The following is a 72,089-nucleotide window of genomic DNA, read 5'->3' as shown; positions in this document are numbered from 1 at the left end:
AGAGCTATTCTGCAAAATGATGGTGTGATAAAGGCATTAATCTCATTGGTACTATACTAATTAATAAAAGGATGGGGAATTCAAAAGAACTTAAGTTCAAATTCAATATTTCAATCACTCGTAAGAATACATATACCATCCTTAAGAAATTTGTAGGAACTCTTTTTTTAGAAAAGTTGATTAACAATTTAGATATTTATAAAAACAGAAAATGGAAAGATGGTTCAACATTTATAGACATTAATACTAAAAATATCTACAACATGTTTAAATAAGATTCATCTATTCTAGAAAGCATTAAATAAAAATTGGTCGCTAAATAAGTTAAAATCCAACTGACATTTCATTCTTGATTTTATCTGGCATCAAGATAAATAACTCAAACAAGTTTATTTTAGATGGATGATTATGTTGAAAAAACTTGTTGTTAAGAATATTATCTATCATTATAATTTCCTCCTTGTTGGTTTATTAGGAAAGGTAGGATATTGAGAGGAGGAGGGGTTTAATAAGTATCCTATAAAACTATCTTTAAATAAATTTTGTGATGCCCTTGTCTCTTCTGCAACTCAGTAAACTCTAATCACTTATGACAATAATTGTAGATGAAATAACTTTATCTAATCAATTTTTCCATCAATAATGTAAACCATAAATGTAAACCTATAACACATTATTTAGTGGTAAAATATAAACACTTTAAATAAGGTGTAGACTTCCACTTTACATGGTCACTAAGCCATTCAAATATGTATGTGAGTGAAAGGGGAATTTCTAAATATGATTCCACTTATGATCCAAATTAGATTAGCTAGGACCCAATGGAAGAAGAGATATAATATTAAATTTGAATTATAAATAGGAATGAAAAGCAAGGAAATGTACTCTCTTTGGCCCTTAATAGGACAATGTGAATGCAAAATTAAACTTTTTGCTTAGATAATGTAAATTTAGATACTATGTAAAGATAATCAACCCAACTAAGATATAAATCTTGGGTAAAGATATGAAAAGAAATAAAATATAAATGACTCACCCTAAAATGTGTAGAGAAATATGTATGTTTTCTCCAAAACTAGCATATCTAAACTGTATATGAATATCCATCCACAATTCTTGAAATAAAATGATAAAATGAATAAAATCTAGAATTCTCCCTAGAATGTGAAATTAAAGGACTAAGTAAACTTGGGAAGATGTCCTACAACCTTTTTGACATATTCTATTGATTTGCAAATGAAGACTCCATAAATCTTGCAAGTTGTAGGTTCCAAATCTGTAATTCTTTTTGCCCCCAACCTGCAAATCAATACATAAAATAAAAGTTTTGGGGTTGGGGTTTGATGAGGGCTTTCCTTGGTCAAGCCCTAGGTTAGGTAACTAATTGTAATTGATAAATTTAAATTTAAATGACTGATTCACCTTGCTTTTATGCATGTAAATGTAATGTAGATCTTGAATTAGGAAGGTATGGTATCTTCACTATTTGCAACAGATATACTATAATTTTGTCATGGTGCCATGAATATAAAAGTGCATCAATAAATAAGATGATGAATACTTCATGTATATATCCTCCCTTGATAGCCAACAATAAGCTACATTTTGAAGATAAAATAGTCACAAAGGACCCTTCAATGCTAGATAGAAATATCCTTGCTTGAAAAACTTGTGAACTCCTTGAATGCAAATGGAACAAAAATTTACTTAAGAGAAAGAGATTAAGTGCATGAGATTCTTCAATGAATGAGATATGAAAATGAAGCTTCCAAATGTCCTTATATATGAGTTTTTGGGTAGGAATACAATACAAGCCAATTAGGTAATGATAAAAAAATAAATTAAACCCCAAGGCCTTTTGGGCCCCAAGCTCTAAAATTGTTGGGGATTAGGTTGATTTGGATCAACCTATTCTATGGCTAGGTCATCTTGGGTTGACCTAGTCTAGGACGAGGTTGACTTGGGAGGACTAGGTTGACCTAGTCTAGACTAGATCAACCTGAGTCAACCTAGTCTTGGAGGTCAAGTTTTAAGAACCACAAAAGGAAGGGGTAGGCACCAGAAAGTTTAAGGGTGGAAAGAGGAAGAAGATAAGATAAATAGGAGATTGAGCACAGGCATATCCATGGTCCATAGAGGGAATTATGAAGTGGGATCTAAAAGGTCTTAAAAGGAAAGTGTGTCCATTTTAAGATGATACATTTAGCCCTCACTTTAGCAAGAGTATGAATTACATAAAGATCATGGTAAAGTAGATTAAAAGAAAAAAAAAAAGATGATCTTATCACAACTTAGGAGACAAAGAAATCATCAATCTATGAACAATGCATAGCTTTTAAGATAATTGAGAAATAATACCATGATATAAAGGAAAAAGTACTCTAAGCCATACTCAGAATCCATATTTTCCCCTAAAAAAACTTGAGTCTTCATCATATCCCAGAATCACAACAAGAGAGATTGACTAATAAGAAGAGAGAGAAGGGGGTATGACAAAAAAGTTTCTTTTCCTTATTGCAAATCACAAAAAAATGTATAGGATTGAATGGTTTAATGGGGTTGTGTACTCAATAGTCAATCCCACAAATTTTCTTTACACTCTTATTATATAATACTCCTATATTATGTGAATGGTTTGAGTATGCACTTGGATAAGTCAAATGGTCTAGTAAGTGTGTGTGGAATGGTACTTCACCAATACAAGACATCTATAAAAAAAAAGAGTAGCTATCCCTAGCAAGTTATGTCATGCTAGTGTACTCTATATGATGTTCTTTGAAAAATAAAAATAAGGGACCATGTATGACCACCTCCCCCCCACCCCACCCCCCATCTCCCCCCCCCCCCAACAAAAAAAAAATCTCCCCAAGATGGATAATATTTTTCTTGTTTTGGCATACAAAGGAAGTGATGAAGAAGGAAAAATAAATTTGAACATCATGATAGTATCCACAAGAAAAACCTAGTCCAAACCAAAGAGGTCACAACTCCTATGAGGTCATGGAAGGGTAGAATGTAGAGACATTGTGCAAGAAGTAAAAATGTAAGTCCTTAAAAAATAAGATGCACTATTATCAGTCTCCAAGGTAAGTGATCTATCTACCATGAAACCCCACTTGCTGAAATATAAGATTGAATAAGACATGATAAAAAAATAGCACTCAACCAAAAAAAATTGTGGATCCACAAGAAAGTGAAAAAGAAGGAAATGATTACTTTGCCCTGAAGTATAGGAACAAGAGAAAAGAAAACAAACCTATTATGCTACTCATAAAGAAAACCATGTATAAAAATGAGGCCCCAGGAAGAAGGCCAACAATGTTACATGGTGTAGAGAAACATAATAGGGACTTAAATATTATTTTAAAATATTAGAAGAAAAAGAGATCTTGTTATAAGGAGATATGTGAATAGCCCCATTATTAATGATATGTTGGATCTTATATTGTAAATATTGATAATTATTAGTAGAGTGATCATGATAATGATGTTACATGCAAAAAAGAAGATTCATAAGTTTTTGATGATGTTTCTTTCTATGTTTAGGCCTAGTAATCACCTTAGCTCGAAGAAGTTTAGGTAAAAGAAGTTCTTGATTACTAGGAGAAGATATGTGATAGGATGTGGAAAAATAATGAGATTCAATACTTTATTGCACACATCTTAAATTATGATTAGTAATGGTATTAAAAGAGTTCCTATGCCCCTAATTTCCTAAGGGAATTGGAATTTTATCACTAGATTTAATAGATTCATCATGAATGGAAGTAGAAGCAAAGTTGGTGAAGAAAGGATTTGCATGAGCTCTCATGAATGAAACATCCTTAATTCTATATTCTCCAATAAAGGTTGGTGTGAAATCTAAGGATCGCCAATCCTCACCTAAAAGCTTAATTGTAGGAGGATCATCATTAGATTCTTGGTTTTGATTTTTCATAGCATTTAGAAAACTATTTGGCTTAGTATCTACATGAAGAGTGTACATGACATAATTATAAATAAACTTGACTTTTTGATGAAGAGTTGAAAGAACATCATGCATAGCATGTAACCAAGGTCTACCCAAAAGAAGATTGTAATTGAGAGGTCCAATCCAATTGGACCTACTTTGATAGGTAAAGTGACTGTGCCTAAATTTTCCTTAGAAATATTATCAAATCCATCAGTAGAGGTACTATCGGGTTTGATTTTTGAAATATTAACATTAATTTCTTTGAGCATATCAATGCTACAAATATGAAGCCCAAATCCATTATCAACTAGAGTTCAATGAATAAGGTTACCATTAAGTAGGACAACTACCACAAGAGCATCATAATGATCTTGAATCTCTATAGGATGTAAATCATAAGGATTAAACATAAGTTTACGTGGGATGAATGTAGTATTCATGTATTGTAAAAAGGAATTGATGTTATCTTGATTAGGAGATGGAGTTGGAAGAGTGGACAAAGCTTGTTTCAAGGATTCATGATATGTAGGAGATGTTTGAAGAAGTTTCCATAGAGAAATCTTGGTGGGGATACTATGTAACTATGATACCAAATCATAGTCCAATCTAGGATTTTGAGAAAGGAGAGGTGGAGGGAGAAGAATGGGTTGAGAAGGTGAAAGAGATGTAGTAGGTTGAGGATTATTTCTTGTATGATAGGAATACTAAAAACCAATCAAGTAAAGTTGAAAATTAATAAATTATTTTTTTATATTTTTTTAGTTGAGTTTGATTTATTTTTTGGGTCACATATTTCAAATCCTAGATTTTGGTTTTCTCTCTTTATAGATTGGGTCTATTAGTTATTTTATGCATTCAGTTTTGAAAGCAAATTCTTACAAATTTTGGGGATCTTTAATTCAAATGTTTTCAAGGTTTAAGAATTGAATTTTAAAGCTTAAAATATTTAACATTTTTTTCTTTTGGGTTTCTATTTCTAAATTTGAGATTGGATTTTTAATCCATTTTTAATTAAAAAGTTTGTCTTCTTCATGCTTGTTTCAGTTCATTGTGGCTATTGATCGTTTTATTCAAAGTTTGTGATTCTGATAATCGGATCTTTTTTTGTTAATTTTGTGGAGAAAGTGTGTTTGTATGTTGACCAATATATTCAACAATTGAAGTTTTGATAATCAAGGTTTGTAGAGTTTCTTTTGATAAAATATTGTCTTTTAAATTTTATTTTCATCTATACATTTAAGGATATCTGCCAAGAATGACATCCCATGTCATAGATAGTTTTATAATGAAATTATATTTTTTTAATTTAAAAAAATGAAATGCATTTATTTTAGTTTTTTTATAAAATAAAAACAATATTTATTTCAAAAATCAAAAAATTATTGAATATTTTATATATTATATATAAATGGGTTTTTTATTATTAGTCTTTTTATTCATATTTATATAGTTAATTTTTATTGTACATTAATAAATTTATAACTACGATTTAGTTAAAACTTAATAGGAGTAATAGCTAAATTTAATTTGTAATTAGTTAGCTAAAATTATTTGACAATATCGATGAAATTATAAATAATCTAAAGAAATTTATCGTTTAAGTTTGATTATAAATAACTTAGCTCATAATTTATATTGGATTCTAAGTGGGAGTTATCATATTCTATAAATAGAATGGGTGTTAATATTTAATCCAATGGTGTATTTCTATGTTGTTAATTAAAAAATATCTATGATTTACGGCTAGTTAATTAAATAACACGATTTAATATTATATAGTCAAATTTGATAAGATTTTAAATAAATTGCATATGTGTGCTTTATGTCAAGGTGTTTGTTTGTGCATATTAATTTATTATAAGGAGAGTAATGACCTAGGTGAGAATTGTGTCTTTAAGACTTGAAGTATTTTTATGGATGTATATGTTTTACCTTTTAGGTTCATATTGTAGAGGGTTCATAACTATTTTGATGTTACGATTGCTCATGTGTTATCTTGGGTGCATTTTTGAGTTATGTCATTTATTCTTGACTAAATCTTTGATAATTTCATTTTATTTGAACTCATGTAACAATTATTATTATGTTAAGTTTTATTTTTGGCCCCTTTATTTCTTCTATTATATCTTCTTTATGATTTGAGTCATGGTTTGATTGGATTATGTTCTACTCTATTTTGGAATTTAATGTCATTAATAAGTTTATTCTTGATGATATGATCAATCCTATCATATGATGCATTGTGTGAATTTGGAAACTGATTTATTGAGATGTCCATATTAAGGCTCGATAGTTTGGATTATGGCATAGGATGTGATATTCTTTATTATGCTCTAGGAGTTTTCTTTGGTGATTTTAAAGATTTAATGGTTTATGAAATATATTTTATGATTTTAGTTTAGTCTTCTCTTTATTTCTTTTGGTTGGAGCATTTGGTTAGGTTATCTTTGAGCAAAGTGGGAAACTATGTTGTAATAGGTGTTGGGGCACTGAAGTAATTACCATGATAACCCATTGTAAGTAGTTTAATAAATGATAATAAATTTATTAGGTAAATAATTAATACGATAATTATGTACCTTTCTTGTTCATTGAGTTCTAGTGCAGGCTACGATTGTAGTGAGAGTTTGTCCATTAAGAGGAGATAGTTTTTTCTTGCCTATACAAGAGGATTATTGATGTCACATATGGTCACTTGGGCATAGGAGTTCAAAGATGTTGACATGATAACCCAAGTGCTAGACATATGTGCTAACACTTCCCTATATGTGCTCTAGGTTCCTAAAAGAATTTGATACACTCAATTTTGTTTCTTGATTGTACCCTTTTGATAACTATATAGGTGAGAAATTAATCCACTACCTAATGCAAAGATAAATGGTGAAAACCAAGATTCACCTCCTAATGTAGGCTTGATTACCACAAGATAAAGCATCAATTTGAAACCTAATGCAAATCTTGGAATTACTTCTCCCTCACCTCCATGAAGAAATGGTTTTATGAAGATAGATATTCAATTTAAATTCTAAATTCAAAGGAGTGAAAATATGTATTGAAATGGAGAAGGGAAGAAGACCCGCCTTGCAAAATACAAACCTATAAATGGGTTGTAATCATGTCCAAAATTTTGGAAACTATATCCAAAATTGTTGAAACACAAATCCTAGATTTGAACCTCTAAGATCTACAAAACCCAAAAATTGTTTGGCTCCAAAATAAGGCCTACCTAGAGGGTAAGTGTCAACCTAGGTTAGGGCCAACATAGAGGCTTAGGAAAGCATTACAATTCTAATCTTTTATATCTAATTGCGAAATAGATTTTAGGGCCCATTTGGTTGTTGGAATTCAGCTGTAATAGGAATTGAAAATTAGAATTTATTTTTAATTATCAATTTGGTGTGCCAAATAAGAGTTGGGTGTAATGCCCCGCCAAGGGATCAAAAGAATTAACCTAAAATTTTACTAAGTTTTCCAAACAATTTTTTCTTAATCATGAAAGATAAACTATTCACATCAAACACATAGTAGTGGAAACAATAACATACAATCAACTATAAGCATACAAAATAGGTTACATTTCTAAAAGATCCCAAGCCATTGAGTCACATTTAAACTAATTAACACTAAGTCTAACAACTACCACATCCACATAATAGAAAGTCCAATGTCCATAATATACATTCGTTCTAAATGCCTCTTAGCAACTAAATTTGGAATTCTCAATCATCCACTGTACATATCATAGGGTAAGAAAGGCTTAAAAGAATATACATATGTAAAAATAAAGATACATCATCATCCTAAATTAATCCATGATGCAAGTGCAGTAAGTAAACAAAACCACATGTCATACATGATACATCATCATAGAAGGTATAAACATCCATCATAAAAGATATCCATATATCACAAACATAACCAAGTGCACGGTTCCTTGCAACTATAAATAGCATCATTAGACCATCATGGGCCCTAGCCATCCCTCCATGCATAACATCCCAAGTCACTGAAGAGATCATCGGTATTATCATAGTAGGGACATCACTCCTAAAACATACTACACCATATGCAAAAAGCAATCTAAAATGCTACAACATATGCATCAAAAATCTAATCATGCAAAATAAGGCATAAGATAAGTCAACAATATCATCTATCATATGCTAATCATAAATATAAAGAAACATGTTAGTAAATAACATCCATCATAAGATCCAAGAAATGAATGAAGATAAATACCAACCAAGAATGCTCCAACCACAGTGTCTACAGACAAATCTCAAATGGTAAGAGTGAAAAAGCACTACCACCCGACCGCGTAGAACCTAAATGGTCCACTCCCACCATGCTGAGCAGATAGTCTCAAGTCCCAAATAGGATATCAAATCACATAACACAAATACTCTCTAAGTCCAGGAATCCTAAAAGTATACTAACTCAAAGGTTCCATCATAAAAGGGTCGACACCTATACCTAGAGGCACAACAATGATATGTAGGAAATCTACTATGTAAGTGGGAAAGTGTCATCACACGAATCATGCTAGAGTTACCTTGGTAGTCTCTCAATAGACCCCAGCCACCTAGTGATCCCTATGTGGCCACTAGTATCCTCTCATACTGACGAGGCATACTACAAAATGTAAGTTCGCAACCAAGTGTTCTCTCTACTCCCATCCTAGTCTGTACTAGCACTCGAGGCATGGGTGAGAACAAACAATTATCTTATTAGGTTCATTTTAATCCCCATTTAGTGTAAATGTTTTCACTTATTAAATAACTTACAATGAGTTACCTTGGTAACCACTTAGGGCCCTGACCCCCATTGCAAGCCACTTCCTGACATTACAAGTAGATAACCTACCCTAGGCTCATGAAATCACAAATCACAAAATCGCCTCAGCCCTATACAAGTGACTGGAAAGCATCATAAAGAAAATCAAAATAGTCACATCAATTCTCCACGAGCAACTAAAAAGAATCAAATGATAGATCACAATATCCATTAGTTCTCAACGAACAACCAGAATAAATCACAATTTTTATTGGTTCTCAATGAGCAACCAAAAAGTATCTCAAAATAATACTGATCAATGAATCCAAAATGGTCAAGTCAAACATGTCATGACATGAAATCATCAAGAACAAATCAAACACTTCAGTCCCATCAAGGCAACTAGAAAGTGGTCCAAGTATAACTGATTGATGACTCAAAAATGGTTAAGTCAAGTGTCTTATGTACATACATTTCAGCTTCACACAGGAAGACTGATGTGCATCAATGAATAGTGAATACAAACATCTCATAGAGCACACAATCACATTACCATGATTGGGTTTTAAAAAGATCAAGATCAAATAAAATCAACATGCCATCACATTCACATAACCCCCGAGCCTCTGGTAACAACCTAAGACTGGTCAAAGCTAGGACAAACCCAAAAACCCAAAACACAGATAGCATAGAGAAACAAAATACAATCACATGTTTTGATTTGCTTTTGCAATCACATATTTAAGTCAAATATGAGGTTTCAGTTTTCATTTCAAGTATTTTCAAGAGTATAAGGTTCTTCGTTTAATCTTCAAGTTAACCCATTTATCTTTTTCGAATAAAACATAGAATTATCCCTCCATTAATTTAAAACAATTTTCTAAAATAATCAGAACATACTTATTTACTTATTTAAATCATTGAACTAGTTCCCATTCACTTTTAGATAAAATAATTCGCATTATTTCACTAAAAATCAATGTTACTAATAATTCCAAGAAGCGTCTCCCATTATTCAAATTATTAGAATAATACTTATCAACCTTCAAATAATTATTTTACAATTTCCTTAAAACACTTCAAAGGAAAATCATTTATTTAAAATAATCTTCATTGATTTTAAGTAAAATCAATCTCATTAATAATTCAATTATTTAATTCCAATAAACACTTATTAATATCTCTTTTCTTTTAATTTGCTCTCATTTAAAAATCCATTTACTTAAATTCACTAATAATTAATTAGACTCCTTCTACTATTAACTAATTTTAATTAAATTTAATTTAATTAGATTAGCTAATAAATCATATAAAACTAATGCATAATAATAAGTTTCTATTTTAATTCGAACCCGAACCCGAATCAATTTTCAAATCTTGATTCTACTAAGGGAAGATTGCAATAATATTTTTAATTACCATAACTAGATGAAACAATATGCATTCTCGAATTCCAAATTAAGAAATTGAAGATTCATTCATAGAGAATTATTCAAGCACACATAACAGACACAATGAAGACAGGAAAAGAAAGAGAGTAATAGAATATGCAAAATAATCACAAGTGCCTACCTGGACTCTAATGCTAATTCGCTACACCTCAAAAAATTGTAGAGAAGCTCCTCCTCTTAGGACTTTCTCCTTTCTTAAAATTCCTTCCTTCTCCAACATTCGCAATTCCTCCATGAACTGAAACCCCAAAATGACTAGAAGCATGTAGAAGCATATAGAAGCATGCAGAAGCATATAAGCATGTCAAAGCATATGAGCTTGTAGAAGCCTATGAGTATATCCATAAAAACTAAGAGAGCATCTATATAAAGGCCTCTAAGATGCATCTAGAATGTGTCTAAAAAGAACTAGGAGATATGTCATGCCTGACCACTACTCCGGGTTTTTCTGCACATTAGGACCTTTCTGTTTTAGGATTTCTTTCTGATGTTATGATTGAATTTCTATAGAACTTGGTTATAATATTGTTGTTGAATGATGAGACTGATGCTGAACATGTTTTCAATGATAAACTATGTTTTAGCAATAAATATGATTTAGGATTTTATATATTGAATTTGTCATATTATTGATTTCTAGTTGATAGATTATCGATTATGTTATTATGTTTTTGACGCTTTTTTTACTACATTATGTTTCATGCTATATGTTGACATAATGTTGCAGATATTCTTTAATGGTTATATGTTGTATTTAATCAGAATCCTTCATTGTACTTTCATACATGTAACTATACAGGGATTTAATGTTTAGATCATGTTAACCCCTTAAGATTATTTTGTGTCTTGACTCATATTGGATTGGTAATTGAGGGAACCATGGTTGCATTTATATATATATGTTCATATATGTGTTGTCTTATGACTAAGGTTTAATATCTTAGTGGAGCTTGGCATAAATTTAATTAAATCACTTCATATGCAAATAGCAATTATATAACCCTAAATGGGTATCAGTTGCTATGAAGGAGGGTAACATTGTTATTTGTTTGTTTGAGCCATTTTCATGGTGGTGGACTTGGACTGTAGAATTTATGGCACTAAAGTTGCAGTCGGCCATACCTTGATATGAGTCGGGTTTTGCTAATTTCAGGCCAGTTTTTGAGCCACATTTCTTTGTTGATTTTACATCTGTGGTTTCGTGCTGAGATATCAGCATTTTAATGAGTATTGGTTGGAGGCTTAACGTGCATATCTGGTTTAACTTGATGGAGTTATTTCTCAGAGTTTGGCTATTGTGGTTTATGAAGTTTCTGTTTCACTCTATTGTGAAGTCTTTTGTGAATGGTGTGAGTCAAAATTGTGGAGTTTTGCTCACCGGTGTTGGATTTAGTTTTTGGGGTTTTGGCATCAAGTCAATTTGAGGAACAATCTTCCAGCTCTAGTTGTTCAAGTAGGGGGCAATTTCTTACCCTACTCTTTCACTTTGTCTGCGAATGCCATGTAACTTTCATTTGCAAAATGTAAAGGAATATCAGATTTGTATATTGTGAAATTTTACATTCAAAGATGAGTATGTTCATTTCGTGCTTTATAAAGTTTTGCATGAACTCACTTTTGTATGTGGAAGATGAGGAGGGATATGTTTGGAAGTTGTTTAGTTTATGTTTACAAAGCTATGCCCAAACATATGTTTCTCACCAAGTTGAGTTTTGGGAGAAACATATGGTTGCAGCATTTAGCATGTCGGTTGTTTTGTAAGAGCGAGCAAGTTTGTGCTTTCATTGGTATAAGCTCGTGAGAACCTATACCTCCAGCTTGCATGGTAATTCATAACAAATTTTGAGAGGCTTGGCCTCGGACTTGAGAATGTTTTTTATGTGCTTGTGTCTGCTGTTAAGGGTAGAGACATTTTGTCAAATGGTTGGCGTGAAACCATAACAGTGTTAAAACTATCATGTTAATTTGCATAACATTTCAAGGGTAACGAAATGTATGAAATTTCTTCATGAACCATAGTCGATTTACAGTGAGAACATAGTTAATTTGAATCTCTTATGATAGATATTTTGTTTTATGATAATAATAAGTAATTTGAGGGTTATCTCATTATATTTTTAAATTGTGTCAAAACCGATAATTTAGTTGAATTATTATTGAAAACAATAACTTAGTAAACTATTGATAATGGTTTTGGATATGACAATTTGTTAAATGTTTTAAAAGAAAATTTGATCTGAACAGACAACTCTGTAATAGTATAAAATTTTCTTCATAAGTTATGATGTAGAATAGTGTTAATGAATAACTGTTGTTGTGAAAATTGTTGCAAATAAACAAGACATTATTTTGAGAACATAGATATAGGAAGATGTTGTAGTATCACCAAGGTCATTATGTGAATAGCTTGGGAGCATCGTACTTTTTTGGGAAGATATTTTTATGGAAATATATTATGATGATATATTCTTTTATACAGAGGTTTATATTTCTGAAAATGATTCAATCTTTGTACTGGATCTTGAAATTTGATGATTATATTTATAAAATAAATTTTCAAGTTCTTTATGTTTATTCATAGTTAGTTTTTTTTTTTTTGTTGTGGTGTGTTACATTTGGTATCAGAGCTGAAGTTAGAATAACCAGGACTTTTTCGGTTATAGGGTTTTATCATCTTCGATGCATTTTTAACAGTTAGTTGTTTTAGGTTGTTATCATGCCTCCTGTCACTAGAGGAACTCTCGGATGCAGAATTTCTGAAAATAACCTTTCCAACAGATGCAGAGGTAGAGGTAGGGGCAGGGGCCATGGTAGAGGTCCTAGGTACCAGAATGATCAGAATGTTGGGGTTTGAAACAACCAGGATAACCAAGCTGACCAGGCTATGGTACTTCAAAGGATTTTGGAAAATCTTGATAATATCGAGGCTAACAACCAGATTGCTGGTGGGGGAGCAGATGGAAGGAGACCTCTAATGCAGGGTATTAACCTTCTTGTAGAGGAAGATCCAGTGGCAAGAGCTCAGCTCAAGGATCTTTCCAAGATGAAAGGGTCATTATTCTACGGTACAGAATAGGGAACAGCAGCAGAAGCTTGGCTGCTAAACATTGAGCGATGCTTTGTCTTACATCATTACTTGAGTAACGTGAAGGTAAGATGAATGGTTATGCATTTGAGAGGATTTGGTTCCTTGTGGTGGGAGTAGGAGTTGGAGAAGCTGGGCATTGATATCTCTTTAGTTACTTGGGAGCTCTTTGTAGAGTGATTCAAGGAGAGGTTTATGTCAGAATATTGGCAATAGGCTCATGCAGAGGAGTTCTTTCAGATTATGCAGTCTGGCTCTACAATGGAAGCTTATGAACGTAGATTTTACGAGCTTAAGAAGTTTTCTGGTTGGGCAGAAAATGATAAAGCCATGATTCAGCATTTCATCAAGGGGCTTATGCCCAAGATCATGGAGGAAGTGAGAACTTTCAGACCTGTGTCTATGCAAGAAGCTTTAGAATGAGCAAAGTTGATTGAGATGAAGTTTGGGTATCATGGGGCTTCATACAAAACTAGCATGAATCCACCTACTCTGGATGTGAGTAAGAATCAAAAGCCTCCATAGAGTAGTGCGAAATCAAGATTTTCAGGTGGGAAATTCAAGAAGAGGAAGTTCGATAAGAATTCCAAGGTTTCAGAACAGCCTAAACCATTTCAACCACCTCAAAGTGTGCAGAGTAATAAGCCATTTCCTAATCCTTCTAGTCAGAACACTGGATTCAAGAAATTTGTTGAGTGTTTCCATTGTGGACAGCTAGGGCATTATCAGTCTCAGTGTCCCAATTGGGATAAGTTGAAGGTTGGACCTAAGCTAGCTAGGTCTGAAGCGACAGTTGGTGATTCTGCCAGGAACCACTGTATCTTTGTAACTTTGGATTAGAAGCAGGCCGAACACCAGAACTCGATTATAGAAGCTCAAGGTAATACTCAAGGTATGAAAGTTTCTATCTTATTTGACTCAGGAGCTACAGACTCATTCATTTCTTCTACTTTAGTTGCACATTGTGGTATACCTGTCGTTAAGGCAAGGAATAGATGGCAAGTGGAGTTAGTGTCAGGTTCTAGGGTGTGTGCTAATTTGATTGCTCTTGACTGTAAGATTTGTATGAAATCTTTCTCAACTTCAGTGAACCTTAGGGTTATTCCTTTAGGATCATATTATATAGTTTTGGGTATGGATTGGTTAGAATAGCATCAAGCTATTTTGGATTGCAAAGATAAGTCATTCAGTTGCGTTGATGATTCTGGATCAGCCAGAGTTATCATAGGAATCAAGAGACCTATCTCTTTGTGGACAATTTTTGCCAAGCAATTGGCAAGGTGTGCTCAAAAAGAGTGCAGTTTGTTTGCCATTTCAGTAAACAACTTAGAAGATTCTGTAGTTAAGAGTTCTTCTCTTGATCATCTAGTTTTGTGAAACTTTTTGGATGTTTTTGTTGAGGAGATTCTTGAGATACCTCCGAAGAGAGAAATTGATTTTCGAATTGATTTAGTACCAGGAACGAAACCAATTTCCAAGACTCCATATAGAATGATAGCTCAAGAGCTGGTTGAACTTAAAATTTAGTTGGAGGAGCTTTCGGAGAAAGGTATGATTCATCCTAGTGTTTTGCCTTGGGGTGCTCCAGTTCTAGCAGTCCCTGATTCAACTAAGGAGTTCATGGTTTGCACTAATACATCTTTGGATAGCATAGGGGCAGTTTTGATGCAGGAAGGATGTGTTATAGCTTTTGAGTCTAGAAAGATTAAGAGTCATGAGGTGAATTACCCTACTCATGATCTCGAACTTGTAGCGATAATGCATGCTTTGACCAAGTGGTGGCATTTTCTTTTGGGAGAACGATTTGAGTTGCATACTGATCATCGAAGTCTTCAGTACCTTTTCACACAACTAGACCTCAATGCTAGGTAGCAAAGATGGATGGAATTCCTGTGTGAATACGACTTCGAGATTAAGTATGTGCAGGGGAAAGAGAACATAGTTGCTGATGATCTTAGCAGAAGGCATCATGAATTATTTTCTTTGATCCTAAAAGTGGATCTAAAGGATAAGATTTTGCAAAACCTTTCTGTAGATCATTGGTTTTAGGATGTTAAAGCTGTTATGGACAGCGGCAGCATCTTGGAAGGAAGTTTTGAAGGATATTCAACGAATTTTGAAGGTTTTTTACTATATAGAGGGAGCATGTACGTTCCTAATTTGGGTGATTTGAGGAATCTAATTATGGTTGAGGCCCATAGAGCACCATATTCAGCTCATTCAGGTGTCAAGAAAATGCATGTTGATCTCAGGCAGCAATATTATTGGCCTGGAATGAAGAGAGACATAGCTGATTTTGTGGCTCGATGCTTGGAATGTCAACAAGTTAAGGCTGAACATCAGCACCCTGCAGGACTATTGCAACCACATAATGTTCCAGAATGGAAATGGGACACCATTTCTATAGATTTTAATACTGGATTTCCTATTACAGCTCGTAGGCATGATGCTATTATGGTGGTAGTAGATTGTTTGTCTAAAGTTGCCCACTTTATTCTAGTTAGATCATCCTATAATGCAGCAATGGTTGCCAGAATTTTTATGGAGCAGGTAGTTAAGTTACACGAAATTCCTAAAAATATTATATTTGATAGAGATCAAGTGTTTACTTCATCTCTTTGGAGATCCATGCAGCGAGAGTTAGGTACTCAGCTAAATTTTAGTTCAGCTTATCACCCAGAGACAAACGAACAAATTGAACGTGTTAATCAGATTTTGGAAGACATGCTTAGGATGTACGTAATGGATAGACAGAATAAATGGGAGGAGTATCTACATTTGGTAGAGTTCGCTTATAATAATGGATATCATAGTTCCATAGGGATGGCACCATTTCAAGCATTATATGGTAGACCTTGTAGGATGGCTCTCAGTTGGGATAATTTGGAGGACAGGACTCTTTTAGGACCTAAAATGTTGCTAGATTTGGAGCAGCAAGTTAAAAGGATTAGAGAGCACCTTATTACTGCTCAAGATAGACAAAAGAAATATGTTGATAAACATAGAATTGATCGTCAATTCTTGGTGGGTGATAAAGTGTTTCTCCGGGTAAGACCGCATAAAATTCCAATTCAATATGGAAAGGGATCCAAGTTAGCACCTCGATTTGTGGGTCCATTTGAAATTTTGGAGCGGGTTGGACCAGTTGCCTATAAACTTGCCTTGCCATCAATCTTTCACGCATTCATAATGTTTTTCATGTTTCAATTTTGTGTAAGTATATTCTTGATATTGCTCACGTGCTCGACTAGAAAAATTTATAGATTTTGGATGGTCAAATCATGCTGGAACCAGTGCTGATCATGCAAAGCAGAACTATGAGTTTAAGAGGAAGAGAGATAAGGCAGGTAAAGGTCCTATGGGACCCCACTGATGAATCATCTGCTACCTGGGAGGATACTGATATGATGAGAATAACTCATCTGCATTTGTTTGTTGACTTCCAGGAGAAAGTCGAATCTTAGTGGGGGAGGGTGTCATGCCTGACCACTACTCAGAGTTTTTCTGCACATTAGGACCTTGCTATTTTAGGATTTCTTTCTGATGTTATGATTGAATATCTGTAGAACTTGGTTATAATACTGTTGTTGAATGATGAGACTGATGCTGAACGTATTTTTAGTGATAAACTATGTTTTAGCAATAAATATGATTTAGGATTTTATATATTGAATTTGGCATATTATTGATTTCTAGTTGATAGATTATCGATTATGTTATTATTTTTTTGACTCTTTGTTTACTACATTCTATTTCATGCTATTTGTTGACGTAATGTTGCAGATATTCTTTAATGGTTATATGTTGTATTTAATCAAAATCCTTCATTGTACTTTCATACATGTAGCTATACATGTATTTAATGTTTAGATCGTGTTAACCCCTTAAGATGATTTCGTGTCTTGACTCATATTGGATTGGTAATTGAGGGAACCATGGTTGCATTTATATATATATATATATATATATATATATATATATATATATATATATATATATATATATATATATATATATATATATATATATATATATATATGTTCATATATGTGTTGTCTTATGACTAAGGTTTAATATCTTAGTGGAGCTTGGCATAAATTTAATGAAATCACTTCATATGCAAATAGCAATGATATAACCCTAAATGGGTATCAGTTGCTATGAAGGAGGGTAACGTTGTTATTTGTTTGTTTGAGCCATTTTCATGGCGGTGGACTTGGACTGCCGAATTTATGGCACTGAAGTTGCAGTCAGCCATACCTTGATATGAGTCAGGTTTTGCTGATTTTAGGCCAGTTTTTGAGCCACATTGCTTTGTTGATTTTACATCTGTGGTTTCGTGCTGAGATATCAGCATTTTAATGGGTATTGGTTGGAGGCTTAACGTGCATATCTGGTTTAACTTGATGGAGTTATTTCTCAGAGTTTGGCTATTGTGGTTTATGAAGTTTCTATTTCACTCTATTGTGAAGTCTTTTGTGAATGGTGTGAGTCGACATTGTGGAGTTTTGCTCACCAGTGTTGGATTTAGTTTTTGGGGTTTTGGAATCAAGTCGGTTTGAGGAACAATCTTCCAGCTCTAGTTGTTTAGGTAGGGGGCAATTTCTTACCCTACTCTTTCACTTTGTCTGCGAATGCCATGTAACTTTCATTTGCAAAATGTAAAGGAATATCAGATTTGTATATTGTGAAATTTTACATTCAAAGATGAGTATGTTCATTTCGTGCTTTATAAAGTTTTGCATGAACTCACTTTTGTATGTGGAAGATGAGGAGGGATATGTTTGGAAGTTGTTTAGTTTATGTTTACAAAGCTATGCCCAAACATATGTTTCTCACCAAGTTGAGTTTTGGGAGAAACATATGCTTGCGGCATTTAGCATGTCGACTGTTTTGTAACAGCGAGCAAGTTTGTGCTTTCATTGGTATGAGCTCGTGAGAACCTATACCTCCAACTTGCATGGTAATTCATAACAAATTTTGAGAGGCTTGACCTCGGACTTGAGAATGTTTTTAATGTGCTCGTGTCTGCTGTTAAGGGCAGAGACATTTTGTCAAATGGTTGGCGTGAAACCATAGCAGTGTTAAAATTGTCATGTTAATTTGCATAACATTTCAAGGGTAACAAAATGTATGAAATTTCTTCATGAACCATAGTTGATTTACAGTGAGAACATAGTTAATTCAAATCTCTTATGACAGATATTTTATTTTATGATAATAATAAGTAATTCGAGGGTTATCTCATTATATTTTTAAATTGTGTCGAAACCGATAATTTAGTTGAATTATTATTGAAAACAATAACTTAGTAAACTGTTGATAATGGTTTTGGATATGACAATTTGTTAAATGTTTTAAAAGAAAATTTGATCTGAACAAACAACTTTGTAATAGTATAAAATTTTCTTCATAAGTTATGATGTAGAATAGTGTTAATGAATAACTGTTGTTGTGAAAATTTTTGCAAATAAATAAGACATTATTTTGAGAACATAGATATAGGAAGATGTTGTAGTATCACCAAGGTCATTATGCGAACAACTTGGGAGCATCTTACTTTTTAGGATTTTGCATTTTTAGTCTTTTTGATCATTAATGTAATATAATATATTTTACATGTGGTGAGTCGTATTTCAAATTTTAATTCGGATATTGGATTTTAAATGTTGTTTGTGGTTAAAACAGGGTGATATTTCACCGTCAAACAGTGGTAAAACAACAATGGAGGCTTGGATATTCATTAACCTAGTAAATTATCTTTTGTTCAACATTGACTATACTTAGTTTTAGTAATACTTGATTTTATTAAATAGTGTTTTAATAAGAATTTTCAGATTTTTTTGCAATAAGATGTAATTCTGTTCTTAGTGAAAATGGATAGTTGTTTTAAGATAGGAGACAGATTATGATAAATGTTGATGTGATGAAACAAGGGTATCATATGTTCATTATATTATTATCTTGGCCAATTCAGAGGTTAAGCTTGGTTTGTTATGATAGTAAAGATAAGTAGTACAGTACTGCGACTGGTAAATATCATTCAACTGATATAGCAGTTTAATGATATTTACGAGATTGTAATATTGTACTATTTATTTCTGTTATTATAATAACCTAAGTTTACTTTCAAATTGACAGTAAAAGATGAAAGTTTTGAAGATGAAGAATGTAATATAATGAGAAAACTGACTTGTTATTAGTTACATGTACATTCTTAGAATACCTATTTGATGTGTATGTTAAGGATAGCTGTAGTGAACGTATATCAAGGTGGCTGAATAATGACTTATTCTATTCAGTTAATTAAATTTAGTGATAATTTTAAAATGAAATGGGGAGGGTTAATTATAAATAAAGATAATTGGCCTTACCTATGACTTAAACTAGTAAGGTTAAGTACGGAGAACAATGCAAGTCTCTATTTCGTTATTTCACGAGTATTATAGAGAACCCCACTATGAGATATCTAAGGGCATACCATATACGGATGCAATATCTTGGCACCATAGTGATGACACCTCAGTATATATATGGTTCATTAACTAGTTATTCTTAGTGCGAGTTTGATTTTGCATTGTTTAGAAGGCATTACTTCTTGCATAGTAATATTAGTATTGCACTATGTTACGTAGTTGGATATCTGTTTTAAGGTTTTTATATATATATGTTGAATTCTGACAGGTATGCAGGTGAACTACGCTTTTAACTCAGTGTGTACTGATCCCTCTGTGTGTGTTGTGTTGTATTTTTTTTTGTTATTTTCAGGTGTTCAAGTTGAATATCTAGTTTGAAGGAAGACTATTGAAGTTACTTCATGAAACTGAATTGGATACTTGTAGAATTTCATTTGTTGGACCTAAGTGTCTTTGAATGATACTATTCATCAATATTGTACTAAACTCTTTATGTATAGATATTTTTATGGAAATATATTGTGATGATATATTCTTTTATACAGATGTTTATATTTATGAGAATGATTCAATCTTTGTATTGGATCTTGAAATTTGACGATTATATTTATAAAATAAATTTTTAGGTTCTTTATGTTTGTTCGTAGTTAGTTTGTATTTTGTTTTTGTTGTGGTGTGTTACAAGATAAGCATGACAACTAAGCACATAACTTCCACAATAAGAAGATAAACATGATGAGGTGTCTAGAATTTTATAGAGACCATGTGCTCAAATAATCTGCTAACTCCTAAGTGTAGACAACATGTGCATAAATAGAGTGCAAACTCCTGTGTTGTCAACATGACAACTCACAAGAGTTCGCATACTCGTATGCGAATAAATATTAAAATAATACACCTTAATTCATTAAATTTCTTTATTTAATATTTATTTGACTTCTTTTTAAATTAATTTATTAATTTTAAATCTCATGCACTCACTTTATTAAATCCACTTGTTTTATCTTAATATATTTTAAGCACATGCACACATCACGTGATCTAGAATCTTTTAATAATTTTAATATCTTTTCCACTTTTCAATTTATTTTTGAAACTTAATTGATAAAATAAAAATGAGCTCTAAATATATTATTATTAAATTAATAAATATTATCACGTTCTAAATTTAAACCTATAACTTTTATCTTCAAATTTAATTCTTTTTATTTAATTAATTTCCCAACTATATAAATAAAAATAAATATTAAAATATCATATTAATTTTCTATTAAATTAAATCATTAATTAAATATTTTAATTAGACTTAATTAATAGAAAAATACACCAAAGACTAATAAAGTAAAATATGAAATCTCATCATAACAAAACACATACAAAATCAAACCAAAAGGGTTAATATCATGAATTACGTCATCCGACTCATTCGGAGGGTACTTGACTCAAATACTTGTCCTAATTTTCAATTAGGAAAAATGGCTTAAAGGGTTGGGATTTGGACTTGAGAATTTATCTCCCCTCTCTTACCATTGGGATAATGTGATAGGGTACGCTCATCTTAGCAATTCAGGGAAGTCAATACTCACATAAAATTCATGCATGTACAAGCACAATATATACCAAGCTAAACAAGCAATAGTAGGAAGTGGTGCATTGTGTTGATCTCAACTAGTAGGTGACTATGACTCCCTTCCTTAACCACATTAGAAATGCCATATAGAAAGAAAACAAACATGCACACCATACACATGCAAGTATGGGGTAAGTATCCATAAGAAAACACATATGATAATAAATCATCTAACTAATTATCATCAAGAACTGCAAACACTAAAATAATCATCATACATACATGAACTATAAAGTACAAAGTAATCTCATCATAAATCAACTGAATCTAAAACAATATCTGATATATCTCAAAATAATGTCATCAATCATCAATATAAAATTGACCTAAAAGAGTTTGGTAATGATAAAAAAATGTGAACTAGGGGTAGGCACTACATCCACCCTGCCTAGAATTAGGCTTACTCCTGGAAGCTTGCATTAATGCTATAACCAAAGAATTCACTGTGTGGGTCCCATTGAACCTTTTTCCCCTGCAGGAGGATATGATTCCACTAAGGACACTACAACACACTTAGAGCAATATGATTATAGTTTAATAGTAAGCTGAAAACTACATTGACCCAACATTCATTCTTTTAACAAATGCTGAAATAGATTCCTTAATACATTATAAACAAAGAATCAACATAATGCTTGCAAAGACAATCAAAGGCATACTACCTTAAAGCATAGATAAAAGACAGATGTTTTGAAAATAGAATAAGTTTCAATTTTTAGTTTTTCCCATGTTTAGGTTTTAGTATAACTTCAATTTTGAAACCTAAGTGCTGAAATATGCAAGTAACAGTTTAAGTCATGTTTCAACTCAGCTAGTTTCAAGTTTTAGTTTGAAAGATATACGCATGATAGTTCAAAGTTTTTTTTCATTTTTGGTCCAAATAGTTATCACTAGTGGCATTCCAATATACCCAAAGCTCCCAATGTTGAAACTCAGGCTTTGATACCAGATGTAAAGCCCCACCAAGGGATCCAAAATAATTAACCTTAAATTTTACTGAGTTTTCCAAACAATTTTTTTTAATCATGAAAGATAAACCATTCACATCAAACACATAGTAGCGAAAACAATAATATATAATCAACTGTAAGCATACATAATAGGTTACATTTCTAAAGGATCCCAAGACGTTGAGTCACATTTAAACTAATTAACACTAAGTCCAACAACTACCACATCCACATAATAGAAAGTCCAATGTCCATAATATACATTTGTTCTGAATGCCTCTTGGAAATTAAATTCGGAATGCTCAATCATCCACTATATATATCATAGGGTAAAAAAGTCTTAAAGGAATATACATATGTAAAAATAAAGATACATCATCATCCTAAACTAATCCATGGTGCAAGTGCAGTAAGTAAACAAAACCACATGTCATACATGATACATCATCATAGAAGATATAAACATCCATCATAAAAGATATCCATATATCACAAACATAACTAACTAAATGCACGGTTCCTCCCAACTGTAAATAGCATCATTAGACCATCATGGGCCCTAGCCATCCCTCCATGCGTAACATCCCAAGTCATCGAAGAGATCATCGGTATTATCATAGTAGGGACATCACTCCTAAAACATACTACATCATATGCAAAAAGCAATTTAACATGCTACAACATATTCATCAGAAATCTAATCATGCAAAATAAAGCATAAGATAAGTAAAGAAAATCATCTATCATATGCTAATCATCAATATAAAGAAACATTTCAGTAAATAACATCCATCATAAGATCCAAGAAAAGAATGAAGATAAATACCAACCACGAATGCTCCAACCACAGTGTCTACGGACGGATCTCAAATGGTAAGAGTGAAAAAGCACTACCACCCAACCGCGTGGAACCTAAATGGCCCACTCCCACCGTGCTGAGGAGATAGTCTCAAGTCCCAAACAGGATACCAAATCACATAACACAAATACTCTCTAAGTCCAAGAATCCTAAAATTATACTAACTCAAAGGTTCCATCATAAAAGGGTCGACACCTATACCTAGAGGCACAACAATGATATGTAGAAAACCTACTATGTAAGTGGGAAAGTGTCATCGCATGAATCATGCTAGAGTTACCCTGGCAGTCTCTCAATAGACCCCAACCCCCTAGTGATCCCTATGTGGCCACTAGTATCCTCTCATACTGACGAGGCATACTACAAAATGTAAGTTCGCAACCAAGCGTTCTCTCTACTCCCATCCTAGTCTGTACTAGCACTCGAGGCATGGGTGAGAACAAACAATTATCTTATTAGGTTCATTTTAATCCCCATTTAGTGTAAATATTTTCACTTATTAAATAACTTACAATGAGTTACCCTGGCAGCCACTTAGGGCCCCGACCCCCATTGCAAGCCACTTCCCAACACTACAAGTAGATAACCTACCCTAGGCTCATGAAATCACAAATCATAAAATCACCTCAGCCCTATACAAGCGACTGGAAAGCATCATAAAGATAATCAAAATAGTCACATCAGTTCTCCATGACCAACTGAAAAGAATCAAATGATAGATCATAATATCTATTGGTTCTCAACAAGCAACTAGAATAAATCACAATGTTTAGTGGTTCTCAACGAGCAACCGAAAAGTATCTCAAAACAATACTAATTAATGACTCCAAAATGGTCAAGTCAAACATGTCACAACATGACATCATCAAGAAAAAATCAAACACTTCCGTCCCATCAAGGCAACTAGAAAGTAGTCCAAGTATAACTGATCAATGACTCAAAAATGGTTAAGTCAAGTGTCTCATGTACATACATCTCAGCTTCACATAGGAAGACTGATGCGCATCAACAAATAGTGAATACAAACATCTCATAGAACACACCATCATATTACCATGGTTGGATTTTTAAAAGATCGAGATCAAATAAAATCAACATGCCATCACATTCACATAACCCCCGAGCCTCTGGTAACAACCTAAGACTGGTCAAAGGTAGGACAAACCCCAAAACCCAAAACACAGATAGCATAGAGAAACAAAATACAATCGCATGTTTTGGTTTGCTTTTGCAATCACATGTTTAAGTCAAATATGAGTTTTCAATTTTTGTTTCAAGTATTTTCAAGAGTATAAGGTTCTTCGTTTAATCTCCAAGTCAACCCATTTATCTTTTTTGAATAAAACATAGAATTATCCCTCCATTATTTTAAAACAATTTTCTAAAATAATCAGAAGATACTTATTTACTTATTTAAATCATCGAACTAGTTCTCATTCACTTTTAGATAAAATCATTCGCATTATTTCACTAAAAATCAAGGTTACTAATAATTCCAAGAAGCGTCTCCCATTATTCAAATTATTAGAATAATACTTATCAACCTTCAAATAATTAGTTTACAATTTCCATAAAACACTTCAAGGAAAATTATTTATTTAAAATAGTCTTCATTGATTTTAAGTAAAATCAATCTCATTAATAATTCAATTATTTAATTCCAATAAAAACTTATTAATATCTCTTTTCTTTTAATTTTCCCTCATTTAAAAATCCATTTACTTAAATTGACTAATACTTAATTAGACTCTTTATACTATTAACTAATCTAAATTTAATTTAATTTTATTAGATTAGCTAATAAATCATATAAAACTAATGCATAATAATAAGTTTCTATTTTAATTCGAACCCAAACCCAAATCAATTTTCAAATCTTGATTCTACTAAGGGAAGATTGCAATAATATTTTTAATTCCCATAACTAGATGAAACAATATGCATGTCCGAATTCCAAATTAAAAAATTGAAGATTCATTCATAGAGAACTATTCAAACACACAAAACAAACATGATGAAGATAGGAAAAGAAAGAGCATAATAGAATATGTGAAATAATTACGAGTGCCTACTTGGACTCTGATGCTAATTCACTATGCCTTAAAAAATTGTAGAGAAGCTCCTCCTCTTAGAACCTTCTCCTTTCTAAAAATTCTTTCCTTCTCCAACATTTGCAATTCCTCCAAGAACCGAAACCCCCAAATGACTAGAAGCATGTAGAAGCTTTTAGAAGCATATAAGCATGTCAAAGCATATGAGCTTGTAGAAGCATATGAGTATATCCATATACAGTAAGAGAGCATCTATATAAAGGCCTCTAAGATGCATCTAGAATGTGTCTAGAAAGAACTAGGAGATAAGCATGACAACTAAGCACATAACTTCCACAGTAAGAAGATAAACATGATGAGGTGTCTAGAATGTTGTAGACACCATGTGCTCAAATAATCTGCTAACTCCTAAGTGTAGACAACATGTGCATAATTAGCGTGCAAACTCATGTGTTGTCAACATGACAACTCACAAGAGTTTGCATACTCCTATGTGAATAAATATTAAAATAATACACCTTAATTTATTAAATTTCTTTATTTAATATTCATTTGACTCCTTTTTAAATTAATTTATTAATTTTAAATCTCATGCAATCACTTTATTAAATCCACTTGTTTTATCTTAATATATTTTAATCACATGCATGCATAACGTGATCTAGAATCTTTTAATAATTTTAATATCTTTTCCACTTTTAAATTTATTTTTGAAACTTAATTGGGAAAATAAAAATGAGCTCTAAATATATTATTATTAAATTAATAAATATTATCACGTTCTAAATTTAACCTTATAACTTTTGTCTTCAAATTTAATTCTTTTTATTTAATTAATTTCCCAATTAATTAAATAAAATAAAATATTAAAATATCATATTAATTTTCCATTAAATTAAATCATTAATTAAATCTTTTAATTATACTTAATTAATAGAAAAATACACCAAAGACCCATAAAGTAAAATACAAAATCCCATCATAACAAAACACATACAAAATCAAACTAAAAGGGTTAATATCATGAATTACGTCATCCGACGCATTCTAAGGGTACTCGACTCAGATACTTTTCCTAATTTTCAATTAGGACAAATGGCTTAAAGGGTTGGGATTTGGACTTTGGAATTTATCTCCCCTCTCTTACCATTGAGATAATGTGATAGGGTATGCTCATCCTAGCAATTCAAGGAAGTCGATACCTAGGTACCTACAACCTGCATAAAATCCATGCATGTACAAGCACAATATATAATAAGCTAAACAGGCAATGGTAGGAAGTGGTGCATCGTGTAGATCCCAACTAGCAGGTAACTACGACTCCCTTCCTTAACCACATCAAAAATGCCATAAAGAAAGAAAACAAACACGCACACCATACATATGCAAGTATGGGGTAAGTATCCATAAGAAAACACATATGATAATAAATCATCTAACTAATTATCATCAACAAATGCAAACACTAAAATAATCATCATACATACATGAACTATAAAGTATCAAGTAATCTCATCATAAATCAACTGAATCTGAAACAATATGTGATATATCTCAAAATAATGTCATCAATCATCAATATGCAATTGACCTAAAAGAGTTTGGTAATGATAACAAAATGCGAACTAGGGCAGGCACTACATTGGGAATTAGAATTTGTATTGCCATTTTTGGCCCCAAAATGAGAATTTATCAATCCACCAAAATATTTTTTATTGGAGTTAGAATTCAAATTCTATTTCTCATTTTCACTTTCCAAATTTAATACCTTTTTTGGGTCTGCTTAACCATGTGGGTTTTCTAATAAATTTTTTTGAGCTTTTTCAACTAGCCAAGTTTCATAATACAAACATATAACTACAATGCAATATAAAGAGAAATAAGAATTATAAAGATGTAATTGGAGAGTTAAAGACCTTAAATGTGTGATCATTCTTCTCAATAATTAAATTTCTCTCTTCTTAATGATTCATACATCTCTAGTGTGAGTTTCCATTTGGATAGTTGTAGAGATGTCTAAATCATTGAGAAGCAAGACATGTAATTTGTGTTAGCCTTTTGGTCTATGATCTGGACCATTTCCACTCAAAATTTCTATATTAGTTGCAAATAAAATAGGAGAGTGATCTAAGATAGTTGTTAGGGATACTTGAATGGGAGAGGCTCAAAGGTTTGAAGAGAAAGAAAAAGAGGAGGCATATACATAGACTCTTTAAATTCTACAATATACTCTATTTTAGAAAATCTAATTATTAGTCTAGGTGAACCAGATATTAGAAAAGAACCTTTTTTATTAAAAAATGGGGTCAAAGAGATTTAATTTTCTTTTAAAAATTTTCCAAAAGAAAAATTTATTGTCTTTACAAGAGCTCTTAATACCTCCACATTCGTCTTCTCCATTTCCACTCATGTTAAAATCACCTGCAATAATCTAGTAAGCATTTTGTAATGACATGGCCATCCAATCCCATAATTTTTCTTTTTTCACAATAATCATTTGCAACATAAATGGTGCATAGATAATGGTTTTATCATGAATGGATAAAGTAATCTAGATTAATATATTACAAGGGAAGGTTCTTAGCAGATATTATGCCATTATGGATGGAGTTCTTTGGGATACATAAGGGAGATAATCAAAGAGATAATGGGTTCTAAATGATGAGTAGGGGAGATATAAGGAGATTTATTGCTCTAAGCAATAGAGAGATAACGGTCATTGATCTAATCATTCTTCTATTTATTAGTGAAGATTAGACAATAATAGTATTAATTATTCAACTAAATATGTGTTCACTATCCAAAATAAAATAATTATGATATTTGGTATTATTTTTTATATGATCCAAAATAAATTATTTCCATATGGGGTCACACCAAATGGAAACATTCCCTTCCCCCTTTCATGGGAAGAGGATAAATGTTTGGCTTCACATCAAATAAATTTCATCATGGTAAAAGAATTTTATCCAAAAACATTAATTTCTTGAAAAATACAAAATCAATATATTGTAATTTGTTTCTCCAATCTCTAACTACATATTTTCTACCAAGAATTTCTAAACCTCTAACATTCCAACTTGCAAACTTGAGCATCAATATTTATTTGGGGTTTTAGGACTCTATTATTCATGCTATTTCTTTTAGAAATTAAATTCCTATCAACAATTTTCCTTTTCCTTTATTTATTTTAGCCCAAACTACAAGGAATCATTCATCATTAGAGGTATCGATGGTCATGGATGAATCATTTTCTTCAGCCTTGTTAGTTTTAGTATATATTCACTATTAGATACAAATGCCTTCTCTCTATTTTTAGAACTCTTACTCGAAGGAGCCTCTACGATTTTAATGGTATCATATTTATTTTGAGGGATGTATTGGTTATCCATATAATCAAGTTCCTCCAATTTATCATCTCCCTTCCCAAAACTCAATCCTCTTGTAAGGTTACTATATTCTAAGGATCCAATAGATGACTTTTGGGTTTCATTATTCATCCTCGTTGTTTTTTCATTGATAGATTCAATAGAAAATTATTAATAAATCTTCCTACCCATGATTGCAAGATTATTTTTAGGTATTAATGTTGGAAGTTTCATTGATAAACTAAGATACTTAGAGAGTGGGGGTGAATCAAGATCTATAAAACTTTTATTTTTCAAAATAACTTTAATACATTCACCATATTGACCATCTCATATCTAGTTTATGCATAACTTGTAAAATCAAAAGCAAGAATAAGTCAAAGGGTTGTAGCTCAATTGGTTGGGCACAATTGGTGAGGATGATGGTACAGTTGAAATTGCCATCCACCAAGGTTCAAACCCCCAAAGATGCGTTTGGGCCAGGTTCGACCCCTGGGTGACTTTGATGGACTGGATCCCCCTACATGTGGTGGCTTAGCCAAAGGATGACTTCTGGTTTAGATATATGCTACCTCATAATGTTGTAATCAGCTTGTAAAGGCAGAGATGCCGATATCTATGTAATCCGGTTGTTTCCATTAAAAAAAAAAGAAAAAAGCAAGAATAAGTAAGTCTAACTATTGTTGAAATTAACAAATGGGATGATTTACTTCTTGGCGGGGGGGTTGTGAATCAAAAGTAACTAACTTTTACTTTTCAAATTCTTTTAACTAAAACCATTCACATGCATTCAATCTATCTACTGAACTCGAAAGTAAAGACATGCATGAAAATAGACAACACACAAATTTGGTAACCCAGAAACCCTCCAAAATGAGAAGGTAAAATTAGGGTGGGGATGACACCCACAAAATATCATTGCAGTAATGTGTAACTGTTCAAGGTTACAATGTTTGACCACTTCCAATGCTCTGCCCTATGAAAGGCCTATCTTGTTAAAGAATTTTACACTATATCAAAAGTGACCTAGTTAAAGGATTTCACTACCCTGTTAAAAGTAGGCCTGGTTAAAGGACTTTTGTACATTCACTTAGAATGCCACCCTATTAAAGGATTTACAAATGGCTACTAGGCCAACCTAAGTCCATAGGATTTCCATTATCTAATAGAATTGCTAAAGAGTATTAAAAAGTCTTTGACCTGATAGCTTTGCAATCTCCAATTGCTAATCCCAGATCCTTGTTCTACTTTGACTGACATGATCCTTGCTTGATTTGATATGTCACTCTTCAAAGTTTTGATACTCTATTCTTGTTCAACCAAATGTTGCAATGTTGCTCTGTTCTTCTAAGTCTTTTCACACTTCCCTCTGAATTTCACTATAGTTCACCCATACACTTCATTCATCCATGCATACTATGGGGTTTTTTCCTCCTTTTAAAGATTTCAAAGAGTTAGGGTTAGGTATGAATCTATGATCCATATTAAATCTTTATTTCCCACTCACTCATTGCACTTTTCTTATTGGTTGCATGCCTTCTCCATTTTTCTTATTGGTTGCATGTCGATTCCATAGGTAATGCAAAAGATTCATTCTTATCTTTAATATCCTTCAAGATTCTTCTATGTCAGCTCAGAAAATGGTCTACATAGGTGTTTGTGTGATTACAAATAACTATGTCCAATCTATGTTACTTGACACTTGTTACCTCTAATGCTTGGCTCATATAGAAAAACTAGCTCACTCGACTCCTATAGCAATTCTATTCCTCTCAGCTTCTATAGTGATTTGATACCTATACTTTGTTTGGCACTTGATATTCACTCAACACCTGAAGATTTATCAACACTTGAAGTTAACTTGGCACCTGTTGTAGTTCTATCTAGCTCAACGCTTGAACTTACTTGGCATCAACTATTTACTTGGCATCTATACATATTTTACTCAGCACGTGTTACTAGCTCAACATGAACTTAGTAAACATCTTAAGTGTGTTGACATGAAATAGTCAAAACCTTGTCTTAGGTTCAACAACTATCAATCACATCCATGAAATGTAACACATGACACAAAAGATATGGTTACCCAAAAACCCTCCAAGGTGAAGTTAAAACAAGGGTAGGGATGACACTAACAAATCTTCACTACTGTAGTAATAAAGTTAACCTGATAGGTTTATAATTTTGATCACTTTTGATGATCTACCCTATGAGGGGCCTACTCTACTAAAATAATATAAGATTATTAGGTCTTACCTTGCTAAAGGACTTTTAAACTTGCAATGAAGTAAGGAATCTATTCTAGGACATTTAAAAAGGTATGTTAAAACCACTTTCTTAAGAGATTTTCCTTGATTCAATCTGTTAAAATTGACTCGGTACTTTTTGATCTCCAATTTGATATAGATTTTCTTAACCCTTCACTACTTTATTAGGTAGCTAAACCTTGTTCTTCACAACTCTCTCTTGCATGCATCATCCAAAAATTAAGTCCTTCAGACAATGCTTCACTTATTTCACATACTCTAGAATCTCTTGTGTGATAGTTAATTCCACTCATACAAAAATAAGGCTTGGATCTGCCTATTCAAAGACTTGTGTAGAGTCATCTAGATGCTTCCCTTTTCACCTCTTCATTTGATTGGTTTCTTTCTAGGATCAGTGATCCATGTCAAAATGTGTAACGAACTCTATGATCATTAAGTATCATGTCTTGTTATCTTGAAATAGTTTATCTCAAAGTCTATATCATTCAGAAATTTATTTTCACTCTATTTTAATTGACACATATTATCTCTAATGCTCAGTCATAACTATTCTTTATTCTATTGCCTAACCTTAACTATACTCAGATCCTTCTATATAAATTAACATCTATGTTCTCTATCTACTTGGCATTCACTAAGCTTGGCTTGTACTAAAATACTTAGTGACCAAAGACTTGCTTGGCACCTATAGATCTTGGAATATACATGATTATTTATAATTCTTTAAATGACTCAACCTGTATAGAGTAGCTTGATCATAGTGATGAGTCATGACCAACTCACTCTTCCTTATATATGACTAGGTGTTTGACACTACTAGACAATAAAATTTAGAGATACCAACAATCTCCTCCTTTGACATTAGTAACAAAAATACTTTTTCTTAAAATAAAAGAATAAGAGTACTCTCCCTAAGCCTATGACTTGGTTCTTATAGAAATGCAAAAAATTTCTTTACAATATACAATACTTTACAATTTACATGACTCAAATCAGTCTAATTATAACTTTGTCATACCTTGTCTGCTTTCTATATTTGTGATCTTCATTTCACTTTATTTCCCCTTGTTATTTCAATCATCTATCCCATTTTATTCTATTAATCATTATCATTACATATTAATCATCTATCCCCCTTATTTTTTATACTTATATTTGTTGCATTTTTTGTTGGGGTGTTTATTGTTAGGGTTGTGAGGGTGGAATCAACCCATATTTGTCAATGAAGGGTTTGTGAATTTGATTGGTCATGAAAAGTACATGATCCCATGTGGTCCTTTTTAACTCCATTTAATTTATCATGGAAAGTACATGATCCCATGTGGTCCTTTTTTATTCCAAAACATTAATCTTCAACTCTAAATCTACTACTACGTCAATTAAGTTGTCAACAATCGAAAGATTATGATCTCTTTGCACTAGATGCTTTGTTGGAATTAGCTCATGTTGCATAACCTCCAAATGAGGTGTCAAAATTGACTATATAGAGATTATTTTTTCCCTTATTTAGCTATTTATTTTTTTTATCTCGACCAACCTCCCTTGTGCAAACAATGATCTATTATAGTGCATTGAGCTTGATTCAGCTGATTGAAAGATAGAGCTACCTAATTGCTTCATGTCATCATAAATCCTCTATATTTTTTCCTAAAATTTATTTATGAATCTGGGCATGTCAGAATGTATATTGTAGAGATCTTGTACTTTCTTTACAAGTTCCTCTATATTCTATACAAATTACCACAACTAAACTTTTCTAACTACAATTATAGTGGAAACTTTCTCTAATATTCCCTTCTCAAATTTCTTCTCAAACTAGGCCATTAGTTTTTTCATTTTCTTCAATATCTTTAGTGTTGAAATTTTCAAAAAATTGTGCCAATTGAGAGATAACAGGGGCCTCCTCATTAATGGTTTGAAAATCAAATGCATCAAAAAAAATTCCTTTGATGTAATGCAACACTTGTTAAAGTTGTTGCTCCCTTTTTATTTCTTCTTGCTTCTTCTTCCTTGCCAATATGTCCTATAAGATGACAATTTTCTCAAAAGTAAGATTGGCTAGATCCTATTTTGGCATATCAATTACTTCACCCAGACTAAAAAATATTATTTGGAGAATTTTCCTTTACTTTTCTTTGGAGTGTTGTTGCTCAACACTACTATAGTAAGAGTAGGTGATGGGGTATCACTACTTAGTCTTTCTTGTATTTTAGTGCTCAGAACAAAAATGATAGCACTCGACACTACATTCTCTATTTTCTCTTGTTCTTTTTTTGGTCTCTTTATCTCCCTCATCTTGAGGTTTTGAGACATGCGGTCCTTCTTGACTTGTAAAAGTTTTTACATTTGTTTCCTTGACTGGTTCCTCTTGCTCTTGCTTCTCCCTTTCTTGTTCCTAAGCTTTTGAGGTCTTCTTTTGTTTATCAATGGGGATGTTAAGTGTGGTGGCATGATTAGGGTATATTTTTTCTTGTGGGATCAGCACATCTAAGATTTCTTGATCACTTTGATCATCTTTAATGGTTACTGTATCCACTATTTCATGTTCAACTCTTTTAGTAGTTAATCCAAAAATACTCTTCCATAACAAGTCATTTTGTTGTACAATAGCCTCAATCTTATTCTGTAGAATCATGAATGTTCTTAATTTATGAATGAATCAAATCCTTTGCTTCTCCAAAAATGTTGTCTTCTATTTATTTGATAATTTAAGCATAATCTTGGCCAATGTGCCCTCTCTAATTTGTTTCTCTACTTTTGTTGCTTGTTGCCATCTTGTTTCAAGTCTACTATAAAAATCACTTGAAATCTTCTTTTCCAATTCAATAAGGAAATTTTTTATTTTTATCCATCATATCTATCATGACCTCATATACCTTTGATTTTTCATTATTGCTCAATGTTTCATACTCCACAAATCTGAAACTTGATAGACCTGCAAAGCTTCTAATGTTGGCACATACCTCTTCAATATTTATTGGCTTTGTGGATACAATGACTTGTGATGTCTAGATTCATCAGATCTGGTCCTCTCTACATCTTCCTCTTCAACATATTTCATCTTTACTAGCCTTCTTCTCTTTGTCTGGCTCATTGTAGCTAGAATTTTCCTCTTTTATGCACTAATGCCACTAGGTCTTGTTATTTTAACCACTCCTTTCTTTACTAGTGGCTCAACACTTACTGGTGTTTCTACCCCGATCCTTGATCTTTGTGGTGTAGGAGGAGAAAGGGGCATGCGTGTTGTCTAAAGGATTTAAGAAATACAAATCCACAAAGCTTAAAGAATACATGCATGTAAAAACCCATCATAGAGAAGAAAAAGACCAAAAGAGGCAAGGGTTTTAATCTAAAAATGTAGAAATTATATTCTCAAAAATGAAAAAGATAAGAGATAATTACAAAAGATAAATCCTTATAGAAGGAGATTAAAACCCAAAAAAAGGGTAACCTACAAGGTAAAAGCCATTTAATAATTACTAATTAATTACTAAATGTGAATGCATAAGTGCATAAAGGGAAATATTAAGAAGGGATCAAAGATAATTTTAATAAATGAAATTAAATTAATGCTTTACTCTAACTTCCTCTTTAAGATTAGCAACAATGCAACTACAAACAATGTAATGTAGAAAGAAAACTTGGGTCTCAACAACAAGGCTTGATGAGGTACCCAATCACAACCAAATCACTATGACATGAAAAAATATAGAAAACCCAATGGGAAAAACTATACTCCAAAAAGAGATAGCAAGAAAAGAAGGAAGGATAGATTCATCATTGAGACCCCCCAAGGATAAATTTTTTTACCTCAAACATAGAACACAACTAAAGATATTGTAGGGATGAAAAATATTTAGTGAAGATGTATAAAACTTTCTCAATAGTAGGAATCTACTCCAAGCTCAAAGCACCATCCTAAATCAGATGCCTAATTAAATGCATGTGAAGCTCAATGTGCTTATTTCACCAATGCTCAATCAAGTTGCAGGAAATGCATATAGCACTCTAATTTTCACACCACAAAAAGGTGGGACTATCAAGAGAAAATCCAAACTCTATCATTAACTCTTAAAGTCACAAAACCTCCTGACTAGCCAATACAACTATCTTGTACTCTACCTCTATAGATAATAATGTGTGAACATGTTGCTTCTTTCAAGACCTAGACTTGTGATCATCAATACCACCAACCCAATATGAGTCTTTGTAACCAACAGTGTGAGGATACCTTGATGTGTAGTGAATTCCGTAACATGTTGTACATGAATGTACCTCAAGATATATCTAAAATCTTTCCAGTGGCTCTCATGTGGATCATGAGAGAATTGAGAGAAAAGTCCAACCACAAAGGAAATATCAAGACATATGTGTGTCATGTACAACAAACTACCCACAAGCTATCTATATAAAGTGGAGTCCGCTATAGGAGTAGAGAAAGTGGTAGGTAAAACAAAACCTAGCTCAAAAGGTGTGAAGCCAGCTTACAATCAAGCATGTTGAAATTCTAAATCATATAAAGAGTATACTTTTGCTAGAGTATGGCTATTCCATTTGAAGATTAAACAACTTGTAGGCCCAAAAAATAGTGCAAAATTCCAAGGTCTATCATCTCAAATTGCTCTCTAAATTCTTGTTGAACTCTCTATATCATGGAGATTGAGCTACCTATAATGATGAGATCATCTACATTAAGCACAAGTATCAATAAATCAGCCCCATGATGTTGAATGTAAACTATAGGATCGAAATGACACCGAGTGAACTGTGAAGCAAGCAAGAAGGAATCCATCTTCGCATAACAAGCCCAATGGGCCTTTTTGAGACCATATAAAGACCTTTGAATCCTACATACTAATGGAGAGTTGTACATAAAACCATGAGGCTACTTCATATAGATCTCCTCATGAAGATCTAAATGCAAAAAGGCACTCGTCACGTCCATCTGATAAACTATCCATCGCAGTGAAACTACAAGAGAGAGTATAAGGCAAATAGAATTCATCTTGGAAATAGGGGAAAAGGTCTCAAAGTAATCAATACCCTTAGCCTATGAAAAACCCTTTGCAACAAGACTTTCCTTGTATCTATCAATAGAACCATCTATAACATACTTGGTATGATACACCCACTGGCACTAAACCAACTTTCTTCCTTTTAGAAGAGGGAAAAAATTGCATGTGTGATTCTTCATCAAAGAAGAGTATTCCTCATCCATAGCCCTATCCTACTCTAAGTGTCTTGTAGCTTGTGAAAAACTTTATGGATCATCTCAAATGGCATGAATCAAGAGGCCAGTACTTGTAGTCTAAACACATGTGTGACGAGCATTGGTAGGATCACTTGCCAGAGGTCCAGTTGCATCAATAGTATCATGAGCCCACATGGGCACTCACTAAACATCTGGTGGAGGTAGTGAAGGGTGATAAATTTCAAAATCTTCCTCAGAGGATGCATCATCTTGTGGAGGAGTAGAAGAAGTACTAGGTTGTGAGGAAGAAGATGGTGATGGTGGGTCCATCTAAGGATAGCACTCATCAAAATGAAGATCTCACCAAAACAAGATATCTCTAGAATCAGGATCAAACAACCTATACACCTTCACATCTAAGCATTTGGAATAAATGCCCAAGCCTCATGAATACAAAAAATGTAGAAAATAGAAAGATCAAGCTTGACATGGGTCCAAGCCTCCTCAAAAGTTAAGTGTCATAATGCCTTGTGAGGCATCTAATTTTGAATATAGTTAGCACAATTGATAGCTTCAACCCAAAATGAAGAACTTATACTCATGACTAAATCATACAATTGGCCATCTCCCATAATGTCTCGTTCTTTCTCTCTACAACCTTATTCTACTGAGGGGTGTGAGGAACTATGAATTGATGTTGTAAATCATGCTCAGTGTAAAAATATCTAAAAGAATGATTCACATATTTCCCCCATTGTTAGTGCATATATGCCTGACAAAAAGACTAGACTACTTCTCCACAAATGTCTTAAATATTCAAAATGAATCAAAGACATCAAACTTGTACTTCAAAAAGTACACACATGTGCATCTAGAGAAGTCATCTATGAAGGTGAATACATATCGAGCACCTAAAAAATATGGAGTGAGAAATGAGATAAAATCACTATGTATCAGCTCTATTAGTGGCTTAGCATGTGTGGATCTACTACCATAAAAGGATCTCTATGATGTTTGCCAAGTGCACAACCTTGACACACATCGTCAATACAAGAGATCTGAGGTAACCCGATCATTAGCTCCTGTGTACTCATCTACTATAGATATATGTAGTTGACATGACCAAAATCCTCATGCCAAAGCTTGTTCACTATGTCTACATGAGAAATGAGAGAAACAATTATACAATCAGAGCTCTCAAAGTCATCAAACTAATATAAGTGAGACTGAAGATCAAAACTCCCTATAGAAATAACCAAGTCAGGATCATGAAAATCTTGAATAACCACATAATGTGGTGAGAAATCAATTGTCTTTCCAAAGACAGAATGACAAATCTAAAAGATAAATGGGAGGTTTGTAGAAATCAATAGAACCAAGAGAGCATCCTATAGTGAACCACCTTCTAAAGAGATAGTTTTTGAACCTATGATTGGAGCTGTGTAGAATCACCAACTGCAATCTATGTAGTAACACTCTGAGCAAGTGAGGTAACCAAGTCAGGTGAGTGTTTCATATGGTGTGAAGCTCTAGAATCAAGAATCCAAGCAGTTATAGAAGAAAATGCTCAATGAAAAAGATAATGTCCTTTCCCCGAAGGAGGAGGTGGTGGCTTTAGAGAAGCAATATTGGGCTACTACATGGCTTCCTCTAAATCCTTAAGACATTTCTAACACTTGGAAATTGGATGTCCTTCCTTGCCACAAAAACTGCAAGGATCACCTATGAACTTCTTAGTCTTGGAGGAAGACTCGCTAGGTTTAGAAGACTTACCCTTCTGAGAAGGTTTCCAAACATCTAATTTAGGAGTAGGCTTGGAGGAACTCTTATTGCCTGCTAAATCTATCTTGGCCTTCAATTTTTGCTTCTTCTTCCCTATAGATGTTTGAGTAACCAATGCCAATGTCTTTTAAGTGGTGATAGTATCCAACTATGTAAGCTTGGACTGCTCTCTGGTCAATCACTCACAAAATACCTCAAAAGTGGGCACGGTAAATCTGGAACCCAAGGCATCCATAGTGGAATGGAAGGTAGAAGATAAAATATGAAAGTTTCCTCAAATCTTGGAGAGAATTAGGTAGATGCACTTCTTATCTTTCTTCTCTTTCTTGCATCCCTATAACAAAGTCCTCAATAGAGGGGAAAGCTTCAAGTACAAGAGAAGTAAGATCTATGTCAATTTGAAGTTCTCTAAACTCATTTATGGCACCAAAAAAGTCTTTAAAGTTGTCCTACATATCTTAGGGAGTGGAATACTCTTCAAGATGAAACCTTAAGTTGTCTAAAACACTCAAAGAATTAGACCCATGGCTTCATCCATGTTATCCCTATGCCACAAAGTTTGGTATTGACTCTAAATAATTGGCTACATTGTATCTAGACAAGACCACAAACCCTTTGACTAGAGAAGCCATTGCATATGGATTTTCCATAAATGATACTTGTGTGGGTCTAAAAGTAATAGACAAGAAGAGGTCTCAACCATTGTTTAAGAAATGTTTTTTTGAAGTTTTTTGCTATGCTAATATAATAATATAAAATAATATAAAAACACCCCCCACAATTCAAATAATCAAACCCCAGCTTACAAAAGGAAAGCATAATCAAGAGAAGAGAAAAAAAATTTAGAAGTGAATAAAAAATGCATGGTACAAAATACTGGTAAAATTATAGAGAATCTAGAAAGGGCTTGAGAAGAGCTTTCAAGCACTTTTTTGGATTAAAAAATGGAGCTATAACAAAGAAGTTATGATCCCCAAAAGATAGAATTCATCAATGGAGTTCAAGCACAAAAATATATACCAAACTAGACAAAAATCCAAAAAATACATGCTTTTCCATCTCTATCTTTGAACTAGCTTTCTAGTGCTTCCTTTGGATCGAAAAAAGACCAGCATGTGTTCAAGATATCAAAAAAACCAACAGGGCCCCTAGAAGCAATAATTTTTTTTTTTTAAAATAATAATAGTTCACCAAAAAACCACCGGTGGTGGAGTGGAGGGCAGGTAGAGCAGTTATCAATTGCTGGGAGCAGTAGTGGTTAGGGAGACTATTGGTGGTTACTGGGACCACTAGTGGTTTCGACAACTGCTAGCAAGATTTTCAAACTACAGCTACCTAAAATCAATTTTTTTACATTTTTTTTGGATTTTTCACATCTCGGATTGCATGTAGAGGCCATATGACCCTTTATGCAATATTTGTTTGCCTTCTAGATCAAAGATGTTCAAAATCAAAAAACTTTATATGAAAATGGGGGTTTTGATGCCTTCTAATTCCAACCATGAGGTATTTTTGGCCTCAAAGTGCTTTGAAAATCAAATACCCCCCTATTTTCACAAAAGATACCCCAAAAATACTAGATCTGATATGTCAAACCCTCATTCTTCTTTTTCTCCAAATATGAAACAAGCTACAACAAATACGGTTCTAATACCATGAAGGATTTGAGCAATACAGATCCACAAAAGTCCAAAGAATAATTGCATGAAAAAACCTATCATAAAGAAGAAAAAGACTAGAAGAGACAAGGGTTTTTCTCTAAAAATATGCAAGTTTTATTCTCAAAAATGAAAAAGATAAGAGATACTTACAAAAAGATAAATCCTTATAGAAGGAGATCGAAACTTGAAAAGGGGTAACCTAAAAGGTACAAGCCATTTAATAATTACTAATTAACTATTTAATGTGAATGCCAGGCTCCAAAAAAATATCTAAAATATTGGCGAATCTTTCATTATTTTTAAAAAAATTATTTATTTCTATTGGAGAATCTCTCAATTTTTTATTCTAAATATGATTAATATTGGTGATTATTTTCAAATCATATTTTTTTTGTATAAAATATTGACGAACCTCAATAATAATAGGAAGGTCATTAATCACCATGGAATATTACAAATCAAAATTGAACTTTTTTTTACCTCGTGGAATATTATGAGGATCATTACATATACTTTAAATCAATAGTGAAGACTTGGTATTGGTGATATATCCCTAAAGTAACTAATAATTATGATAATTATTGGTTAGTTCAATTTAATTTCTCCACTAATATATTGTATTTAAGTGACTCAAATCTAAACATGTAATGAATATTGTGGTGAATATTTGAGTTTAAGTTTTTCAATAAAATAAATTATTGAGTGATTTTAAATATTCTAAAACTAAATGTTATAAAACTATGGTGATTTAGGTTGTATCAAATCTTGAATTATTAGCCAAATTACTAGCTAAAAAATTTCTATAATTAGCCAATTTACAAATATTAACCACTAAAAAATACCTTGGTGAATGCATAAGTGCATAAAGGGAAATATTAAGAAGGGAGTAAAGGTAATTTACTAAATGAAATTAAATTAACACTTTACTCTAACATTGTCTTCTTTACAGTCTTCTTCACCTCAAGCTTTGTAATTCTCATTGATTTAGGCTTCTTTGTTGGTGGCATGACCAATGCTAGGGATTTACCCTATTTCTCTACACTGTCTTTCTCTTCCTCATCACCACTATCATTTTCTTCATCCTCTCCAAGACCTTTAGTAATCATCAAAGGTTCTTTTCCTTTGTCTAGTGTACCTATATTCTCTTCTAGGTCTTCAATCATTTTATTTTTCTTCTCATCTGTAGAAGTAATTTTGATATCAACTATGATTCTAGCCTTTGCTTCTTCATGCTTGCCAAATGGTTCAACATCTATACCAATTTCTTCCTTCAGTAGTGCCACAATTCTTGCACTTACATCATTACATTCAATTTCATAATCAAAAGGTTTAAGGCATGCTTTCCAAGGATTAACTTCCTAAACAAATGTATTATCCATGTCTACCAAAAGATATACATCATTATAGTTCTTCATCACTAATGATGGTAGGATCCTCATTCTCTTTCTCATCTTTTGATTGAATTCCTTAAAATACTTATCCATAAAATTTTCAAAATTTTCTCCCAACTATGTTATGTACTCACTAATTTGTCTTGTAATAGGCTTGCCTTTCTCCCAAACAACATTTCCAATGGAAAGAAAATAATTTTGAACATAAAGAAAATGCACATAATCAATGATCCAAAATTATAAATTGATTTCTTTGCCTTCCTGATTGATATTAGGTTCTTAGTGAATTGTGACCTCTAAAATTTGGCAAGATCATAATTATAATCCTTCATCACAATCTTCCATGCTTGGTCAATTTACATATAAGACATGCTATTCAATCTACTCAACTGATAAAATTTGTGAGAGATGACTCTCACAACAAACTTAATCACTGGATTTGTGATTGTTGAAATAGACAATCCTCATCCATTCCACTTGGATTTTGTATTAGCCATAATTTCCTTTTGACTTAAGCAATGCATTGTCTTCCTCTTATCCATTGTTGGATACCTAGTAACATTATGAATTACTTTCTTCAAAATCTTGATAGATCCATTTTCTAAACACAACTTCATCTCATGAATTTTTCTTAGTACAACTTTAATCCATTCAAACTTAAAGTTCCTTGGAAAATATAGGGCATAAGTTAACCCTTTCCTCTTAACAATTTTGAATTTATCCTTCTATATATCTTCATCACATAATTTCTCATATGCCACACAAATCTCATAATCACCAACTTTGTGAAGTTTTCACATATAACTTCTCACATCATGAATCATAAAGACTTTAGGGGGGGTATCGATGATAATGCACCTATTGAATCTCCTTTCATAGCAATATCCAAAATAACATGATGCCTAGGTGCAAGACATGTGTCACTCATCACCAATTGAAAATTGCTTACCTCTACTTCTAAAACTTTCCTCTTTTCAAACTATTCAACATAATTGAAAAATTAATACTCAATTGCTCTTTCACTACTAGTTTGCTCCCGATTACCTTAAAATTGCTTTACAAATTTCTCAAATCGCTCAATGGTCTCAAAATTTGAATGCGAGTTGTGTAAAGTATCTTCAAATTCTTGAATATACCTCCATTCATTCAAGTTAGGGTCTCCATTAATGTTATATCTTTTGGTATCCAGAATCCAGCTATCTTGGTTGATATAAACATGTTTTAAACTTGGTCTTCACTATACAACTCAGTCAAGTCCATCTAACTTGGCCTATGCATTAGTGTTACATTGGGGTACTCAATCCATATTGCAATGCTCAATCAATATAGATAGTTTTACTATGCTCAACATTAATTGTGTGAATGATTATTTTACTTACTCTTTCCATAGATATGTTCTATGACATCTTTTCTCATGTTGATATGAAATTTTGCACATTTTATGTTAGAAACTTATGCAAGATTAAAAAAAAATTAAACTAAATATATAGTTCCTTACAGACTTTTCTTGATTAGATTGAGGTGGTGTGATCACCTTCTCCATTGGATTGGGTAACCTTGACTTCATTTTCTCCACTATTTTCTTCTTCCTCCCTTTCCTTCTAGGTTTGATTCATCTCCTTCTTTGTTTTTTTAGAATCCGCCATTCCTTTATCTTTTTTGTGTTCATTGTTTAGTACTGGTGCTTGGGTCCTACATTTATTTCTCAAATGTCTAATCTTGTGACAATTAGAATAAACTTTCTTAGGTGCATTGCTCTGCCATCTATTTGTCTAGTAGAGTTTTGCCTATGATTTGCATTCATATGCTCTAAGTTCCAGCTTTTGACAATTGTAAAAATACCCCTCAACTCTAGGTGCAATAGATGTATTTGTTCATTCTTGATCTATACACATGTATTTGATGTCCTTTCTTCTTGCAATAAAATAATAACCAGTAAACTTAGGTTTAGGGATTTGCATACCATTCTTACTTCTACAAATGTTTACAATGTGTCCAAGTTTACCATAATGATAGCACATAGTTTTTCCTTTTGATTTTGCATTCCTTAGCTCTCCACTCTTGGATGATCCTCTTTCTTTAGTATATTAATGTTTCTTTGTATGTCCTAGTCCAAAAGTGTTGTCAAATGACCTAGGTGATTTCATCTATTCTTCAAAGTATCTTAATGTTTCACTGAGCTTGTCCATCCTTTCCACAAGTTTTATCTTAGATCCTAACTCATTTCTTAGTAGGTCAGTTTGTGATATTAGATATTTAGTCTCCATGTCTTTCCTATTCAATTCTGATTTGCATGCATCACTTGCTTCGCCATGTCCAAATGACTGTTTGTAAGATTTTGCACATCAGATGACCTTTCTTCAAGTCTAATAACCATTTTTCTTTTGTCTTCCATACCTGCAACTTTTTCTTCTTCATCTTTCTACTTTTTTTTGGTCAATTCACATAGCCTTATTGATTGGATTCATGTTCTCTTTTCAATCCTTTGACTTCTTCATTCAAGATACTATTTTTCTCTAGTAGATCTTCAATGGTTGCATCACTCTCATTATAATTTCTATTGTCAATCAATCCTTATTTATCAAATTCTTCATAAAGTGTGTCATTCTCTTGAATGACTATATCCTTTCTCTTCCTTAGGGATTTTCTCAATTCCTTTCTTACTACTTCAATTTGTTGCAGTATGAGCTGGATGTCAATCACTTGATTAGTAATAACCTTTCCTAATTTGTAAGCCTCCATCTCCAAAATCTAAACTCACAAGTTGTTAGACTTCCTTCAAGAGAACCAATGCTTTGACACCAATTTTTGGAAGTTTAATTAGGAAACTAAGATAATGAGAGGGGGGTGAATCAGGATCTATAAAACTTGTATCTTTCAAAACAACTTTACTACATTCACCATATTGACCATCTCATATCTATTTTATGCATAATATAACTTGTAAAATAAAATAAAATAATAAATAAGTCTAACTATTAATTACATTCATGAAATGTAAACACATGACACAAAATATTTGGTTACCCAGAAACTCTCCAAGGTGGTAAAACTGGGGTGGAGATGACACCCACAAATCTTCACTATTGCAATAACCAAGTTAACCTGTTAGGGTTATATTTTTTATCACTTCTGATAATCTACCCTATGAGGGGTATGTTATGGTAAAAGAGTTTAAGACTGTTAGGTCTTACCTTGTTAAAGTATTAATGAAGTAAGGAATCTATTAAGAGATTTATAAAGGTCGGTTAAAACCACTCTGTTAAGAGATTTTCCCTTATTCAATATGTTGAAATTGGTCCATTACCCGAATGATGGGGACACAACCCAAGAACCAGAATAGACACAATGGAAAGGGGAAATTATATTATCTGAGAAAATAAGCTGGTACAAACAGTGCAGAGAAAATAAACTCAAAACATGCCCTGCGGGCTTACAATAGCATAAATCTGGAGAATATTTCTCCTTTTAGCACCTCCTCTCAAGCTCCAATCCGAACTGCCTTTTACAATGCCAGAAATCTCCTTAAATAGACCCTGGAGGGTTAAGGACTAGGAGTACATTCCAGAAAGTGCTAGTAGGCATCCACCGACAAAATAGAAGGTTCCGGAAGCTGCGTTAGAAGTCGGTGCAATTCTAGAAGAATCCAGAAACGGTAGCCGAACTTCCGGGAGGCATAACTTTTGAACCGTAACTCCGATTGACGAACCGTTTACATTTTCGGAAAGCTCTCGAAGCGCTCTATAGCCCTATGGACAGCTTCGCTCATCCCCCATTTTTTGACCCTTTTCGAGGTCATTTAATGCCCCAAACCTGACTTTGAAGCATTCTTAGGGGGTCTCCAAAACCCGAAAAACTGCAATAACTTTCAAACCGTGGGGCCTTTTGACCTGATTCTTTTTTTGGAATGCTCTAAATCTCGATTACATTCATATGGCCAAGTTGCACCTTCTAGGTCACCAAAATGATGGTCAAATTGCATGCTCCTATTTTTTCGGGATTTTTTAATGCACTGATAGTTGAACTATGAGAGTTGGAACCTTTATTTGAGCCAAATGGGTATCCAAAAATGTAAAGACATAAAATAGAAACTAAGTCTAAGTACATTTTTTTTTGGGTGACACAGGATTGCCCTTATACCTCTGGATGCTCCTGCATCAGACACCCCGGGTAGATTGAAAAGTGACCCTGTCACTTTATGGATGGTAGAGGAAATCCCAAATGGGAAACCTCAGCTGCTGAAATCCAAGTTGAGTCTTCGATCGGTCGTCCTTTCCATTTGACCAAATACTCTTCATACTGCTTGTTTCTGGTACTCCTACCCACACGATGATCTAGAATGTCTTCTATCTCCTCCTTCTTAGAAGCAGGAATTGGACATGGCTCTAAAACCAGCTCCTCATCAGCACCATCATCATGATACTCTATCAAAAATGCAATGTTGAAAATGGGAGAAATGTGAATACCATCTGGTAGCTCCACCTCATATGCATTTCCTGAGTTATGTTTCTTCAAAACCTTGCAGGGGCCAAATTTCTTCATTTTCAGCTTGTTGTAGGTACCAACTGGAAATCTTTCTTTTCGTAAGTGCACCATGACAAGATCCCCTACTTGGAATTCCTTATGTCTTCTTCTTGCATCATCCCTAGCTTTATACTCTTGATTCATCTTGATAATGTGTGCTTGGACCTCCTCATGTAGACGCTTGATGTGTTCAGCAAAATCCTCAGCTTCAGCACTTGTTCTCTCCCCTTGTTCTATCTTCCTCAATTCTGGTGCAGTCCTTGGGCTATTTCCATATACAATTTGAAATGGTGATTTTCCAGTACTCCTATTTATAGAGTTATTATAAGCAAACTCTGCCTGTGGTAGAATCAAATCCCATCCCTTGGGCTTATCTCCAACTAAACATCTCAGCAAATTGCCCAAACTTCTATTTACCACTTCTGTTTGGCCATCAGTCTGTGGGTGATGCGTGGAACTGAATTTCAAGTTTGTTCTCAACTTCTTCCACAATGTCCTCCAGAAATACCCCACAAATTTAGTATCTCGGTCAGAAACTATACTCCTTGGAAGACCATGTAGTCTTACCACCTCTTTGAAAAACAAGTCTGCAATATGGACAGCATCATGAGTTTTGTGGCATGGAATGAAATGTGCCATTTTGGAGAACCTATCAACCACCACAAATACTGAGTCATTACCCCTTTGTGTCCTTGGCAATCCAAGAACAAAATCCATACTTATGTCCTCCCATGGCCTTGATGGAACAGGCAATGGCTGATATAGGCCAGTATTTTGACTAAACCCCTTGGCCACTTGACAAACCTGGCAACTTTGTACAAACTTCTTCACATCCTGTGTAATTTGAGGCCAAAAATAATGTTCTCTAAGAATGGCAATGGTCTTATCCCGACCAAAATGTCCTGCCATCCCTCCACTGTGTTTCTCCTTAATCAGATTTTCCCTCATGGAACTCCTTGGAATGCACAATTGACTACCTTTGAACAACATGCCATCTTGAATCAAATAGTCTAACCACTTGGTTCTATCTACAGCAACAGGTTCTTTACAAGCTTTCCATGCTTCAGCAAAATCAGGATCCTCGGGGTACAAATTCTTGAGTTCATCAAACCCAACTACTTCAACCTGCATTGTTGTAAGCAATAGCTGTCTCCTACTTAATGCATCTGCAACCCTGTTAGATTTTCCACTTCTATGCTTCAACACAAATGTATAACTTTGCAAGAATTCTACCCACTTCATATGCCTCTGATTCAATTTACCTTGGCTATTTAGGTACTGTAATGCCTGATGATCAGTATACAAAACAAATTCCTTTGGCAATAAATAATGTCTCCATTTCTTTAAGGCCTGAACTATTGCATAGAACTCTTGATCATAAACAGAATACTTCTTCTTTGCATCATTCAATTTTTCACTAAAATATGCAATAGGCTTACCTTCTTGGCTTAGTACAGCCCCAATAGCGCTACCACTAGCATCACAATCCACCTGGAATACTTTTCTAAAATTTGGAAGTGCCAACACAGGCTGTTCAGTCACCTTCTTTTTCAGCAATTCAAAACTTCTCGCAGCTGTTGCAGTCCATTTGAACTCTTTTCTATCCCCTCTTATTGTATCAGTTAGAGGTGCACATATGCCACTGAAATTCTTAATAAACTTTCTGTAAAAACTAACCAGACCATGAAATGATCTTACCTCAGTAGCAGATCTTGGAGTAGGCCATTCCAAGATAGCTTTAACCTTCTCTGGATCCATTTTGAGTCCTTCAGGTGATATAACAAATCCCAAATAGACTAACTCCCTTTTTGCAAAGACACACTTCTTTAGATTAATTAACAGTTTCTCTTCCCTCAGCCTTTCAAAGACACTACGAATATGCAGCAAATGTTCTTCCAAAGTCTTGCTGAAAATTAAAATATCATCCAAATAGACAATAACAAATTTTCCCAAGAATTTCTTAAGTACCTCATTCATGAGCCGCATGAAGGTGCTTGGGGCGTTTGTCAATCTAAAGGGCATGACTAACCATTCATAAAGACCCTCCTTGGTCTTGAAGGCTGTTTTCCACTCATCTCCTTCTCGAATCCGTATCTGATGATAGCCACTCTTCAGATCTATCTTTGTGAAGTACTGAGCTCCACTCAAGCAGTCCATAAGATCATCCATCCTTGGTAAAGGAAACCGGTACTTGATGGTTATCCTATTTATAGCTCGAGAATCTGTACACATCCTCCACTCTCCATCCTTCTTTGGTGCAAGTACTGTAGGTACTGCACATGGACTCAGGCTCTCTCGAATCAAGCCCTTCCTCAACAGCTCCTGAACCTGTCTATTTAGCTCCTCTGTTTCAGTAGGAGTCATCCTGTGAGCAGCCTTGTTAGGCAAACTAGCTCCTGGAATCAGATCTATTTGATGACTGATTTGCCTTACTGGTGGCAATCCATCTGGAACATTATCAGAGATAATATCTCCAAATTCTCCTAGTAAAATCTCCAAATTCTCTTAGTAAATCTGAAACTTCAAATGGTATTTCACTACTACCTTCTTTATCTTTTCTAGGAATCAAAGCATAGCACATGCGCTGATGTTTCATGCCATCTAAAAACTTTCTTCCATCAACAAGACAAATCCTAGCACTGCTACATACCTTTTCACCTTCCTTTTTCATGGGCTTCAATTTGTGGCGAACTCCATCCTTTGTCAGAGAGTATGTGTTTGCATGTCCATCATGTATTGCATGTCTATCAAACTGCCATGGTCTACCCAAAAATAGATGGCAAACATCCATCGAAATAACATCACAGAGGACTTCATCATGGTAACTCCCAATTTTGAATTTTACTAAACATTGTTCACTTACCAGGACCTTATGATCATCTTTTACCCAAGAAATCCGATAGGGCTGGGGATGTTTCTCCCTCTTGAGCTTCAGCTTAGAGACCATCTCTTCTGATACCAGGTTATCAGTGCTACCACCATCAATGATCACATCACAACATTTATCCTCACACTTGCATCTGGTACGGAACAAACTCCTCCGTTGTCCTGGTTCATTTTCACCACTTAGTAGGACTCTTTCATTTACCAAGGTCTCTCCTCTTTCTGCATCCTTTGAATGTGATGATTGTGCATCCTCATCCACATGAGCAACCCTAGCTTGGCCCTCAGCTCTCCTATCTGTCCTTCCTTGTCGTTGAGGGCATTCAAAGGCACGATGACCTTCTTCATTGCAATGGAAACAGGTACCACGGAAGCCTCCTCTTCCTTGTCCACGTCCTCTACCTCTTCCTCTTTGATTTCCAAAGTCTTGATCACGGGAGCGGTTGAAACCCTCATTCCTCGGGTTCCTGCTAGTACCCTCATCTTCATTTTTCTTTTGAGTTTCATTGCGGCCTCCAGATGATCTACCGCTTCCCCTTCCTCCTTGACCGCGCCCTCTTTGTCTTCCTTCAAACCTTTTACTCAGCTTCTCTTCAACTCGTAGGGCAAACTGGTATGCTTCTTCAACGCTGGTCATTCTTACCAGACTTAGTTCTTCCTGGATGCTAGGTCGTAACCCACTAATATAACGAGCAACCTTCTCCTTATTTGCTTCTGCATGCCCCGCTCTAATCAGGAGTCGGTAAAACTCCTCTGTATATTCTTGGACTGATCTTCCTGCTTGCTTTAATCCATGCATCTTCTTAAATAGATCAAGCTCGTAGTCCACAGGAATGAACTGCTTCTTCAATTTGTCCACCATGCGATCCCATCTTGTGATCTTCTCCTTTCCTCTTCTAAGTCTTTCCAGTTGAACCTCTTGCCACCAGATTTTGGCATGGCCTTTTAGTTTGGCCTTTGCAAACTTAACCCTATCTGGGTCCCTTATATCCTCATACTCAAAGTATTCGTCCAGTTCATTGATCCAATCGATCAACTCATCTGGTTTCAAATTTCCCGAAAATATACCCACTTCAATTGTAGGTCTTTTCCCAAACCTAGAAATGGCCCTAAAAAGCCTTTCCTCTACAGGATTCAGAACTTCCCCGTCAACTTCCATTACTTCCTCTTCATTGTCATCCTCACTATTGTCATCTGCGGCAATATTGGCTCCTCTACGAAGCTCCTCTTGCAATGCTTGTACCTGTCTCTGGAGGGCTCTAACCTCCTCAGGATCAACAGCTCTAGCCCTTCCACCACGCTCTCTTCGTGGAGGCATCTTCTAACTCGAACCCACAACCACACAGTCCTGGTGCAAACTGCCTCACAGTCGGCGCTCTGTCTACACACTCAGGAAAACCCGCTCTGATACCACTTGATGGGGACACAACCCAACAACCAGAATAGACACAATGGAAAGGGGAAATTATATTATCTGAGAAAATAAGCTGGTACAAACAGTGCAGAGAAAATAAACTCAAAACATGCCCTACGGGCTTACAATAGCATAAATCTGGAGAATATTTCTCCTTTTAGCACCTCCTCTCAAGCTCCAATCCGAACTGCCTTTTGCAATGCCAGAAATCTCCTTAAATAGACCCCGGAGGGTTAAGGACTAGGAGTACATTCCAGAAAGTGCTAGTAGGCATCCACCGACAAAATAGAAGGTTCCGGAAGCTGCGTTAGAAGTCGGTGCAATTCTAGAAGAATCCAGAAACGGTAGCCGAACTTTCGGGAGGCATAACTTTTGAACCGTAACTCCGATTGACGAACCGTTTACATTTTCGGAAAGCTCTCGAAGCGCTCTATAGCCCTATGGACAAGCTTCACTCATCCCCCATTTTTTGACCCTTTTTGAGGTCATTTAATGCCCCAAACCTGACTTTGAAGCATTCTTAGGGGGTCTCCAAAACCCGAAAAATTGCAATAACTTTCAAACCGTGGGGCCTTTTGACCTGATTCTTTTTCTGGAATGCTCTAAATCTCGATTACATTCATCTGGCCAAGTTGCACCTTCTAGGTCACCAAAATGATGGTCAAATTGCATGCTCCTATTTTTTCGAGATTTTTAAATGCACTGATAGTTGAACTATGAGAGTTGGAACCTTTATTTGAGCCAAATGGGTATCCAAAAATGTAAAGACATAAAATAGAAACTAAGTCTAAGTACATTTTTTTTTGGGTGACACAGGATTGCCCTTATACCTCTGGATGCTCCTGCATCACCGAAACTTTGATTTGCATTGTAATTGCTGATTATAGATCTCCTCCTTCCAATCTCTAATTTGATCTCCAATCTAAAGTAGCTTTTCTTGGTCCTTTACTACTTCGTTAGGTCACTAAACCTCATTCTTCACAATGCTCTCTTGCACATAGTGTCCAAAACTTAACTCCTTTACACAATGATTCACTTCTTTGGCACACTTTGCAATCTCTTCTATGATAGTTCATTCCACTTGTACAAAAATAAGGTTTGGATTTTCCTATTTAAAGACTTTTGTAGAGTCTTCTAGATGCTTTTCTTTTTGTCTCTTCATTTGATTGGTTGTTATTTCCTCATAGGGATCAATGATCCATGTCAAAAAGTGTAACAACCTCTTTGACAAACTCTATGATCATTAAATGTCATATCTATGTTGGCCTAAAATAATCTACCTCAAATTTTGTATCATTACAGACATTTAAGTTCACTCTATGTTACTCGACACATATTGTCTCTGATGCTTGGTCATAACTTTTCTTCAATTTGTTTCTCAACTTTAAGTGTACTTAGCTCCTTTTGTATAACTTGACATTTATGTTCTATGTTTTCTCAACATACACTAAGATTGGATCCTACTAAAAATACTTTCTAACCAAAGACTTGCTCGAGTCCTATAGAGCTCAATATATACATGATTAATCACAAGTCTTCACATGAATCAACCTGTATAGAGTCGTTTGGTCGTAGTGATGACTGAATGACTCTACTTTATATATGACTAATTATTTGACACTAATAGAGTATAAGACTTAGAGATACCAACAACTAATTCTTGAATAAAATTCAATTCTTTAGAAACTTCATTAATAATGTCATTAGTGGTAATAACTTCATAATCTTCTTCAAAAAGTGATTAGAGAGGGAGAGAAAAGGGTTGTTGGTAAAAACATTGAGCACTAGATGGATACATGGTTGATCAATTGGGATACTAAAACTAGAGATATGAGCACATTGATGGGAAGACTTAGGAGGATAGAATGATGCTATGAACAAACAATTTAGGTCTAACAAAGGCCAAATTAAGATAGGGAAGTTTTTATTGCTATGAACATTTTTCTCACAATCAAAATAAACATCTTGAAAACCTAAGAGGTTAATTTCCCATTCAAATAAGTATTTTTCAAGCCTCATGGATAATCTCTAAGGAACATCCACTTTAGGAGATAAGGCAATAAGAAATCTAGCATTAAGACATGGAAGAGTAATCTTAGATTCCTCCACTTGAAGGATAAAACCCAATTTCTTCAATACATGTGGTAAGAAGTGCCAAAACTTGGGTTGGAGGTTAATAATCTCTAGCCAATGGGGCGGAGATCTTTCCATGACCTACTCAAATTTACCATCATTTGACTAGGGGAAGGCTCTAAAAGTAGTTTTTCCAACATTCCAAAATGTCCTTCTCAATAATTTTTGTACATAGTATTGGTTTTAAAGATGATAACAAAATTAATTTTTTGAAGAATTATATAGAAACTAGTTTGTATGCCTAGGTTAGTGGCCCAAATATTGTTTATCCATTCATCAAAGAATCTTCTTGAAATAGAAAATTCAAAATCAATAGCAACAAAGAAAATTGCAATGTTTTTAAATCTTTTTCCCTCATTCCTAATAGAAGTCTTCATGTCATAATTTGGAGATGAATGAAGAGTTCTAGAAGAATCTAAATGGGGTTTACCATATTCCCCTCTCATTATTATAGAGGTGACTCCAGCACATTCTCTAACTCCTTTGGCATTTCCCCTCAATACTCCTCTGGTTTCTACTATTACCACCACAAACTTTCCATTGAACTTTGTTGTAGGAGGGAAAATGATTTCAAGTTCTTTGTAAGGACATATTTATACAATGATTTTTCTCCTGTAGGTAATTTTTCTCCTATAGGCATTTGTTTTGAAGGTTGATTAACATTCTTATTACTCCCATCCATATTTTTAAGTCTATTTTTGACATTCTCATTCATAATTGTTGTTCTTTAATTAGTCCCTCCAAGCATACCTCTAGGGTCATCCAAGGCCATCTAAATTAAAAATCATTAATGAAAACTATTCAAATGGCTAGATACAAAAATGAAAACAAAAAAAGGTATGACAGTGGGGAAGAGCTATAGACATAGTAAAAGGAAGAATAAAACATTTCACTTTATTTAAAATTAAAATTCTTATCATCTCATCATTGAATGCACAAAGGTGTGCAACTTCTAGTTTAGTTCATATTTTATTATTTAGATAGAGAACTATATTGCAGGGCTCTACTGAGAAGGATCAAGTGGTTCCAAAAATAAGTTATTGCATGAAACATTAGGATATACACTTTAAATCAAATACTAAAATTGAATCATTTTTAAAAAATTTTTTAATTTACAAATTATCTTCTCTCTAAAAAAGATTAAGAATATTTTAAAGTTTGTTCAATGTAAATATTAACTTACTAATTATGTTTTGTACAATATAAATATCTTAAAATTATGTTAAAAATGTTTGGTTTTATATTTATATAATTAAGTTATGTTTTTATAAGAATGAAGGTAATATATTATAGGTTCAATATTGCTTTGCAACTTGCATCTTGCAAGTATGACCTATGGTGAACTCCCCAAAGAGGCCTTCCTTGTACGAGGGAGGCCATCGTTCTTCATTTTCCTTTTAAGGTGTTAATTACACTTGATTAGTAATAATTATATGGATAGATGATCTCCAATAATGACAAAAAAAATTAACTCAGAAAGAACCCTAGCAAGAGAAGCTAAGAAAAAATTATTTGAACATGTGTTCAAGAATGAGAATATTTTGTTGAATAACTTCATATTTTTGTTGATCTGAGGCATTATTTTGATTTCCCATTTGGCCAATAGGAGAATCCTTTATAAGCACCTCATTTATTCCATTTTGTATCAATGTACATGAGCAATAATCCATCCACACATGTCAAGTGTTTAAGCGCTTAAGCATTCAAGCATTCGAGTCATCTTCAAGTACACTTAAGGAGATCTATTTTCAATTAATTAGAGTTGAATCTATTGCATTCAAGGTTCTTTCAATGATATTCAAAGGATTCATTTGGGGGCTTCATCATCTATCTTCCATGCTCATGTCACAACCATTCAAGATTTAGCTTCTTTAGTGATACTAGAGCTTGTCATCAAAAGAGGGTTCCTACATTCATTCTTCTTTTGAATTCACATTCTCTTGATCCAATCAATTTCTAAAGTGACTTTATTACATTTGATTTGAGAAATCTTATTTTTGTAAGGTAAATTCATGCTCTTATTTTTGTAAGTGACTTTATTGCATTTGATTTTGAGAAATCTTATTTATTGCAATTATTTCAAGTTCAAAATTAATTATTAAACTAGAGTTTGTCCAAGGAAAACCCCCAATATATTTTTTTTTTAAAAACCATTTTTCTTGTAGGTTCAAAATCTTAGAAAGCATAAAAAACCACAAATTCATATACCCTTTTCATAAAAGTTCAGAGATCTAAGGACTCATTTGGTGCTGGAATAGGAATTAGGGATTGCAATTCTAGACTCCTTTGGTTAGACAAAACAAAAATTATGGTTGAAATTGAATTAGTGAAAATTGTGATTCCACTCTACTACTATAGTTCAATAATATAAATCATATTCAAATGTTCTTCAAACCAAAAACATGCGTTTGGGGCATACAATATCTAAAAATTGGAATAGAGTAAAAAATTCCAAGCTCGTCCATTTTGAAAAACCTACTTCAAATGAATTGATGTAGAATTTGTGGAAAATACACCAATTGAATACATCACTTAAAAAATTTCCTTGCAATTTAATTTGAAATGTGTACAATAATTTAAATTTAGGAGACAAAAAGCTCTCCATATTCCATTTTCTTTAACTATGAATTTTTATAAAAAATTCTACTCTATGTTCATTATTCTATTTTTTGTAGGTCCAACTATCGGCTCTTATAAATTGATGAACTTGTGATGCTTGCATATTTATCTTTAGTTTTTTCCTCTATTTTCATTTAATTTTTTTGAAAGAAATGGATTTGCAAAGCGCTTCTAGCTAGAATGAAACGAATTTCAAGGAAAAACCTAATGAAATCCATTACATCACTGACAAAGATTAAGTTAAGATAATGTCAATGAAAAAAAATATTGAGAAGAATGATCAAACATTTAAGATTTTCAACTCTTCAATTACATCTTTATAATTTTTCTTTTACTCTATATTGCATCTTTGTTATAGGTTTGTATGGTGAAACTTGACTACTTGCAAAAGCCCAAAAATGATTTATTGGAAAACCCACATGGTTAAGCAAACCCAAAAAAGGTATTAAATTTGGGAAAGTAAATATGAGAATTGGAATTAGAATTCTAATTCCAATAACAACTATTTTGGTGGATAGAAAAATTTTCATCTTCGGGCCAAAATGAGAATACGAATTCCAATTCCCAACTCTAATTTGGCACACCAAACTGAGAATTAAAAACAAATTCTAATTTTCAATTCCTTTTGATGTTGAATTCCAACAACTAAATGGGCCCTAAAATCTATTTCCCAATTAGACATGAAAGGTCAGGGCTATAATGCTTCCCTAACCCTCTAGGTGGGCCCTAACCTAGATTGACATTGACTCTCTAGGTAGGCCTTGACTGAGATCAACACTAACCCTCAAGGTGGGCCTCGACCTAAATCAACACTAACCCTCTACGTTAGCCCTATTCTAGAGCCAGACAATTTTTGGGTTTTGTTGATCATACAGTTTCAAATCCAAGATCTATGTTTTAATAATTTTGGATCTAGTTTCAAAAAATTTGGACATGATTGCAACCCATTTACAAGTTTGTATTTTTCAAGGTGAGTCTTCATCCCTTCTCCATTTGAATACATATTTTCATTCCTTTGCATATATGTCTTATATTAAATATATATCTTCATAAAACCCTCTCTTCATGGAGGTGATAGAGAATCGATTCCAGACAATTCAACGTTTTGCATTAGGTTACAAATTGACACTTTCTCTTGTGTTAATCAGGCCTACATTAGGAGCTAAATCTTGGTTTTGCACCCTTCATCTTTGCATTGGAAAGTGGATTCATTTCACACCTATATAGTTATCAAAAAGGTACAACAAGACACAAAATTGAGTGTATCAAATTCTTGTAGGAACCTAGAGTACATATAGGGAAGTGTTAACACATATGTTTACAGCTTGAATTATCATGTCAACATCTCTAAAATTTGATGCCGAAGTGACTATATGTGGTATCAATAATCCACTTGTGTAGGCAAGAAAAAACTAACCATGCCATACCTAAAACTCTCCTCTTAGTGGACCAACTTCAACTCCAATCGTAGCTTGCATTAGCACTCAAGGCACAACAAAGGTACACTATTATCTTATTATTATTTTTCCTAGTAAACTTACTATCTTTTATTAAACTACTTACAATGGGTTATCATAGAAATTACTTTACAACCCCAACACCTATTGCAACACACTTCCCCTCTTTGCTCAAAGATAACCTAACCAAATGCTCCAACCAAAAGAAACAAAGAGAAGACTAAACTAAAATCATAAAATTATTTTGTAAACCATTAAATATTAAAAATCACCAAATAAAACTACTAGAGCATAATAAATAATATCATTTATTATGCCATAATCTAGACTATTGAGCCTCAAAATGGAAATCTCAATAAATCAATTTTGAAATTCACATAATGTGTCATATGACAAGATTGATCATATCATCAAGAGAAAATTCATTAATGACATCAAATTCCAATATGGAGTAGAACATAATCCAATCAAATCATGACTCAAATCAAAAAGAAGATATAATAGAAGAAATAACATGACCAAAATAAAACTTAACATAAAAATAGTTGTTACTTAAGTTCAAATAAAATGATGATCAAAGATTTAGTCGAGAATAAATGACATAACTCACAAATGCACCCAAGATAACACATGAACAATTGTAACATCAAAATGGTTACGAACCCTCTATAATACAAACTTAAAAGGTAAAACATATACATCCATAAATGTACTTCAAAGTCTTAAAGACACAATTTTCACCTAGGTCACTACTCTACCCATAATAATTAATATGCACAAACAAACTCCATGACATAAAGCACACATATGAAATGTATTAAATAGCTTACCAAATTTGACTATGTAATATTAAATCATGTTATCAAATTAAATAATTTTAAATTATTGATATTTTTAATTAATAATGTAGAAATACACCATTAGATTGAATATTAACACCCATTATATTTATAAAATATTATAACTCACATTTAAATCCAATATAAATTATAACCCAAGTTATTTATAATCAAACTTAAACTATAAATTTATTTAAATTATTTATAATTTTACCAATATTATCAAATAATTTTAGCTAACTAATTACAAACTCAATATTTACTATCACTCCTTTTAAGTTTTAACTAAATCAAAGTTATAAATTTATTAAATTACAATAAAACTTAACTATATAAATATTAATAAAATGACTAATTAAAAAAAAAAACCATTTATATATAATATAAAATATTGAATAAATTTTTTATTTTTGAAAAAAATATTTTATTTTAAATTATAAATTTTTAAAATAAATATATTTCATTTTTTTATTTTCTAAAAAAATTAGAAACAATATAATTTCATTAAAAAAACTATCGCATGTGATGTCATTCTTGGCACATACCTTGAAATTGTATAAATGAAAATAAAATTTAAAAGATAATATTTTATTAAAAAAATTCCTATAAACATTGATAATCAAAACTTCAATTGTTGAAAATATCATTCAAAACACATGCACAATCTCTCCACAAAATTACCACATAAAATCTGATTATCAAAATCACAAATTTTTAATAAAACAATCAATAGTCACAATGAACTAAAATAACCATGAAGAAGACAAACTTTTGAGTTGAAAATGGATATAAAAGTCTTATCTTAAATTTACAAATAGAAGCTTTAAAATTTAATTCTCAAACCCTTAAAGCCTTTAAATAAAAGAAAGAATTTTCTTTCAAAACTAAATGCATAAAATAACTAATAGACCCAATCTATAAAGAGAGAAAACCAAAATCTAAGATTTGAAATATACGACCGTAAAACGAAATCAACTCAACTATATATATATAATTTATTAATTTTTAACTTTACTTTTTTTTTATTAGTACTCTCCAAATTTACTATGGAGTATTCCCCAACTTTACAACAGGACTTCATAATTCTAATACAAATAAAATTTACTTAAAAAAGTGTATAGTGAATTACATAAATTTATTTTAATTATATTAATATTTATAGAATAATTAAAATATGCAACTTAAAAATACAAGTAAACATTAAGTATCACTTTACTTAATTATTCACTTTTAATTCACTCTTGATTTAATATTAATTTATTTTTTAATTATTCTTTTAGACTTTATAATTAAAATTGTTTAATAAAGATAAGTGTTTACTAAATTTTTAATAATTAAATAATCATATATTAGTATTTCAACATTATAGAAGGTAAAATTATTTAAAATTTATAATTAATTCAGTTTACTCATTTCACAACAAAATTTAGCACTGATCTATATGAATGCATGCACATCAAAATCCTATCAAATATAAATGTTGTCAAAAATGCAACAATCACAACCATGCTAAGCAAGGACTCACAAACTAACACATTGATGAATTCAGATAAGGTAGTCAACCAGATACTTGTCCATTCCTATATCAATATGTAGCTTTAGGATAAGATTTTAGGCTTGAATACTACTTCCCCCATTTCACTATTGAGATATATGTATAAAGTCGTGCCCATGCTAACAATTCAAATAAGTTGAAACTCGACAGTTATAAAAGCATATCACAAAGTTTAACATGTGCATAAAAATGTGTAACAAACAATGGTAGAGATCAATACATCATGTAAATCTAACAAGCTAGTGACTATGATTCCATCCCTCATCATATCAGGCACATTAAAAATAAAATGTGTTCAACATAGACACAATCCACATATATGTTGATATAAGGGTCATTAGATAAATAAAATATAAATATCCATACATAATAATTATCTATCTGACAACATCAGATAAATTAAATAATAAAATATCCATGTTCTACATCATCAATATGTATTTTCATAACATAAAATATTATCAAATCCATTTGAATGTCTAATATAATCAATACAAAGGCTTGAAATTTTTTGGCATCACAACAAAAAATGGTAGAAGATGGGTGGGTACTACACAAGGATGGATGATTGGTTGACAATGATTTATCTAATCATATGTTTGGTAACAAATACAACTTTGTAAAACTTGTAAAATATGTTGGTAGTTATATCAGATTTAGAGATAATTAGACTACAAAAACTATTTAAAAAGCTTTTCTTACATTTCATGATAAACATAATAATTACAATATATACTATGTGAAAGAATTACATCATAACTTTTTAAGTGTTGAATAAATTTATAAAAATGGTTACAGTATTGTCTTTCACGATGGTGGTTATGGAATCTAAAAGGGATTCAAAATTGTTATTTATACATGCAAAAATACTAGAAGAAATATGTATCAATGGGATGGTGCTACCAGTCATTAATTTTCATAAAAAATTAATTAAAGATGGCCATGAGATCAAAGGATCTGTCACATCAAATTTGGTAAATATTAGTTCAACAAGAGTAGTAAGAAATCTACTATAACTAATCAAATCAAATAATCATATTTGCAAAGGATGTCAAGTGAAAAAATAAAGGGAAATTTTAGAGGAAAAGAATAATCTACTATCAGACTGTTGGATTTGGTGCACATAAACTTATGTGGTCTAAGGAGTCTACGAGGAGAAAGAATACAATTCTTTGTTCCTAGGACACCATAGAAGAATGATGTTGTGAACAAAATGAATTGAACAATACACACATTCTATTAATTTGACGAGTCTATAGGTAGATAAATAAAATAGAATAAAAAAGAAGATAGGAAAAGAGAAACCCAAGATGCTCTAGCATTTGTATTGAAAATTCCAAAGTATGACATACTAGGGATCACTTAATAATAAAAGTACTTGGGATTATAATATAGAAGTCACTATAAAAAACAAGATTATTGAAAAATAAGTTCTACTATGTTCACCTTCTGAGACTGAATATAAGATAGTTGAAATTTTTTATTTTGACCAAAATTAGATGAAGGAAATTAAAGGAGAAATGGATTAAATTGAGAAAAATAGACTTGGGAACTTATTCTTAGACCATAAGACAAAAATGTTATTATAATGAAGTGGGTGTTCCAGAATAAAATGGATGAGGATGGACAAGTTGTGAGAAACAAGGAAAGATCAAAGGGTATACTTGGTTGAAGAAATTTATTTTGAAGAAGATTTTCTTCTGATGTCTGAATAGAATATTTTAAGATATTCTTGACATTTTTAGCATTTAAGTATTTCATAGTGAATTAGATGGATGCAAAGTTAATAATTTCAAAAAGGATTTTAAAAAATATATTTTGAAGAACTGAATGGATTTAAGTTGTCAAATGATGTGATATTTTTTTACAAATTGAAAAGGCTTTGTATGCATTGATGTAAACTCCTAAAGCTTAGTACAGAATATTGGATAAAAATTTAATGGATCAAAACTTTTCGAGAGAGATTACCGAAATGAATCTTTATTTTAATTTAAATCATAAAATTTCTTAGCGGTTATGAATTGCACATCACACACACACACACACACACACACACACACATGTATGTATGTATGTATGTATATGTATGTATGTATATATATGTATATATGTATGTATATATGTATATATATATATGTATATATATATATATATGTATATATGTATGTATATATACACACACACATACATACATACATACATACATATATACATATATATATACATGTGTATATGTATATGTATATGTATTATGTATGTATGTATGTATGTATATAAAGTTTAATTTGATTTTTACATTCATCTCTTTAAATTTCTTCATTCTTCAATACTTTTTGAGCAATAGAGTAAATGTAATTTTTTTCTTTTTAGATTAATGTGATTTTGAATCTATGTTTTATAGGAATAGATTAGTTGTTACAATGTTGGGATAAATATATCTTATATCTTGTTCTCTATTTCCTTCATCTGTGTCTAGTGTTCCCAATGAAATCACTTGTCTTTATCCTTTTATTGATTTGGTTTTTGCTTAGTAAAAGATATTTTCTTTATATTTGTATAAATGCATGAATTAAGCATCAAATCAATGTTTGTATACAAATATAAAGAAAACTATCTTCTACTAAGCAAAAACCAAATCAATAAAAGGATAAAGATAAGCAATTTACTGGGAACACTAGATGTAGATGAAGGAAATAGAGAACAAAATATAAGATATATTTATCCCAACATTGTAACAATTAATCTATTCCTACAAACCATAGATTCAAAAACATGTTAATCTAAAAAGAAAACAATTACATTTACTCCATTGCACAAAAGCTATTGAAGAATGAAGAAATTTAAAGAGATGAATGTAAAAATCAAATTAAACTTATATATATATATATATATATATATATATATATAAGTTTAGGAATCTATCCCTAGAGCTAAAATTAGGTAACCTAATTCAGACATAGTAGAATAAGTCAAGCCTCTTTTAAGATCTTTTTGAGTGAAAGCCATAGTAGCTCCCAATAGGCTTTTATTCCACCTATCCAAAAGATAAGATACATTATTAAAGGTAGAGCTTTAAAAAGAGGAAACAATCAAGCTACAAGAAAAATTCCTACTACTACCATAGTAGCAGTGTGTATAAGAGCTAAAATAGGAGTAGGCCCTTCCAAAGCATTAGGTAACCATTCATGAAGTGGAAATTGTGTAGATTTGGCTATTGGACCTAAAAATAAGAGAAAAGCACACGAAATAACAAAAAATGAACTAGCCCCATCAACTGTAGTTAATTTGTTTAATTTTTCAAACAAATATTGAAATTCAAAACTACCTATTACCAATAAAAACCTAGAATTCCTAGTAAGAGTCCAAAATCCCCTGCATGATTAGTTATAAATGCTTTTTGACAAGCATTAGCTGTGTTGGGTCACGTAAACCATAAACCTATCAATAAATAGGAACACATTCCTACTAATTCCCAAAAAAAAATAGATTTTCAATAAATTAGGGCTAATAAATAACCTCAACATAGAAGCATTGAAAAAATTAAGGTAAGCAAAAAACCTCACATATGATTTATCATGCTACGTAGAAGTATCATTGGAGATCATAATCATGGTTCCAACTATTGTAACTAAAACTAACATAATGGAAGTAAGTGGATCAATCAAATAGCCTAACTCTATTTAAACTTATTATTAATAACCTAGGACCAAAAATACTGATAGATAGGACCACCGATAATCTATTGCAAGAACAAATTGAAAGAAAAAAACATAGCTACACTTAATAGAAAAATGATAATAAGAGCCCATGTACAGTGAACACTCTTAGTTGCTCCTAAAAAAAAAGGATCCTAATCCAATTGGTACAGAAGTTGAAAGTGAAAGGAAAGGCATGACCCAAGCATATTTGTATATAAATTCCATAGAAAGATTAAATAATTATTCTCAATATTTTGATATTCCACATCCTTGGTTTCCAATCCACTAGACCCTAAAGAGAATAAAATAAAAATGATAGATCAAGAATAAAGAAGACTGATAGAATATGGGATGCAATTCTATTGATTTCATATTTAATTTTTACTTTTTTAAAATCTTTTTTTTTTGCAAAAGAATTTGCATTGGTCAATACTAATACTAATCAAATATTTGTAAGATGAGCAAGAAGGAACTCTTTTTCAATTTAGGTATTGAGCTATTAGTTATGTACACACATTCTTAATTTATAATTCAATTTTTCATTGTATATTAATAGTAGTATTAAGAATAGAATTGAATAGAAAATGAAACCAATTATATATTATTGATATGAGAAATAATTGAATATGTTAAAATGACATAGTTTTCATTTACTAAAAATTTGATATATGTATGTAAGTGTATGTAAGAATTTATTAATTGTTATCAACTTGTATTGTGGATCTCTTATTACTAGTAAATAGTTTATAATAAGGTTTAAAAATGCAATAAAAATATGATGGAATATTCTATCATATTTTGCTCAATAAAATGGAACCAAACTATAAACAATGAATTTAATTTAAAATATATAAGAAGTTTACAAAATAAAAATTTAGTATAATACAAAACAATATATATTTGTCTGTGTATATAATATTTTAAAAAAATCTATTTTTTCTAAATAAAATCAAACTATAAAAATATTATGGTTGTACCAAAAAAATGCACTTCTAAATCCAAAAGACAACATCGTAACAATGTTTGGAGGAAAAAAGCAAATTTGGACACAAGAAAAACTCTTTCTTATGTTATGAGTTAGTCTTCTTTAAGAGAGTTTTTCTTTGATGAGAAGGATGGGATGATAATAATAGGACCAAGATCAAACATATCGAGAGAACTAATAATGGGAAAAAAGCCCAAGGATTTTCTTCCTCCCTTAGTAGATGAAGAAGATTATGAAAAATAATGAATAAATTAGAGGAAGTGGTATAACTACACTACACCCTCCAAGACCCTAGATAGGAGGAATGGGAATCTCTAGGGTCTCTTGGAGGTACTTGGAAAAATTAAGGGACATGGCTCTGTAATCTACTATAACTCTTCTCTCTAAACTTAAATATGAGAATTTATTAATCATTCTGTCACCCCTACGTGTGTGTGTGTGTGTGTGTGTGTGTGTGTGTGTGTGTGTGTGTGTGTGTGTGTGTCCAGGATCATGGTCAACCAAACTATGGCTTTAAGTGGCAGTGAAAAACTAGCAAATCAAGGTTATGTCAACTTGACACATAATTTTAAAGTGGTTCTAGACTTTATATCAAAAAGTTTTAAGAAAATAATCTGTAGAAAATTGAATGTAGTTTCTAAACTACTAGGCTTTATTTGAAGAAAAAAATATTTGATTGGTCAAAAGTTTGGATTTTAATGCAGTACTATGAAAATTTTAAGGCGAAAATAAAAAGTAGGTGTATGTCTGACCACCTTAATCAAAATCAAATGATGATATTTTTTAATATAAGTATAGATATTAAAAAAAAGACTCATGCCCTGATATGACACATATTTTTGGGTATTTTTATTCCAAATAAATAATTAAATAGGAATTTTCTACTAAAACTTTTTTAGAATAAAAAAACTCCCGTGTCTAACCACCTTAACTAATTGAAAACTTTACCAAATTAATTTTTATTTTTTTCCTTATACTAGGTGAAGCATAGAATGTGACAATGTTATGCCATTTGAAAGTTATAGCTATTTTTCAATCAGTATGTCAATCAAAACTTTACAATCATCTTCATTGAAAATTAACTAATAAATACTTATCAGACTTAAAATTTGACAAATATTACATCAATGGAATCTTGAGAGTGTTATTAAAAAAACCCTTTTCATTTCATTTAATTTCGATGAAAATAACATTGTTAAATGGCTACTAGAAGTCTAAGTGTCAGTAAAACCCTTCTCAAACACATTTTTTGGTTTGACCAAATAGGTTTGGTAAATACCAAGTCTAATCAAATACCCGAATTCAAATTGGGTATTCGATTGCAAATCAGATACCCAATATGAAATTGGGTATCTAATTACTTCAAATTTTTCAATTGGGAGGGAAACCACCCACATTCAAAATTTTGGAGGGAAATTTTAGAGGAAACTTTTAGAGGGAAACTTTAGAGGGAAATTTATTTTTGAGAAGTGTGGGCACTAATATTATTACATATGATTATGATTTTTTTAGATTAAGTTAAAAATAGGTTTTGAAGGGTACCCAAAACCCTTAATAGAAAAGCAAAAGATAAACTAGTAAGCACAACCAGGTTTTACAAGGACCTGAAACCTGTAGTTTAAAAGTTACAAAATCAAGTTTTATAGGGACTTGAAACCACAAAATAAGACCATAAAATGAAACTAGGTTTTACAAGGACCTAGAACCTAGTTTTAAAACAAAAGGAACAAAATCTAGATAAAAAACCTAGGCCAATGACCAGTTATCGAGACTACCACTAGAATAGAGACTAGTGACCAGGGACACCATTAGTTTCTATTATTGCTCTTTGATCATTTTCACCACCTCTTTTCCTACCTCCATAGTGCTTTGGATGGTATTAGCAACAAATCCCCTAGTTACCTCAACTGCCTTCTTTCTTGAAGTATGTCTTGTTCTTTTACTTGGACCACCTGGAGACATGATTTCTTCATTGGTTCTCTTCCCTAAGCTTGCAATAGTTGCAAAAATGTTGGAAGTAACCTACTCCATCTTATTACCATTCTCTTTGATCAAAAGATGAAGTTTGTGTTCATATTCCTTTAATTTATCCGGTATATTACCAACTTGAACTTCCATCTAAATGATCTTTGCATGGTTAGCTTCCTAGTCCTGCTGCATCTTTCCCACTTTTCTATTAAATTTCATTAATTCATTATAAATCCAGGAGTTGGCTTGAAGAGAGGAATCAACCTTAAGCTTTGCGGTATTCAAGAAAGAAAGCATAGTGTCCTTACCATTAGATTCATCCTTCTCCTTCTCCATTTCTTCCTTACCAGTAGACTCATCCTTCTCTTTCCTTGTATCTTCCTCTAAATTCACAAAATCCTTGCTAGTGAGGTCCTCCTTTTCCGTTGCCATTTCTTCTTCTTCATCCCTCACTCCCTGGGTATGCTAACTTTGATTTTTTTTCTCTTCTCTTGCATTATTTTACCTTGTTTTTTTTTATCATTTCTTTCATCAACCTCATCCTTACTAGTCTCACCCTTACTACTAGGGTAACCCTCCAAGTTTGAACTGAAATCTCCCACATCCATATTTTCCTCCTCCTCCATATTCTTTCATCATTATTATCTAAATTCTTAGTTTCAGTAATCTCCTCCACATTTTTTTGGGGAGTTTCTTGCTTCAGACTCCTCCTTCTCCCACTAACCCCTTCCTTACCCTTACTCTTCCTAGAGTAGGTTTCACTAGTAGAACCCTTCTTTTTCTCAAAGGGAGGGGAAGATAATATTTCCTTGTTCTTACAACAATTCTCAATTAGTAGGATTAACCCTTCATGTAAAATTGGACAAGACTCTTTTTTCCTATGAGCTTGAAGACTTTGAAGAAAAGAAAAACTTAGATAAAAAGGAAATGAGATCCTATCCTTGTACCTAAAGTGATTTAGGAACACAAAGTGAAATTTGTGAACATGCTTAGCTCTACCATCTAAAATAAAATATGCATGGATGCAAGAGAGAATATCTTGCCAGATAACCTTAATTTGACCCAGCTCATAAAAGTCACCATTCTTCTCCGGATTATTTTCCTCCTCATCTGTTTTCAAAAATTTCTTAAATGCAACATTTGAAATACCTCTTTCCTTACTGAATTTTATGCCTTCCTTAGGCAAGCCCGTCACTTTAGCTATGAAATCTTTAGATAAATGCACCATCACCCTGTGCATAGAAACCCTATCCTCGATCCAATTTTTGAAGAATGCCTTTATGACATAAGGAGCTCCAAATAAGTGGTAACATTATCTTTCTGTAGAATCTACCAAATAGAGGCTTTGGCCTTCCATGCTTTACAATTTTTGGGTTCCTATTTTTTTGGTTCCTTGCCCATTTTTGAAGACTTCGTTTCACTATGAAATGCCAAAGTCAAATAGATAGGTAAATATAAAGTATTAATTGAAGCTAAGGTATTCATTAAAACAACTAAGGTGCTCATAAAAACACATACATGCCAATCTAGTATAATAATCACATTAATGTACTTTCTTAGGAAAATAGCACTGGCTTCTATAACCCCACTTCCATATATCATTAAATTACTAATCTTAGCAAATCTTTCCCTTTTTCATGTGAGTTCTATCATAATTAATGAGATCTTTCAAATCCACATTACTTCTTAAGTCATCATGCCATGCCATCTTACACTCCCATTGGATAGTCTAGTTAGCGATCCAATCAGCCACAACATTAGCTTTATGGAAAGAATGAGATATAAAGACTTTCTCAAATTTATCTATTAAAGATTTAATTTCCATTATACTAGCTTTGATAGACCAATTGATCAAACTTTTTCCATTAAGCATATTCACAATTTTCAAGGAATATCCTCCAACCAAAAATATCAGAATCTAGTTTCCATTACTAACCTCATCGTATATAGAGTTGTAGTAGCCTCAGCTTTATGGCTATTAGAAATATCAATAGGTATAGCAATAACATCGATTACATTATCTATGTGATGTCTCAGAACTCCTCCACAACCCACTTTGCCTGGGTTTCCCTTAGCTACACCATCAAAATTCCCTTTAAGCCATCCCATAGGTAGAGCTTTCCATCTAGTATTCAATCTTGGATCTTCTTTCATCATATTGGAACCTTTGGAAAACATTGGATTGTCAATTTGAAAATCTTTATTACATTTTCTTTGGGACTTGAAACTTTCCTTAGTTGCCTTAACAATATTTTGGCCAAGCACCCACTCTAGCATTTCTTTATTTCTAAAGATTCTATTATTTCTTTCTTTCTAGATACCCCACTAGAAATGAGGAAGAGTAATTTTCCATAGGAAATCAACATCAATATCCTTAGATGGGTAGATCCAACTCTTAAAACAATGTTCTATAGTATTTTGATAAACCTAAGTAATATTCTAAAAGTTGAGAATAGAGCTCCATACTTGTTGACTGTAACTACAATTTAAAAACAAATGATCTTTGTCTTCATAACCTTCTTTACATAGACTATATCTATTAACCACATTAATGCCTCTCTTTTGCAAATTATCCTGAGTAAGAATTTTCTTCTGAAGCAAGATCTAATAAAAGATATTTATTTTTGGTATAAGACCTTTTATCCAAGCTTTTGTCCATAAAGGGCAATTACCTTTCTCCTTAGATTTGAAAATAGAGGAAACTTTGAAATGGCCACTACCATCAACACTCCATATCATCTTATCCTCCTCAAGAGGATACAAAGAAAAGGCATTCAACATAATCTAGACATTATGAGAAGTATGATTCACATCAATAAGGTTAAACCAATTATTATTATGCCAATAATTTCCCATAAGAGTTCCATACAATTGTTTGCATCTGTCAATATGGGTCCTATCCTCAAATTCCTCAATCAGGGGATGATCCATAATCCAAATATCTTCCCAAAATCTGTCCTTCTATCCATTTCCAACTTTCTATGAACATCCTTTACTTAAGGCATCCTTAGTTCCCTGCATAGTCCCCCAAATAGAAGAAGGGGAAAGAACATCAAGAGATGATAGAAAATTAGATAATGAAGGAGCATTAAAAAGATACTTATGTTTCCATATAGTATTCCATTCCTTATCATCATGATAAGATCTCCAACCTTGTTTGGCTAAAAGATCTCTATTCATACTTTGCATTGACCTAATTCCTAATCAACCTTCCCTAGTAGGCTTACAAATTTGATCCCAAGCTATCAGAGCCATTCTCTTCCTTTCTTTAGTTCCAAACCAAAGAAAATTTCTTTGAATTTTATCCATAGTATCTACAAATTTTTTTGGAATTCTAAAAAGACTCAAAGCATAAGTGGGGATGCTTTGGAGACAAGCTTTAAGGAGGGTAATTTTACTAGCTTGACTCAAAAGGTTACCCTTCCAACCCACCAATTTCTTATTGAACTTCTTTATGAGCTCTTCCAAAAAGAATCTGGAGCTTTAGGTCCCAAAGGGAGAGCCAAATAAATACAACGAAAAGATCCTATTGAAAACCCTACAATTTTAGAAATTTTGTTTTGTCTTAGAGTAGGGGTATTAATAAAAAAACAAAGAGCTCTTATTCTAGTTTATCACCCAATTTGAAGCAACAGAGTACAAACTCAGGGCTTTCTTGAGATTTCTGGCTTCCTTAACTTCAACTTTGCCCATGAAAATAGTGTCATCAATAAATTGACCATGAGAACAAGTAAGAGGTTGAGAAGAAGGTTGCAAACCTTTAATATCCCCTTGCAAACCAGTTTCCCAATACATCTCCCCAAACAATCAGCCATAATAGTAAAAAGAATAGGGGATAAAGGGTCTCCCTATCTCAAACCTCTAGAGGGACTAAAGAATTCAATAGAGTACCCATTCACTAGAACAATATTAGAAGTTGTAGAGATCAATTGAGAAATAGCCCTCACAATCCTATGATTAAAGCCAAAGGCCAATAAAATCTTAACAAGAAAATCCCATTCTACATTGTCATAGGCTTTCACCATATCAACTTTCATGATAAAACTTTGATTGTTAGAGCAAGATAAAGAATGAATATTCTCATGAGCAGCAATAATAGAGTTTAAAATTTGCCTACCTAGGACAAAACCATTTTGTTGAATAGAAATAAGATACGGAAGTAGCAAAAGCAACCTAGATGTGAGGACTTTTGAGATAATCTTATAAAAATAATTAGACTAATAGGCCAGAATTGGTTTAGAGAATCAGCCCCAATATTTTTAGGGATAAGGCATAGGAAGGTGGAATTGATCTCCTTTGGCATTCTTTTAGCCCCAAATAATTCCTTAACAGCATGACATACATCTCTTCCAATCAGTTTCTATGCCTTTTGGAAAAAGAACATGGGAAAACCATCTGGTCCTGGAGACTTATCCCGTCCTAAGGAGAAGATAGCTTTTAAGATTTCTTCTTCATTAGGAATGGTACCTAACAATTTATTTTGTTCCTCAGTAATTAGAGAATGAATCACCTTTAAAAGTTCATCTTGATGAGTAGAATCAATGTTAGAGTTAGATGTCATCAAAGAAGAAAAAAAGGAGACCATCTCTTTCGAAATATACTTTTCCTCAGTAATCTTCAAATTACCCTTCTTAAGATATGAGATATGATTTTTAGCTCTATGCTTCAAAGTAGAAAGTGAAAAAACTTGGTATTCTTATCTCCTTCATTTAGCCAGACCGATGTACATCTTTGCCTCCAATAAATTTCCTCTTGAGGAACAATGTCATGATACTCTACCAATTTTTCGTTCTCTTCTCTAACAAGGTCAAGAGTGTAACCTTCCTTCTGTATCTTGCCCTAAATACTTTGCAGTTCTTCCTTAATACTAGCTTTTCTCTCAAAAATATTACCAAAACATCTTTTATTCTAGGTTTTAACCTCCCTTATAACATTTCTTAATTTTGAAGCCACTCTAAAAAGAGCAGTTCCTTCAACATCTATGTTCCACCATTCAACTAGTTCACTCTCAAACTGTGGGTGTTGCATCCACATTTTTTCAAACTTAAAAGGAAATTTTTTTTGATATTAACCTTTTCAATAGAGAACTTCAACATCTATGTTCCACCATTCAACTGATTCACTCTCAAACTATGGGTCTTGCATCCACATTTTTTCAAACTTAAAAGGAAAGTTTTTTTTGATATTAACCTTTTTAGTAGAGAAAATCAAAGGGAAATGATTCGATCCAATTTTTTTTAATGCCTCTAGTTTACATACAAACTCTTTAGTCCAATCAGGAGAAATAAGAGCTCTATCCAATTGAGCCTAAATACAATCATCACCTAGTCTCTTATTACTCTAGGTAAACTCAATTCCATGAAGATCTAGATCCATTAAACCTCCTTATTAATGAAATCCATAAGATCTAGTCTCCCATCTAGCTAGCTCACATTACCTCCATTTTTTTCATGGTCATAAAGAGGAACATTAAAGTCCCCCATGAAGATCCATCTATCAAATTAGTCTTTACTCTTTCTATGAGAAAGAGTTTCCCATACCTTTTTCCTATAGATCTTTATATTTGGAGCATACATATTAACAATATACAATACATTATTCTAGTCAATGCTAGTAATTTTAGCCACCATGAAATGTTTACTAGCATTTAAAAGAGTTCCTGAGTAGTAGGATGTCTTCCATAACATCAGAGTTCCCCCTAAAGCTTCTTCTAAACTACTTGCTTTTAAATAATAATCTTTAAAAGACTTGATTTGTTCAGCTCTCTCCTTCTCCATCTTTGTTTCTTGTAGTAAAATAAAATTTTGCTTATGCTTCCTAACAACGTTAAGTTTATGACTACTATTCAATCCCCTAATATTCCAAGTAATTATTTTCATGTTTGTTTTTTAGGGGTAAAATTTAGAATAGTTGCCTATCTTCCATTAACAATATTCTGCAAAGTTTCCATTTCTTTGGTTTTCCTAGAAGATTTTCTTCTAGGTTTCTCTAGAGTTCCAACATTTGGTTTCACCTTGACTTGTTGCTCCAATTTACTACTACGAGCCTCTACTCCTTTAAGAATTGTATTACTTTTCTTTCCCATCTTTTTCCTTTGACTCGATTAATGTTTCAAATCATTACCTTCCTCATTTTTCTCCTCTAATTCAAAATCATTCCTAAAGGGAACAATCTTTTTGCACAAGGGTGTCTTAAGAGGCTTAGGAGTAACATTCTAATTTTCAATCAACTAGATATTATGGGATTCTTCCCACACCATTGATTTACTTGTATCCAACAAAATTTCACCCTCCTCTAATTCCTCCATCTCAACTAGGTCCTCCCGATTTGTCTCATTCTTCTAATAAATAAATACTTTCTTTTTCATGTCCACCATATTCTCTATATTTTGATCAAATGAGGTAGAGTATAACATCACCCCAACCTCCTAATTTTCACTGCTCAAGTTTCCCTTCAAAGCAGAATTTGGCATTTTACCAATTTCCTAAAATTCTAGATTCAAGTTATCCTTCAAACCCTTTGCATGAGTAAGTTTAAGTTTCCAAACTTTCTTTTAGTTTTTTACTTCTTTCTTTTTATCTTCCTTATCAATCTTAGGATTGTTCTTTCCTTTGTTAGGAGATTTTTTCACCCTATGACCCTATTTTTTATAGGCAAAATAGGTATTTGGAAGATCTCCATATATAATTTCCTATATTATTTTCCCCAGTTTTGAAATTAGTTCCACTTTTTTAGGAAGGTGATTCAAGTTTTCTACTTCACATATAATCTAGCACTTTGAAGTTTAGATTTTGAAGCCATTGCATGATCCACTATGATTAGTTCCCCAAAGAAACTAGCTATTCCCTTAAAGATATCTTCATGCCAAAATTCTAAAGGAAGGCTAGGAAGTCTAACCCAGATCAGAGTGGTTAAGAAGAAGGCATCAGATAAATCCATATTTGGCTCCCATTTTTTAATAGTGAGAGTACTTTTGCCAAATGACCATGGACCTCAACAATGAACCATATACATATCTTCTTTGCAATTAAAAACAAATGAAAAGAATCCATCAACATATGAGCAATATCAACTTAACCATGAATAACCCATTTTTGTTTAATCATATTTTTCAAAGTTTCTATATCTAGTCTAGCCCCCATGAATTTTCCCACGAGAGTAAATTCCATAGAAAATACAGAGAAATC

This window comes from Cupressus sempervirens, chromosome 5 (genome assembly GCF_028749045.1).
Source record: "Cupressus sempervirens isolate cs-2001-9-10 chromosome 5, ASM2874904v1, whole genome shotgun sequence".
NCBI classification, from domain to species: domain Eukaryota; kingdom Viridiplantae; phylum Streptophyta; class Pinopsida; order Cupressales; family Cupressaceae; genus Cupressus; species Cupressus sempervirens.
This window is presented reverse-complemented; position numbering follows the sequence as displayed.